This window comes from Ipomoea triloba, chromosome 5 (genome assembly GCF_003576645.1).
Source record: "Ipomoea triloba cultivar NCNSP0323 chromosome 5, ASM357664v1".
Classification (NCBI taxonomy): Eukaryota; Viridiplantae; Streptophyta; class Magnoliopsida; order Solanales; family Convolvulaceae; genus Ipomoea; species Ipomoea triloba.
In genome coordinates, this window is record NC_044920.1 from 16,457,173 (window position 1) to 16,519,053 (window position 61,881).

At 35.3% G+C, this 61,881-nt stretch overlaps 7 protein-coding genes across 7 annotated transcripts; all 7 read left to right on the top strand.

The window, feature by feature from the left end:
- Window positions 1-29,572: 29,572 nt before the first annotated feature.
- On the top strand, window positions 29,573-35,259 carry LOC116019881 (probable pectin methyltransferase QUA2). Its single transcript, XM_031260241.1, has 9 exons — window positions 29,573-29,796; window positions 30,325-31,060; window positions 31,150-31,282; window positions 31,790-32,030; window positions 32,400-32,625; window positions 32,921-33,096; window positions 33,253-33,556; window positions 33,714-33,852; window positions 34,740-35,259. The coding sequence occupies exons 2-9, from the start codon at window positions 30,333-30,335 to the stop codon at window positions 34,896-34,898; spliced, it is 2,106 nt and encodes a 701-aa protein (XP_031116101.1). The 5' UTR covers window positions 29,573-29,796; window positions 30,325-30,332; the 3' UTR covers window positions 34,899-35,259.
- A 1,413-nt stretch (window positions 35,260-36,672) lies between these two features.
- Window positions 36,673-37,095, top strand: LOC116020309 (putative protein TPRXL). The gene has a single exon (XM_031260790.1). It carries the CDS (start codon window positions 36,673-36,675, stop codon window positions 37,093-37,095), a length of 423 nt encoding a protein of 140 aa, XP_031116650.1.
- Window positions 37,096-45,412: 8,317 nt separating this feature from the next.
- Window positions 45,413-48,618, top strand: LOC116020310 (replication protein A 70 kDa DNA-binding subunit B-like). Its single transcript, XM_031260792.1, has 8 exons — window positions 45,413-45,479; window positions 46,451-46,547; window positions 46,625-46,749; window positions 46,830-46,917; window positions 47,005-47,137; window positions 47,722-48,006; window positions 48,094-48,309; window positions 48,406-48,618. Exons 1-8 carry the CDS (start codon window positions 45,413-45,415, stop codon window positions 48,616-48,618), a joined length of 1,224 nt encoding a protein of 407 aa, XP_031116652.1.
- A 4,632-nt stretch (window positions 48,619-53,250) lies between these two features.
- LOC116020311 lies at window positions 53,251-53,664 on the top strand. The gene has a single exon (XM_031260793.1). The coding sequence runs from the start codon at window positions 53,251-53,253 to the stop codon at window positions 53,662-53,664; it is 414 nt and encodes a 137-aa protein (XP_031116653.1).
- A 10-nt stretch (window positions 53,665-53,674) lies between these two features.
- Window positions 53,675-54,987, top strand: LOC116020312. The gene is made up of 2 exons (XM_031260794.1): window positions 53,675-54,071; window positions 54,170-54,987. Exons 1-2 carry the CDS (start codon window positions 53,675-53,677, stop codon window positions 54,985-54,987), a joined length of 1,215 nt encoding a protein of 404 aa, XP_031116654.1.
- A 168-nt stretch (window positions 54,988-55,155) lies between these two features.
- Window positions 55,156-57,252, top strand: LOC116020313 (ATP-dependent DNA helicase PIF1-like). The gene is made up of 3 exons (XM_031260795.1): window positions 55,156-55,387; window positions 55,508-55,710; window positions 55,753-57,252. Exons 1-3 carry the CDS (start codon window positions 55,156-55,158, stop codon window positions 57,250-57,252), a joined length of 1,935 nt encoding a protein of 644 aa, XP_031116655.1.
- A 2,001-nt stretch (window positions 57,253-59,253) lies between these two features.
- LOC116020314 (trihelix transcription factor ASIL2-like) lies at window positions 59,254-60,677 on the top strand. The gene is made up of 2 exons (XM_031260796.1): window positions 59,254-59,281; window positions 60,175-60,677. The coding sequence occupies exons 1-2, from the start codon at window positions 59,254-59,256 to the stop codon at window positions 60,675-60,677; spliced, it is 531 nt and encodes a 176-aa protein (XP_031116656.1).
- Window positions 60,678-61,881: the final 1,204 nt, after the last annotated feature.

The following is a 61,881-nucleotide window of genomic DNA, read 5'->3' on the forward strand; positions in this document are numbered from 1 at the left end:
TCGACAAAATAAATATTTTTGAGTTAAAATTCACTATCAAATTTCTCAAATACCCCCACCTAGTCAAAACTGAATAAAAATAACATTTAATAATTTCGATCAAATTGTGCTACAAGCATTTAAAATATTTGACTAAAAATCGTTAAGAGATTTATGACCAATCAAGATTTTCAATTTTGATATTGTTTTATTTGGGTAGACAGATCGCATCCTATTAGATACAAAGATGTTTGACTTTAGAATATTTACTTTGGAAAATATTGTGTAAGCGTACCACAAAAGTTTGGCACTAACTTCACGTACTATTTGCTATTAGCCCTAACTTTCAGCATCCTATGTAAATTATAATCAAACCAATAAAACCATAAGCTTTTTCTTTTTTGTTTCTTAAATACATATTTAAAAAATTGGTTTGATTCATTCTGAGTTTTGATATTACTGTGTTGCATGCTTTGCCAACGAATAAACAAATAAGATGGGTCCCAAACTACTACTAATACTAATTAATAATAATAATAAGATGATGATAATAATAATAATCCTTTTTAGTTACTTTTTTGGAAGTAAAAGCAAGACTAGCTATAAGAAAATAATATATTGTGGACCATTTTGAGAAATTCCATCAAAATTACTGTATTAAAAATTTTGATATTTGATTTTACTCGGGTCAACTCACTTAATTTTGAGCTAACCATGTTAGGTGATCGGGCTAAAAAAATTTGTTCTAATCCTAAAATCTCAAGCTATATCATGCTTATCGAACATTTTAAAACCAGCATTTTAAACTTTTAAGTTTAACAAATTGGCGCATTTACATTATGAATATAAATTTCAAACATCATTTAATCAATCTAAATCTCCAATTTCAAATTCTAACTCAAAAATATATGTAATAGTAACAGACATTTGTATAAAATATACAAAAAAAAAGTATTTATTTAAAATTTAAAGAAATAAAAATAATTTATTTATTTACACATAATATAATTATTATAATAATTTTTTCATTATTTATTTTCTTATAATAAACTCACTTGTATATGTTGTTCTACATCACTTGTATGTTAAACAACAGTAACTTTAATTTGAGCGGCTCATGCTATTGGCTTAACCCAGTAAATTTCGAGTTAACCCACTTGTGCTATTTAGTTTGTCGGTTTCTGGTTAATGAACTTAATTTTTTTTTCATCGGATTTAATTTTTGTTTGTCCCTAACTCTTTTCTTTCTTTTTTTTTTTTGTATTATCAGGTTAGCCCACCGATTTTATGTTACGATTGACTGTTACAAGGTTGATCTCGAAAATACAAGGAAATAACGGAAAATAAAACAGCATCTTTTGCTGCGATCTCTTAAAGTATGATCCCGAAAACTTGTCCGGCTTTTCAGCCGAACCACTTGGTACCGTAGGTACCCTCATCGTGGGGATATACCCCTTAGAGCTTACACCCCCTTATGAACCTACGTTCACTAGTGCCTGGGAAGGTGCAACAGTGTTGCCGTTCCCACCATTGTTGTCACCAACGACATTCGGATTAACACCCTCAGTGTTTTCCATTTCTTTCCAGAAATTCGAGAATCAGAAGGGGAAGAAGCAGATAAGGTTTTAAGACTGTTACAAGGTTGATCTCGAAAATACAAGGAAATAACGGAAATACAAACAGAAAATTATCCACGAAAGATAATATTACAGGAAATATCACAACCTACAAAAGGTTGAAAACCTGAACTACGGTTGAGGATGAAATCCGGACGATCTCGGGTGGTTGGAAGCACGAGTCGTGTTGCCACTCTCCTTAAAACCTTATTTACCGCCTCCCGGGGTGCTGGAGCGTTGCGGTATAGGTTTCCCAGGATAAAACGTACTACGATCCAATCGTTCGAGCACACGAACTTGGATCCGGCGAACTAGGAACGTGGGTTCAACGCAGGTGGCTAGAAGGAAATGTGAGCAGAGTTTTGAGGAGAAAGCAGTGTATTGCAGTGTGTTCTTGGTGTGTTCCAAACTTGCTGCTCACAATGAATATATAGTGGAGGAAATGGATCATAGCATTAATCATGGCATTGATAATCCATTTGTAACCTCCTCCCACTAGCAGAATACTTAATTCTGTCATTAGCACACATTTACACCCACTACTAAGTCCATTATTCACGAAATAACTCTGAAAATAGTGATTGGAATTAATCAAATTAATTCCGTAATATCAATAGTCATTTCTGAACGGACACAGTAGGTGAAACGTCGCGCTCGAGAGGTTACTGGAGTCGCAGTGCGAGACATGGTTCAAACTGTGAACCATCGAGACATCGATGTGCCGCGAGACGTCGAGAAGTGCAAGCTTTGAGACATCATGCCGGCAGCGAGACATTGGACGCGCGCGACATCGCACTCGCACGCGAACGACCTTCGAGAGGTCGACTCCGCTGAGCTTCGAGACATCGAACTACCTCTCGAGGTCAGCTCATTTGATGTCTCGAACGAGAGATCAGTTCGATCTCATGTGGTCTGAATTTCTTAGCCCGCAAGGCCAGCCACTTTTCCGAACGACATTCGTGCCCACAGGTGCCGGCGCACACAAGTTCAAGCCTTTCCGAACTCATTTTGGGATTTGATTTGCACTCCTCCCCCCTGCGCGCGAGAGAGAGCCTCTATGCCATACAAGTCAATTAGCCTTAAAAAGGCTCTTGTATTTATAGTGGGGCAAATCTTCATTCCCAACCAATGTGGGACAAAGCTAATAAGCTTTTCCTCACTTAAAATTCCATCTCAAATGGGTCTACTTTGAGAACCAATTTCTCATTCACCCATTATCCATTTTGAGCGTATAATATATCGATCTCTTCGTCTCACTACGAAAAATCCGAATCCACTTTGACCCGACCCAAATCGGATGTGGACCCTACATATATTTATACCACAAAATGGCCACTTAAAATGCCATTTTAGTGCTATTTTTCCAACAATCCCCCACATGAATGAAAATTGATTTTCAAGGGAATTTTGAAATCAGAAACAACTGCGTTCAACGGTTGATTCCTGCATAGCAAAGGTAGGTGTAACCCTTTGAACCTTGCCTCGTGAGATCTATATACTCTACTGGATGTACGGTAGAACGCGATGTCTTTGAACCGACTGCCGTTTGTGTAGACATTGACAAATCTCACCAGGAACCATCAAACCACGTCCTGTTCTCATGAGTGTGCCCATTTTGGTCGTGGGACACCTGCCTGGTTCTGCAAGAGTTTCTAAAGAATTAAGCTCGATTCAATTCTCCTTTGAAGCGACCCACACTTCTCTCTCACATAGGTGATTCTTTCTCGAGTTTCCCGCAACTCAACACATGTTAATTGACTTTGCGCACTTAGCACAAATCAATTCAACAATCGAATCATTAAAGCACTAATGTGCTAGCCTCTATCGGGACTCACTGTTTTAACGAGGAGTGGTAGGGAGTCCGGGACCCCCACAGTGACATGCTATTCCATAATTTAGTTGTCCCATTGAACCTAGGTGCCAGCTAGGTTAGGTATCCACTATGGAAGTTTTAGCTTAGGGGCTTTAGACCCATTCCTCGTGCCAACCTCTCGACAACTTCTTTGCTTAACCCTTTGGTTAGCGGATCCGCTATATTGTCTATTGACCTCACGAAGTCAATCGAGACAACACCAGTTGCGAGAAGTTGTTTAATGGTGTTATGTCTACGACGCATATGTCTAGACTTACCATTATACATATGACTCTTTACTCTCCCGATTGTTGCTTGACTATCACAATGCACACAAATTAGAGGTATAGGTCTTTCCCAACTAGGAATGTCTTCCAAAAAATGGCGTAGCCATTCAGCCTCTTCACAGCATTTGTCCAAGGCAATCATTTCAGATTCCATTGTGGATCTAGCTATTACTGTTTGCTTGGAAGATTTCCACGCAACGGCTGCACCGGCTAGTGTAAACACATAACCACTCGTGGATTTAGAATCCTTAATGTCAGATATCCAACTTGCGTCGCTATACCCTTCGAGTACAGCAGGATATCTTACATAGTGCAGTCCGAAATCACGAGTATACCTTAAGTATCTCATGACTCTCACTATTGCCTTCCAGTGCATTTCACCGGGATTGCTAGTATACCTACTAAGTTTACTAACCACGAAGGCAATATCCGGCCTTGTACAACTCATAAGATACATTAAACTACCAATAACCCGAGCATACTCTACTTGAGAGATACACTGTCCGTGGTTTTTGGTCAGTTGAAAGTTTGTATCAAATGGTGTTTAAGCCAATTGATTATCATCCTTGTTAAACTTTCCAAGGATTTTATCAACATAATGAGATTGGCTCAACACAAGACCGTCAGGTCTTTTGATGATCTTAATCCCGAGGATTAAATCAGCCAAACCCATATCTTTCATGTCAAATCTTGCATTTAACATGTTCTTGGTAGACTTGATCATTCGATCATTACTACCAACGATGAGTATATCATCCACATATAAACAAAGAATGACGTAGCCATCTACCGTTTCCTTAACGTAGATACATTTGTCACTTTCGTTTATTTTAAACCCATTAGTTAACATCGAGTGGTCAAACTTCTCGTGCCATTGCTTAGGTGCTTGTTTCAAACCATAGAGTAATTTAACTAATTTACATACTTTCTTTTCTTGGCCTGGAACCACAAACCCTTCGGGTTGGTCCATGTAGATTTCCTCATCTAACTCACCATTTAAGAAAGCTGTTTTTACATCCATTTGATAAACTTCCAAATTCCGCAATGCGGCTATGGCAAGGATCATCCTAATGGAATTTATTCTCGTCACAGGAGAATACGTATCGAAGTAATCAAGGCCTTCTCGTTGCCTGTAACCCTTGATTACAAGTCTAGCCTTATACTTCTCGATGGAACCATCTGGTTTCATTTTCCTTTTAAAGACCCACTTGGATCCTAAAGGTTTACAACCCGGAGGAAGATCAACAAGTTCCCAAGTGTGATTCTGTAGGATAGAATCCACTTCACTTTTGATAGCTTCCTTCCACATAGGACCTTCCGTAGAAGTCACAGCTTCTCGATAAGTCCTGGGTTCGTTCTCTATCAAACAAGATAGAAAATCCGGTTCGTTTTCTATCAAACAAGTTAGAGTGTTCGAATCATACTCTAACAAGTAAGTTAGAAAATCTGGACCAAATGATTTTTCAACTCTCGCCCGTTTACTACGTCTCGGCTCGAGCTCGGGTATTTCCTTAGAATGCCCGCCATCATCGTCCATAGTAACATCCACCTCTCGAAGTGATGTACTCATTCCGTCGACCTCTCGGAGTGTATCGATCACTCGAGGTCCATCGATCTCTCGAAGTGTATCGATCTCTCGAAGTGACATACTTGGTCTCTCACTGGACCTACAAGGAAATACATTTTCAAAGAAACATGCATTCCTTGATTCAATTATAGTGTTCTTATGCACGTCCGGATTTTGGGACTCATGTACTAAGAACCGATAAGCACTACTATTGTGTGCATATCCAATAAAGATACAATCCACCGTCTTTGGACCTATCTTTATTTTCTTTGGTGTTGGAACCACAACTTTGGCAAGACACCCCCACACTTTGAGGTGTTGGTAAGAATGTTTCCTACCTTTCCACAGCTCATAAGGAGTCTTATCGAGCTTCTTGTGAGGTACCTTATTCAAAAGGTAATTACTTGTCAAAATCGCCTCACCCCACATGCTTTGAGGTAGGCCCGAACTTATAAGCATCGCATTCATCATCTCTTTCAATGTACGATTCTTACGTTCGGCGATACCATTCGATTGAGGTGCATAAGGTGCAGTACGCTCGTGTATTATTCCAACACTCGCACAGAAGTCACCGATAGGTACTTCGTACTCACCACCTCTATCGCTTCTAACCTTTTTAATCTTTCGATTAAGTTGGTTTTCCACTTCATCCTTATAAAGAATGAATTTTTCCTTGGCTTCGTCTTTGCTCTTTAGCAAATACACATAGCAAAATTGTGTGCAATCGTCGATAAACGTAATAAAATACTTATTACCACCTCTCGATTGAATCGATCTAAAATCGTACAAATCGCTATGTACCAATTCTAGTGGCTCAGTCTCCCTTTCAACCGATTTGAAGGGAGCTTTCGTTAGTTTTGCCTCAACACAAATTTCGCACTTATTTGTATTAACTTGAAAATTAGGGATATGGTTCATGCTAATTAATCTACGCATAGAATTAAAATTAACATGACCTAGTCTACCATGCCACAAATTGGAAGACTCAAGCAAGTAAACGGAATTAACTTTGCTTTTATTGATAATCGGCATTACATTGAGCTTAAAAAGCCCGTCAATTACATAACCCTTACCAACAAACATCCCTAACTTTGACAAAACTACTTTGTCAGATTCGAAGACCATCTTGAATCCATGCTTGTTCAACAACGAGCCAGAAACAAGATTCTTCCTAAGGTCCGGAACATACAGCACATTGTTCAACGTCAGTTCCTTCCCGGAAGTCATCTTCAAAATCACTTTGCCCACGCCCTCCACAACGGACTGAGCAGAATTTCCCATCCAAACCTTCTCGCCCTCAACGGCTTCAAAGGTGTTGAACATCTCCCGGTTGCAGCATAAATGCCTCGTTGCACCGGTGTCAATGAACCACTCGCGCGGGTTAGAGCCCACCAGGTTCACCTCCGTGACCATAGCCGAAAGGCTAGAGCCCACCAGGTTCACCTCCGTGACCATAGCCGAAAGGCTAATCTCGGCCACCTTTTGGCTCGTGACCATAGCCGAAAGGCTAATCTCGGCCACCTTTTGGCTCACATCACCAACTGAAAGGCTAATCTCGGCCACCTTTTGGCTCACATCACCAACTACGTTGGCTTCAGAACCCACCTTTTGGCTCACATCACCAACTACGTTGGCTTCAGAACCCTTTTTCTTCTTTGGAGCCTTGCACTCCGTAGCCTTGTGGCCAATCTTGCCACATTTGTAGCATTTCCCTTGGAACTTGCCTTTGGAAACGCCACCTCTCGGACCCAGCTTCTGCTTGCCCTTCTTGGCCTTCTTGGAGCTCTGTCCGTGCTCCACCACGTTGGCCTTGGCACCTCCCACGAGAGGTCCCTTTCCATCACTGTTCCTGTTCCCCTCTTCGACTTGGAGTCGCTGGATCAGGTCCTCCAGGCTCATCTCCTTTCGCTTATGCTTCAGGTAGTTCTTGAAGTCCTTCCATCCTGGAGGCAGTAAGTGGATCATCGATGCCACTTGGAAGGATTCACTAATCACCATGCCCTCGTCACGGATCTCATCGAAGAGCAACTGCAAGTCTTCGGCCTGACTGAGCACAGTCTTTGAATCCACCATTTTAAAGTCGAGGAACCGGCCAACCACAAATTTCTTTTGCCCGGCGTCCTCACTTTGGTACTTGTGGTCCAAAGCTGCCCACAGCGCCTTGGCTGTGTCAATTTTACGATAAACATCGTAAAGGGATTCAACTAACCCATTCAGAATGTAGTTGCGGCAAAGGAAGTCAGAATCTTTCCAAAGCCCAACAGCCATTACCGAGTGAGGGTCTTGTTCCTTAACCACTGGAACCGTCTCGGTCAAGAACCTTGACAAGCCGAGAGTAGCGAGGTAGAACAGCATCTTTTGCTGCCATCTCTTAAAGTATGATCCCGAAAACTTGTCCAGCTTTTCAGTAGAACCACTTGGTACCGTAGGTACCCTCATCGTGGGGATATACCCCTTAGAGTTGACACCCCCTTGTGAACCTACGTTCACTGGTGCCTGGGAAGGTGCAACAGTGTTGCCGTTCCCACCATTGTTGTCACCAACGACATTCGGATTAACACCCTCAGTGTTTTCCATTTCTTTCCAGAAATTCGAGAATCAGAAAGGGAAGAAGCAGATAAGGTTTTAAGACTGTTACAAGGTTGATCTCGAAAATACAAGGAAATAACGGAAATACAAACAAAAAATTATCCACGAAGGATAATATTACAGGAAATATCACAACCTACAAAAGGTTGAAAACCTGAACTACGGTTGAGGATGAAATCCGGACGATCTCGGGTGGTTGGAAGCACGAGTCGTATTGCCACTCTCCTTAAAACCTTATTTACCGCCTCCCGGGGTGCTGGAGCGTTGCGGTCTAGGTTTCCCAGGATAAAACGTACTACGATCCAATCGTTCGAGCACACGAACTTGGATTCGGCGAACTAGGAACATGGGTTCAACGCAGGTGGCTAGAAGGAAATGTGAGCAGAGTTTTGAGGAGAAAGCAGTGTATTGTAGTGTGTTCTTGGTGTGTTCCAAACCTGCTGCTCACAACGAATATATAGTGGAAGAAATGGATCATAGCACTAATCATGGCATTGATAATCCATTTGTAACCTCCTCCCACTAGCAGAATACTTAATTCTGTCATTAGCACACATTTACACCCACTACTAAGTCCATTATTCATGAAATAACTCTGAAATTAATGATTGGAATTAATCAAATTAATTCCATAATATCAAGAGTCATTTCTGAACGGACACAAGTGAAACGTCGCGTTCGAGAGGTTACTGGAGTCGCAGTGTGAGACATGGTTCAGACTGTGAACCATCGAGACATCGAACTACCTCTCGAGGTCAGCTCATTTAAAATTCCATCTCAAATGGGTCTACTTTGAGAACCAATTTCTCATTCACCCATTATCCATTTTGAGCGTATAATATATCGATCTCTTCGTCTCACTACGAAAAATCCGAATCCACTTTGACCCGACCCAAATCGGATGTGGACCCTACATATATTTATACCACAAAATGGCCACTTAAAATGCCATTTTAGTGCTATTTTTCCAACATTGACATCTCTAGTGGAGTGAAAAAAAACCAATAAAGAACCACTTCCTTTATATTAATGATTTGGTTTTGATTTTAATTTTTATTTATTGGTTCTAACATGAAAATAATTTCCTTTCAAAAAAAATGAAAATATTTTTTTTTAAAAGACAAAAAGACGAAACAAAATCAATGTTTCCCACGAAGCTCATTATTATGGCCAATCTATATGTCCATTATATATAGTTTTATAGTGTATGTATTTAGTGGATTGTGAGATTTGATGTAGCTTAATTAACGCAGCTGTAAAGTCAAAAACAGAGTGGCCAATATCGGTTGACTTTTGTTCTATAATAATATTTTTTTATTCATTTCTTTTGTGAACTTAATTAATACCTAGCTACTATTATTATGTGGTGCTAATTGTCAATTTGCTAAACCCTAGACAGCACAAATGCAATTAAAATTAAAATAATAAGTTGCAAAACCCTAAGATCTTACTTATAATATTTGTTAACAGTTGATATTAGATTGTTAATTATAATTTTAGTTGTAATAATAAATCATATAATAACCAATTTGATCAAAAAAATAATTTGAAAATTTTACTCATTTGTTAGTAGAAGTCACTGCCTGCGTTCTTTTTTTTTTTTTAAAAAATAACGAATTATAATAATAATGTGTATTTATGTAATTTATAAATTTACTTATAGACGTTTTTTTTTTTTTTTTTTAAAAAATAACGAATTATAATAATAATGTGTATTTATGTAATTTATAAATTTACTTATAGACGTTTTTTTTTTTTTTTGAAGAAAATGAACAGATTATATTAAATCAGCTTGTAACTCAAAAAACTTGGAGGTTCCTCATACCATACAAAATGAGCCGTCCACGCTTCATCCGCTTTTGCTAGGGGGTGGGCGGCTTGGTTTTCACATCTACAAATATAGCGGACCTCGCAATCCCTAATAGAATCTAAAAGATGCATACAATCATAGATAACGTAACTAAGACGGTATAAGACCGGTCTCTACTAGATTTAAGTAAACTATTGCAAAGAATTAAACAATCTGATTTCACACGTATTTTGTGTCAATGTTCTGTGTATTCATGTTATTAACACAGGTTGTGATGTGTTTGTGCATTCGAATGTTAGGCAGTGTTGCAAAAATCTCGCCTAGGCACCGATTAATCCCCGCCTAGGCGCTAGGCGCTGGTCGACCGCCTAGCGTATCACATTAAATGGTGGTCTAGCACTACAAGAAAAATGCTCATAGACAACGGTTTTTAACCGTTCACTACAAGAAAAATGCTCATAGACAACGGTTTTTAACCGTTGTCTATGAGGTAAAATTTCATAGACAACGGTTTTTAACCGTTGTCTATGAGGTAAAATTTCTGTTGTTGAAGCCGGTGTTGTTGTAAGTCCCGCGCAAAGACAACGGTTTTTAACCGTTGTCTTTTCTAGAAAAGACAACGGTTAAAAGCCGTTGTCTATTGAGTGTTGTTGAAGCCGGTGTTGTTGAAAGTCATGTACATAGACAACAGTTTTTAACCGTTGTCTTTTCTAGAAAAGACAACTGTTTTTAACCGTTGTCTATTAAGTGTTGTTGAAGCCAGTGTTGTTGTAAGTCCCGCGCAAAGACAACGGTTTTTAACCGTTGTCTTTTCTAGAAAAGACAACGGGTTTTAACCATTGTCTATTATTAAGTGTTGTTAAAGTCGGTGTTGTTGTAAGTCCCGAGAAAAGACAACGGGTTTTAACCATTGTCTATTATTAAGTGTTGTTAAAGTCGGTGTTGTTGTAAGTCCCACGCAAAGACAACAGTTTTTAACTGTTGTCTATTCTAGAAAAAACAACGGTTAACGTTTAAAAACCATTGTTTATTTAGTGTCGTTAAAACGTCAAATTTATTATTTGATAAATTTTTGCAAACGCTATATTTAGCAACACTTGCATATGGTATTTTAGGAAAAAATAATTTTTCCCAAAACATCCTTAAATTAATAAAAATAAATAAACTTTGGACTTGATGGGTGTTGAACCCTCAAAGATATTAGAGAAAAATGGAGCCTTGAGGCTCCTTATATAGGAGCCTCAAGGCTCCATTACCACTTTTCCAACCGATGTGGGACGGTGGGAAAAGTGGTAAAACTAAAACTCTAAAAGGAGTTGCTTCCTTCCTTCTTCTTTTTTTTTTTTTTATTTTTTTTTTCATTTTGTTTTTGTTTTAATTTTGATTTTGATTTTTATTTATATAAATACTATTATTAGAGTTAATTCTATTTTTGATCTTAGATTTATTGACGATAGTTCACTTTTAGTTCTTTTTAAGAGAGCATTCACTTTTAGTCCTAGTATGATTGTGACATGACTATTTTTGGTCATCTATCAATAAAATAGTCTAAATGTCGTTAAATACAAATGTATTTTGGTTTTTAATTGTGATTTTTTAAAAAATAAGCATAATAAATATAGTGGGTCAACCTATTACACTACGTTTTTATTATTATTATTATGTTGTTGTTATTGTTATGTATACCTATCTAGGTCATTTTACATGTTAACCGCTAACCTAAACAACTAATTTTACCAAATATTATTTTACAAAATGTTAATAAAATTCGCTGGTCAAACCCGCTAATACAATATAGTTAAATAAAACCGTTGTCTAAATAAAACACGGGTGCACAAAGACAACGTTTTTAATAAACCTTTGTCTTTGAAGTGTTGTCTATTCAAGTGTGTTTAAAGACAACACACAAATGACAATGGTTAAATGAAACCGTTGTCAAAATAAACAAAATGGTGCACAAAGACAACGGTTTTAATAAACCGTTGTCTTTGAAGTGGTGTCTATTAAAGTGTGCTTATAGACAACACACATAACGATAACGGTTAAATAAAATCGTTGTATTTTTTAAAAAAAATAAACGTGCAAAGACAACGGTTTTAAAAAACCGTTGTCTTTGTAGTGTCGTGTATTCAAGTGCACTTAAACACAACACACCAACGACAACAGTTACATAAAACTGTTATCTAATTAAAAAATGGGATGCACATAGACAACGGTTTTAAAATCTAATTAAAAAATGGGATGCACATAGACAACGGTTTTAAAAAACTGTTGTCTTTGGGGATGCACATAGACAACGGTTTTAAAAAACTGTTGTCTTTGAAGTGGCACATAGACAACGGTTTTAAAAAACTGTTGTCTTTGAAGTGTTGTCTATTAAAGTGTGCTTAAAGACAACACACAAATGACAACGGTTAAATAAAATTGTTGTCTATTTTAAAAAAATAAACGCGCAAAGACAATGGTTTTAAAAACCGTTGTCTTTGTAGTGTTGTGTATTCAAGTCCACTTAAAGACAACACACCAACGACAACGGTTACATAAAACCGTTGTCTTTTATTTAAAAAAAATGCACATAGACAACGGTTTTTAAAAATCGTTGTCTTTGCAGTGTTGTCATTGGACAAAATGCACAAAGACAACACACTAAAGGCAACGGTTCGGTAAAAACCGTTGTCTTTAATAAAAGTGTTGCATCAAAGACAACGGTTTTGTCCAAAACTGTTGTCTTTTATACAAAAGACAACACTTTTGTCAAAAACTGTTGTCTTTTAAGTGTTGTCTATGTGCAATTTTCTTGTAGTGTAGGCGGCTGGCCGGCTAGGCGATCGCCTAGGCCGCCTAAGCTCCGCCTAGGCCGCCAAAGCACCGCCTAGGCCGCTTAGGCGCTGACCGTCTAGGCGTCGACTAGACCGACTAGGCACCGACTAGGCCTTCTAGTCGGTCGATTAAGTATTGTTCTTTTTTTTAATGGGTTATTTCACTCAAAACAACATCGTTTTGAGTGAAATATTCTTAAATTGTACAAACTTTAGATATTTTTTAGGTTAGTATTTAATATTTTAGTATTAACTATTAAAGTATTATATAATTTATAATTATTAGTCTTTAAAAAATTAAAAATACTTAAACAAATTTTTAAAAAATAAAAAATAAAATAAAAAATACAAGGACGCCTAGGCGCCGATTAATCCCCAGCTAGGCGTCCTAGGCGCTAGGCGCTCCCCGCGCGCCTAGGGAGCGCCTAGCGATTTTTTCAACCATGATGTTAGGAGAATGAGTTCTGTGTATTTTGTGTCAATATTCTGTGTATTCTGGGCAAACATTCTGTGTATTCTAGGCAAACGTTCTGTGTATTCTATATAATGATTATGTGTATTATAGATAATGAATTCTCTGGAGTCTTTCGCGTCTGCGTCCGCGTCCACTAACATCTGTTTATTTTGTGTCAATATTCTGTGTATTCTGGACAAACATTCTGTGTATTCTAGGCAAACATTCTGTGTATTATAGATAATGAATTCCCTGGAGTCATTCGCGTTCGCGTCCACTAACACTGAAACGACGTCGTTTCACGTACGTGGTGCACATTGCTATGTGCACCGTGGTGCAGCAGAGTATAACGATTGGTGTTACCTATAGACATTTATACAGAATTTTCTAAAACGTAATGCTATTGCAAAAACCCAATAAATCTATAATGCTTACTAAATAAATTAACATAATAAAAAGCCTAATAACAAATTAACAACACACACCACGTACATCGGTACATATATCAAAAGTACTCTTCTCTTTGCTAAGAATTTATAACTTCAAAAATAATCTATTTAGTAAATAAATATAAGTTTTAAATTAAATTACGCGCTACTTTCCTCATTTAAAAAATACGTTTTAATGTTTTAATTTATTCACTTTTTTGAATACTACTGACTCTATTACAATGCAGTATCTGTTGATAACTACTTAAAACCCTAATCCCTTCAGCCTTATCCTACCTTCTTCCGTCTCTACAGACTACACTCCTCTTTTTGTCTTCACTCTCTTTGCGATCTAGCCTTAATTCCAACATGATTTGTTAATTTAAAAATAAAGAAATAAATAAATAAAAAAAGAATCCCCTTGGAGAATCCTCCCATATATGTAAGCTAGCCTCAATCTGTATACTTATATTGAGAGATCAATTAATTTGCATTAAAAAAATCATTTATATAAAATTTCACTTATCAATAATATGTTTCACATGACAATCTCAATTACATAGCATGAGAGATCAGAGTTAATGGCAACAATAAAGTAGTACAAACTCTTTCTTATTTTATATATCATGTTCACTATTCATTATTCAAACTAATTCTTTTTCTTTATTTATTTTATTTATTATTTTTTAATATATTTTTAAATTTAAATTTTTTGTTTAATAGTACTTTTAAGGAAAAATTGTACATTTTGTCTCTAAGTTATAAGGTAATTGTAGAATTTGTCTTTTAAGTGTTGGTCATACTTACTTTTCGTCCCTAAGTTATTATTGATGTTGCACTTTTCACTCCTTTACTAATAGACATTGTAGACGAAATTTGTAATTTTAATATAACTCAGGGACGAAAAGTGAGCACGAAATGACAAAAAATGTAACGCAAATAATAACTTAGGGACGACAATTGAGCATGACCAACATCCAAAGATGAATTTTACAATTACACTATAACTTAAGAATGAAAAGTGTAATATTCCCTACTTCTAATGTAGTTTTTAAATATATAAATTTTATATATTAATATTAAACTTAATATAATGAAAAATTAAATCAAAAATAACTTTAGTCAAATCTTATTAACCGAACCAGATATATAAAATATAATCCAACCAGATATATAAAATGTAATGGAGGGAGTAATAAAATTTCCATGAAGCTTCTTCATCTTTGAAAAAAATTTAATAGCCAGAAGCAATTTATTGGGAATTTTGGCATTCATATAGAATCCAAACTAGGCAAGGCAGTTATTGCAAGTAGGGTGTAGCAGTATAGCACGCTCATATCGTTTATTTGCACATGCAGTGGCACGTTATCTATGAACCTTCGCCGTCGCCGACACCGACACCGACACGCGCCTACTGCCGCCTTCACATTCTTTTGTTTTTTATTGTTTTTCTTTTCTTTTTATTTTTTTGATTTGTTTTTTTTTTTTTTTTTACTTCTTCGTCTTTGGTTGAAAGACCCCTACGACATAATAGTTTAATTACATATTTATTAATATATTATATTTGTCTCTCATTATGCCATTATGCTCGATAGTCGCTACTGCTTTACATATTTAAAGTAAGATAGCACTTCACCGTTTAAGGTAAGATATTAACTCACCATTGAATATTGCAAATCATCAAAAGAGTACACTTTTTTTTTCATATTTTACAACTTTTCTTTTAATAAAGATTTTGTTGTGGAATGTATTCACAAATTTGCAGTATGCATATATAATTTATTATATATAATATATTTTATATTATATATATATACATACTAGACAAAAGAATTTATCCTTCTTGATGGATATATTGAAGATGGACCTGTCCCGAGGAGAAATGGAGGCGACCCGAGCTAGGGGTGCTCCCAGCTCGAGGCAGTCTCGGCCTAGGACAGCCTCGGCAAGAGGCGGCCTTGGGGTGGCCTCAAGGTGGTCTTGGGGTGGCCTCAGAGAGAGGTGGAACCAACCCGGAGGAAGACCTGAGCGGGGGCGGCCTTGGCTCGGGGTGGCCTCAACGAGGGGTAGCCCCGGTAAGGGTGCCCACCTTGCGCGCTACACGCATGGACTCGGTCAACAAGATCCAACTGCCCACCCTATTCTTGTGGGGGCTGTTAGGAGGAAGCTTTAGTAAAATGACTCATTATTGTCATGATTAGGACATCATCATCTATTATCATCTTTTTTGTCCAAATACAAACACTCTTGTAGTGATCCTACAACATTATTAATACAAGAATTGTCTCCGCGACATTTATTCATTGTCTTTTATACCGAATCATCCTTCGGTAGCGTTTCCTTTATTTGTTGGGTTTAATAATTCGAGCTACCAGGTTAATTAAATTCATCACTTCTAATTGCAATATATGTATGTTGCGCGCATAAGAGTTTGTATGTTTCATTATTTTGTGTTAATGATATAAGGTAGGGTTCGGTGTGTTTGCTTCATAGGTTTACACATTAGAAAAATAGATATAAAAATCATAGTTAGTGTTTGGTTAACAACTCTTTAAAATATAATTATGGGTTTTAATTATCCCTTCAATTAAAAATTTCATTCCTTAATTAAAAAGGAGTATCATTCCATCTTATTAGTAATCTAATTTTTAAGTTTGGATTAGTACTTTTAGATTTTTGTTTTGATTTTTTTGTTCATATTGATATGCTTTGGATGTAATTATATTAGGATCAATTGCCTTGATTTTTTTATTTTTGTATTTTTAAAGCATTTATTCCCATATATGATCATACACAACCAAACATCAATATTGATAATCATTCGAATTCCACCCTACTACCAAACATGTAGAATTCTTTCACCAAAACTCATTACCATTACAAAGTATTTGATTCTCATTCCGATTCCGATTCCCATGTGTGAACCAAACACACCCTAAGTTTTTCCTAATATGATTTACCTTTTATGTGTAGTTTACAACCTATTATATTGGAGTAAGATCGATTTACTCACACACCATATGATGATAATTACAGGTTTCCTAAGTTACAACAACAACAGCAACAACAACAATAATCATAAGAGAAAATGGTCAAATACTAAAATAGGATGTTTAACTTTATGCCAAAGTGTAATAATTAGGCCCACGAACTTTTGAAAACTGCAATTAAATACTCAAACTTATTAAAGTTGGTCAAATAAGTCTAATTTATTGGTAATCAACACGATACTGATATGTAGGCCGTCGTTGACCACCACTAGCTACAGTTGACCGTCGTCATTGATCACAATCGTAGAAAAATCAGCGACCAAAAAACGGTCGCCAATCGTCTTCTTTGAAGAAGGCGACTACTAGTTGCCCCCTTGACTAGACCTTCTTTAAAGGCAACCGGCGACTGTCGCCGATTGCCGGAGTGTCATTGGCGTTGTCGAAGTATCATCGAAACCCTAGTGACTGCTATTGTAGCCTTGTAGGTCATTAATAGATTTTGAAACTTCAATGCACGAAAATAACATGTTCATAAGTTTAATTATACTTTTCAAAAGATCAGGAGTCTAATTACACTTTTATGTAAAGGTATATGACATATTTGATCATTTTTCCTAATAATAATAATAAATGGTCGCGGTGAAATCACTCTCAATGTTGTCATCCTAATCATTCTCAGGGGTTGATTCAGAGTGGGGGCAGCCCCACCTCCCCCACTCCACCCCACCCCTATAGCCCGTGTGTGTGTTTAGTTTCAAATGTGAACCAATGTTATCATGTGAACCTGTGTACTATTATGCACCGTGATCTTGTGGTTAATAATGACTTTGACCTTGTAAATATATATCACTGCACAACTGCACCGGATGCACCACTGCACCACTCCTCAGATCTTGGTTATCCAATGTCACATCTCAACGGTGCCTAAAGATTCACAGGTTCACAACTTCACATTATAGCAATGGTTCACACCTGAAACGAACTATATATATATATATATATATATATATATATATATATATATAAGTAAAAAAATACATATAAAATAAAGGAAAGATGAGTTAGTCAAGTTAGTAAGTTATGCGTACAACTTATGAAAGGTCCTGGGTTTGAATTCACCCTATATAAGTTTGTGTTTGCTATCTTTATCAACATTCATAGTGTATTTTAATTTTCGTATATATCCAACAATTATCATTTTTATATATTAATAATGAGATGTGCATTTATTTATAATTATGTGTTTTTTATTCGAATCGTTTTATAAAAATAACTATGTTCCATATTTTGCTATAATTATTTTTATAAAGTTTTGATGTATTTTATTTTTTTATTCATATCCAACAATATTTATGACATATATACTTCCTAATAAGTGTTATTTTTATTTTTTTCAAAACTATCTCTTTTTCTTTAATATTTCCCCCACTAAAACAAATTTATGGGTCCACCCCCGATCATTCCTTCATCTTTTTAAACCAACCTGTATTTTCTACTACCTCATAATTAATGAAAATCAAGTTTACTTAGCCTTGCTACTCCTTTCTATATCTCCTTAATTTCTTCTATGGATTTGTATTTTTTTTTATTAATATATGAGGCTATAATTTTCATGGAGAAACTTCCTCAAGCTGCACTATTTTCTAGCCCTTTTGTAATGTGATGTGTCTACTGTTGCTATAGTTCTTTTGGAAAAACTTCTGTAAGCTTGCTTTCTTCTTATGAGTTCTATTCACTGCTTGCTTGATTAGAATTAAGGGGTGGGTGAAAATCAAGTATTGACATTTTAACATGGATAATCACATGTACATGATGTTGGTATCTATCCTGAAAATAGCTTCTCATGCATTTCTTAATCATTTCTTTGCATCTCTTTCTTGCTTTGGAACTGCATTTTCCATGCACACTAATTACTGTTTATTTTTGTGATAATGATTCCTTCCAGCGTACTATCGAGGAGCCATAGGTATATTGTTGGTTTATGACGTTACAGATAGGGATGTCAATCGGACCCGAAACCGACAGGGCTATAGCCCTAACGGGTTAGCCCGATAAAGAATTAGCCCAATGAGCCCAAAACCATTAAGTCCGATGACCCGATAGGGCTAGCCCGAAATTAAATGGGCTAGCCCAATAGCCCGACAATTAAAAACTATTTTTTATTATAGAAGTGATATAAAACATAACATACTTGAAATTTATAGGTAACTAATATATACAGTAGCTAGTATATATTAGCTGCTGTATATATTAGTTATATATAAATATATACGTAGTAGATATTAGTACGTAGTTACTGTATATAGTAACTAATATATACAGTAACTACTAATTAATATATATATATATATATATATATATATATATATAGTAACTAATATATATAGTAGCTAATATATACTATAAAACTAATATATACAGTAACTACTAATATCTATATATTTATATATAATATATAAATAATAGGATAAACCGAATAAACGATTTTTTTTATAGTCTTATAACTGATAACCGATCGATAATTGAAATTATCGGTCGATTCGGTTATCGGTTATCGATTTTATCGATTTTTCGGTAATTATACTCACCCATAACCGCGAGAACAGAACCATGTCCAACAATGCGATCGCCAATTGCAACAAGTGTAAGTAATTTCTTTTATTTTATTTTAGGAATTTTAAGAATTTTTTTATTTTAGGAATATTTGGGGTATTTGATTCTGCAGCAATACGTTGATTCTAAGCCTCTAAATTGTATCTTGCTGCCTTCTTGGATATAGATTAAATAAGAAGTTAAATTCATGAATGTTTTAAATTTTCAATTATATATATTCATTCATTTCACTGCAGAGGGATTCTCTCTAGTGAAATGATTTTTTTTTTATTTGTGGCCTCCAGTTTTCCGACCACCATGGTGGTCGGAAAATCCAGACTCGCTTGGTTGTTCTGTTTGTCGTTTTGTTCCGACCGCGGAGAAAAATGGTCGGAAATTCCGACCACATTCTCCGGTGGTCGGAATTACCGACGAGGTTTTCCAGACACCCAATTTGGTCGGAAAAGTGGTGGGAACAGCACTTTCCGACCTAATTAAGGCTATTTCCGACCACTTTTTGGTGGTCGGAAATCTGATGATTTCCAGCGGTGGCTGTTGAGAATGATTTGCCGGATGTACGCACAATACTTGATCCATGGAATTTATTTATCTTACAATTTTAAAATTATATTTTTTTGTATTCACAACAAAAAATTCTCATCACCTAACCAACTATATTGTAATAGGTCATGAGTACTGCACCTACTAATTGCTTTAATTTAGTGGCCAACACTAGCTACGTGGTACCCCTAATAGGAATTCCCTTACTGGGACATATTTTAAAGAGTCATTTCCATTTTTGGTCCTACTGTTATTGGGACATTGCCAATTTTAGTTCACTTCATTAATTTTTGCCATATTCCGACCAGTCTTATTTAGTCATTGTCACTTTTAGACCACCGTTAAAATTTTTCGTCAAATAACCGTCCAAAACAGGGGTATTTTGATCTTTTCATGCTTTGATCATCTCCTTTACCCTTTGTAGTGGTTTTCCTTACAAATTTTCATCCTATGAAGAGGTCCGGCGAAAGCCATGGCTTTGTAATGTGGCTCACATGGCTTTCGCCGAACCTTTTCAATGGATGAAAATGTGTAAGGAAAACCATTGCAAAGAGTCAAGGAGATGACCAAAGCATGAAAAGACCAAAAATACCCCTATTTTGGACGACAATTTGACGAAAATTTTAACAGTGGACTAAAAGTGGCAAGGACTAAATAAGACTGATCACAATGTGGCAAAAATTAATGAAGTTGACTAAAATTGACAATGCTCCAATAACAATAGGACCAAAAATGTAAATGACTCTATTTTAAATAATAAATGTAGTGAGAATGGGATTTTAGAAAAGGTCACAAAAGTAAATTATAAAATCATTCATAAGAGTTTCATTACTGAAAATCAGCTAGACAACATAATATTTTTCTTTAACTAATATACTTCTTCTATCCCATTTTACTTCTCATATTTACTATTCACAGGTCAAACTAAGGGTGTGTTTAGTTCGCACATGAGAATCGAAATCAAAATGGTATTTTGCATGTTTGGTAGTAGGGTGAAAATGGAATGATTACCAATATTGTTGTTTGATTATGTATGATCCTATAATGGGAATAAAGGTTTTAAAATACAAAAATAAAAAATCAAGACAATTTATTTTAATATAAACGCATCCAAAGAACAAATATGAACAAAAAAAAAAAAATTTAAAAGCACTGATCCAAACTTAAAAATCAAATTACCAATTAGGACGTGGAATAATGGAATGAAACCATTATTTTATTAGGGAATGAGTTTTCTAATTAAGGGGTAATCAAATCCCATAATAGTGTTCTAAAAACATGTCCATCAAACAATAACAATGACTTTGATTCTCCTGATAGCTAAACCCATGAAGAAAACACACCCTAACTCTTTCTTTTTTTAGTATATTTTAATATTTTTAAATTTAATTTTTTTGTGTGTTTTATAATACTTTTAATGTAGTTTTTAAATATATAAATTTTATATATTAATACCAAATTTAATATTTAAAAAATTAAATTAAAATAACTCCAATCAAGTCTTGTTAACCAAACCATACACATAAAATGAAACAGATAGAGTATATAATTTTTGAAAATTATATATATATATGTATAATCTAAATTAAAAGTTTAAACTTACCTTGTGTATGGTCAGAATCAAATTGAAAATATGTCTCGTATTAATTAGAATTCTAAACTAATTATTGAACTACTCAATTCTAGAACACTGATGAGATGAAATAATGTGCCTTAAAAGTTAAAACTATATTAGTGAGTGTTCCAAAACAGAAAACAAAAACTATATTAGTGAGAAAATACTGGATGTTATCCTAGGATGCATGTCAATATGTCATGCGTACATCAGCAAAAACTCAGCAAATTGTTATTATTATTATTATTATTATTATTATTATTATATATTATAATTTAAAAAAACAAAAATCACTATGTGAAGTGGATGGATGGTGAAATAAAAATTCAAAGCACTCAGCCACTCACAACTTAACGCATGCAGTGCGTGTGGTGGTCCAAAACTAACCCACTGTATGCTGGCTGGATATTCATTCCATTCTTTTACAAATTCAATCAAAATACTTTTATCTCTACTGCTTCCATGCACCTTCCTATTTACGTACTTATGGATATATTGGAGACACATTCGGTGTGAATCGATCCAAAAAGATGCCAAGTCAAACTCGACCCGAATCAGGCTAACCTCGTAGTCGGTTTCGGGGGCCCTAAGGTTGATCATAAGGTCGGCCCCGGACGAATTGACCCAAGCTCAAGAGGTCAAGTCAGCAGGGTTACCCTTCGTGAGCTCCGCCGAGACGAACTAGGAGGACGTGGTCAAGCAGGGATCGTAACCGCCCACATTAAGCAGGTGACAACCGATTTGCGCGGGTAGTTACCGGAAGAAGCCAAGTCATTTGTCCTCATTTAGGACACAAATTGTCTTCTCAATGCATTTCTTGTACTACTTTGATGAGTGATTAATACAATATCAAGTCACATTGTCTTTATCAATCTCTATATTATCTTTATGTTTATTTATCCTTTAATTAATCCGACTTAGTTGATTCAATCGGACCACCGAGTTAATTAATTCCATCAATCCTCATTATGTCTCTTCACTAATATGGAACAACACATTAATTGCATGCATGTGTTATTCATGAAATATTTAGATTGACAAATTAAATATATGTTTCAAATTGTTTGAGTTATTTTTAATCAACTTGAGTTTTGAGTAGTTTTGATTATACATATTCTACTAAATTCAATTACCCCTCTTAATTTATTGAGTTAATACCCAATTAAGTCCTCGGCTATAGTGATTTTTCTTAATTTAGTCCTAAACAGCTTTTTGTACTGTGTGTTTAATTAGGTCATCAACTTCGATGATTTTACCTAATTGAGTTCTCAGTTGTTAGAATCAATGGCTAAATCAATAAAAAAATCACTATAGTCGAGGATTAAATTGAATAAAACTACTATTGTTAAAGACTAACATGGATAAAATTACTATAGTCAAAACTGAATTGAGTATTAAACTATTAATTTTTAATTACATTATTATTTTTATTTTTTTCTTATGATATAAATTGTAATTGGGAACAAAAAGTAGGCATGTGTAGCTTTTGGAGAAGGCTGTCTCCTACTGCTACTGCTACCACAACTTAGATGAAGAAGAATCATAAAAAGCACTCTCATCTATTGCTTTTAATAAATCACAAAGCTATATGCCTCTCATTTTAATTTTTAAATCATTCTTTCAACGTTGACAATCTGTCTTCATTTTATTTAATTATAATGCATTGCAATATAATATCCGTATTAATTATATTCTGTATTTATTAATAAAATTGCTCCTTCTATCTCGGCATTTTAACAACAAAAGTTACAACTTTAATTTGTGTTGGGTGTCGGTCGGATTTGCCGAGTTCAGCCTCTACTCGATTCGAGATGTGACGTTGCGGCTTACTATGAAGGGGTGTGGTTAAAGGGTTAATGTCCACCTACTTATCACCAATTGATTTTAAGTAGAATATGACAAGCAGATGGCCAAAGAACTCCGTAGTTAAGCGTGCTTGACTTACAAAGAAAATTCAACAATTTGGCCTTTTAATTATTAGGATTTTAGGCTACAAAAGTAGAAAATGGAATTGGATATAGCTCTATCGAATGATGAATTACATTTGCATCTCGATAAACAATGAAAATACGATATAAGAAAATGAAAGTAAAGGATGACATTATATATGACTCGAGAATAATTGAAGATTAAAATGTATTTGTTCTTTTCTAATTCTTTTTTTTTTTAAAACTATAGTTATACCAAATACCAAATTTAATATTGTAAGGCGTTCCAATATGTTTCCATTTTATTTTATGATTGTAATCCTCTTAACAAGAGTTAATTTAAATGTGCTGGTTTACAATTTTTTTTTTGAAAGGGCTTGTTTACAATTTATATTTTCTGTTAATTAATAAAATATTAGCAAAAACAAATTATATATTTAAAGATTAGATTAATTTTTATAAAATTTAAAAATGTTAATAAAATAAATAAATGAATAGGAGTTTGATTTACTTTAAACATATAAACAATTTGCATAATGCAAAACTGTCTATTAGTCAATAGTAATATTATATGTACTGTTTTTAGATAGAGTTAATGACAGTCAGAAAAATTGGTGTTTAAAAATTCGGAGTAATTAAGAGTAAAGTTATATTAAATTGTCATGATTGAGAATAATTAAGGTGTGACATTATATTTGCCTTTCCAAGTACCTTTAAGTTTCAAATTAACTAGATATTAATAGAGGCTAATCATGATCCACACAGCTGCGTTAACCATACTATCAAATAATGTACATTCAGCACATAAATAATGTACTTTCAATATATTAAAAATGTACTTTTTGTTATAGTCCATATAACACTGTGTGGACGGTCCACACAATAACTTGCCAATAGTGGCACATGGTAAATTATGAATACGTTAATTTATTTTTGATTGATTTGACTAATAATAAGTGAAATTGCTAAAATAAGGGTTTGGTAAATGATAAATCCTATATATTGGTGATTTGGTGGAATGGCCTCAATTGGCTAAAGTCCATAAAATGTTTTATTCCAACAAAGTGTATTTATTTAGTCCGAATAATTATTTTGCCCACTAGTTGATAAAAATTATCACATTAAGAAAATAACAAAATATCAATAAATTTAACAATAAATTAATTACCTGCCGCTTAAATAACTACGAATTTAACAAAACTCAGTTGGTAAATTAAATACATATGAATTTCAATAATCCACCAACATATTTTTGTGTGGATACATTTGATTTTTCTTATATAGTGCATACTAGTTTTACATGCGCATTGTGCGACTGATTTATTACTCAATGTTTGTATTTAAATAAGTAATTCAAAGTATATCAATGCAAGATTATATAAGATAAACTCATTATAGTTGACACTAAAATTAATGTTTAATTTGTGATTTTCTAAAAATAATTATTTAAATATTTATTGTAGTTGGTATGATTTTAGGTAGTAGATACTAATTTTGGTTGAAATTACTCTAAATTTTGTTAATTTGCTTTTGGATAGATTAGTCATTATTTTCGTCTTCATTGTTTATCCACTTCTTTTTTGTTGGTAGTGTCTCATGTGCAATTCGATTTTTTTTTAGAAAAAAAAATACATATTTGGTCTAATTAGTTTTGGAAATAGATGCATGAAATCCCTAAATTGATCCCTTATACTAATATTTATAAAATTGACCCGTCATTTTTTAGCCATTGACCATCATATACTAGATGGATGGATCAAATTAGTCCACACTTATTACGAGAAACATAATTCACATTTGATCATGATATATATAGATAAGGGATAAGGTGCGAAGCTTCTCCCAAATAAATGTGCGAATTAATCATAATAACTTTTGATCTTGTAAAATCAATAGCTTAGAATGAAGAACAATTAAAAAAAAAATTGTAACTCGTGTTAGGACTCTAGGTCTTTGACTCATATTGTGATTCACTATCCTACTCATCCTATACCTCTACTTGTGTATATTTATATAGTCTCTCAGACTCTGTAACCTGTCGTCGTTGGCCAATACAATTGTACGTTCTCATCACTCGATCTATTAAATATATGGCACGATGAAACAGAATAAAAATTTGACAATTAAATAACATTTATTATCTTCCTAAATTATATTAATAAATTCTGATCCACCGACTTTCCACACTTCTTATCATAACAAATATATTTTTTGAAAACAAATATATAATCATAACAAATATATAATCATCACAGTTATTAATTATGTTTGTAACAATTGAGTATTTGTTCATTTTAGCATGCTCATCCGTTATCAATATTTCTGAAGTATTTTACTGTTTTAGACCATTTTGTAAAATTTGTGTTTTGGTACGGCGTTGTTTGGTCATTTTGAAATCAAAGGTTATTTTTGTGTCCTTTTATTCAACAAATTCTTGGAAGTATTATCACAATGTCAATAACAGGTGTCTACATCAATAAAGTCTCTCTTGTTTGTTCTTCAAGGAGTCATGAGTTAGGCAAAAATTTTGAAAATATATGAGTAGAAAACAAACAAGAAAAAGACCCGTTTGTAAACAAAAATGCTTTTTTTTTTTTTTCTCCTCTCTTCTTCTCTCTCTTTAATAATTTAATTTTAGAGTGTGTTTGAAAATCAGGAAAATGACTTCTGGAAAATGAGTTATTTTCTAAAAGACATTTTCATTTCTAGTGTTTAGTTGCATTCCAGAAAATTGTCTTAGTGTGTTTGGTTCATTTTTCGTAAAATGAGCAGAAAAGAAAAGGGTCAAATACCCTAAACTTTATCCGGTCAACTCTGAAGGTAAAATCAGCGATCGGCGCCAGTCAAATCGTCGTCGATCGCCTTCTACAAAAGATGGAACGCGATCGGTTGGTCGCCTTCCCATCTCAGAGAAAGCGACCGACTGTTAACCTTCTCCGATGAAAGGTAACCAATTCGCCGAGGAGATAGGTCAGTGAAGATGGCTAAGCAAGAATGCCCGGAAGGCGAATAGAAGAGGTCTAGAAAATGACTTCCCCTAAAAAAAAGGGGGGGAAGTTGTTTTCCAGAAAAACAAGGTGATTTTCCCCTTTGACCAAAACTGATTTTCCATGACTTTAATTTTTCAAGTCTTGCCAAACACTAGAAACTCGAAAAATGATTTCTAGAAATCATTGAAACCATTTTCTAAGTTTTCAAACACACCCTTATTTCTAATGGTCTTCTCATGAAATGGTATTATAAAGTTTTTTTTTTTTTTTTTTTTTTTTTGTAAAACCTCTTTATATTATATTTTTAGCCAATCAACTATTTATATTCATTAATTATTTATGAATAGATGGACTTTACCAACTATTATATAACGGTGTCATTACACTATATAGTAGTTGCCGACTCTCCACAAGTTAATTCAACAAAGAAATATTATATAAAAAGAGTTATGTAGTAATTATATATAAAAGTAAATTAAAATAATGGCATGTTAAAAGGTGAACATTTAAAAAAATAATTTTAAAACTCAATTGTGGTTAAAAAAAAATACTCCATGCATAGATAAATTCATTTGTTTATTCTTTTTAACTTCATCAGGAATTGTATACAAGTTGTATTTCGCTAAACACAATAAATAGTGTTCATATAACTTTCAAATGGATCAATAAATTGTGCCTAGCTAATTATATGATGAATATCTTTAATTATTATAACAAATAATTATGTTCAACTCTTAAGTCTTAAATATTGAACACTACTGGCATGTAATAAATAATATGATTCTCTATTTGGCATATTAAAGTGCATATACATTAAGGTGGTGTTTGGTATAATAGAATTGTAATTCTATTCGTACCAAACTTCATAGAATTGCAATTTTATGGTTTGGTTAGAGGGAATTGCAATTCCCTCCAATCATGGAAGTGCTCCAATTCCACACTTGTGGAATTATTGTAATTCAATGATAAATTACCATTTTATCATTCTTATTATTATTACTATATTATTATTATATAAGGGCATTTTAGTCTTTATTTACTTCTTTCCTTTCAATCCCCAATGATTTTATTCTTTCTTACCAAACAATGTAATTTAAATTTCCACTTTATTCGTTTTCCTACGAAATAACAATTCATTTCTCCATTCCCTCGTTCCAACGAAACGTACTTTAAAGTCATATTAAGAATCCCTACATTTTGAACACTCCATGACTTGGTTGATTGATATGGACTCTTAAGAGTTCATTTATTCATTTAAAAAAAAAACATCTTAACTAATTATAATTAAAGTTTTTTTTTAAAGTAAAATTTATTCAGATATGTATAATTTCTCTATACATTATGGTATAATCTCAGTACTATAAAATGAGCACAAAAATTTATGCATTAGTAATTTATGCATTAGTAATTTAATTTGCCAGAAACAGAATTGTAGTAGATTTAAGAAGTTGCAATATGAGTACACTTGACATCTTGCTTCTTCTCTTTGTTGATCATGTGGAGCCTCTACTTGTACAACCTCAATTACTCATTACCTCATGCTCCTACCCTTCAATTACAATTTGTTTTAATATATTAGTTTCCTCATCTTATGGTAGACTAATCATAATCTCCAGAATTCTTACCTAACAGTCGCGCTGAAGAGGTAAATTGTGAGTCACCTAAGCATTTTTTTCAGTCAGTCATTGTCGTTGATTCTGTGCACAAGAGATTCAACTTCACACTTCTATTAACTTTTTTTTTTTTTTGAAAGAAACACTTCTACTAACTTAGGGAGTCCAATTTACAATTTAGGGACCCCAAAAGTCCAAACTCTAGCTTGAAGAGCCATAGTTTCAAGCTGTTGTTGGTGAAAGTCGAATTCCACTCTGACACTGGAATGGTGAGTTTAGGTAATCCAATTATGTGAGTTCCCATCTAATTTTGAATGTAACAACTATAGCATGATTAATGATAAGTTGACTCAATTCAAATGAATGAATTAGGGCCAATTGAACACTATCACATTTTTTACATTTGAGAGAGGACGTACAATATATATATATATATATATATATATAAAAGTTAAAGAAAAATACTTTCTATTATTATAATACTCTCAAAAAAGAAATATATATATATATATATATATATATATATATATATATAATAATAATAATAATAATAAATACGCTAAATAGAAAGTGATCATATGTGTTATTTACTTTATTTATTTATTTGTAATTTATCTAACATTATTACCATCAATGTTACTCCGTACAAGATTTTCCTTGAAAATTAATAAAAGTTGCTTTTTTCCAAATTGAAGCATATTAAAGAGGAGAAACAGTACAAATGTACAATAGAGATAGAGGTAGGACCGATAATCCTCTAATCTCGCCTAGGATGTAGGAATTGCGGGCAGATTTGCAACAAAAATACGTATTTTTTTATTTTTTTTTTTTAACTTAGGTGATGGCAAGTTTATCAAATAAATTCTAAGCTCACAGGACTCCACTCATAGAATAAAGTCGCCTCCAGTCATGATCTTTAAAGATGAACTGACTACGCTAAGTCTTCGAGAGCAATTTTCTTTTGTTGTTGAAACAAAAAAGGGAAGATTGGAACAAATTCCAACCAAATTGATTTGGCGATTGATTTGATAACTATAAAATTTCAAATTTTACTTTTAGTGGAACAATATATATTAGTTGTCTTGATTTGAACTAGTGAGTTATAAATGGTTTAAGCTAAATTTGACAAAATTTTTATTTTAACTCTCTTACATTATTTTTTGAAACCAAAAGTGGTCTCTTCAACACCAAGACGTCTATTAGAGTCAAAACTGGTTAGTAAATAGTACAGAACTAAAGTTGTAACCTTTTCTACTGTTGCTTGGAGGGAGGGGGGAACACAGTAAATCTAGGATCACAGCTGGGGCCTGGGGTTGAACTCAATCTTATGCACTCTCTCTCTCTCTCCACTTCTCCAGTGTGTATACTACTAAAAAATAAAAAACAGATGGGGACAAAGTCAAATTAATTAGACCGCTAACTTACGAATCATAAAGTTATGAGTTTGACTTTTCAGTTAGAGTGATCTATTGACATTTTTAATTTTAATCAGTAATATGAACAATTTAAGTTGATTTACTTCCTTATGGTGCTAAGATCACAAAATGGGTTTACTAGTGCACGTCCTCATATTAAGCTGTTGACTTGCTATTCACAAAGTTACAAGTTCAACTTTTAGCTAGAACAACTTATAGGCTTTCTTTATGGTTTGAACCGGTGTGATTCTTTACGGGTTAAGATCACAAAGCGATATAGTCCGTTAGGCTTTTTGGTAATTTGAACCTTTACGACTAATGTCACAAAACAAATTTGTTCAATGCACATCTTGAGACAGTGATTGTGGGTCCAGTGCAAATTTAGTATTTCCTACGTAGAAATGAAGTATTTGTATTTAATGCTGGGTATACATACCCATGGTGGCAAACGCAGATTCAAGCCTTTTTCAATAGGGAGATGAGTGGTGAATTGGATCCATATATACCCACTCTCCATTACTCTCTCTCTCCCTCTCTCTCAAGATTCCAAAACCGCGTCGGTGAAATAAACCCAGACGCGGAGCTAGAGTGAGAAAGGGGGCATAAAGCCACCATTCATTGCATCATTTGGAGAGAGGGGGAAGTGGAAGGCTATTCAAGAATTTGAGGCATTTCTGTAAACACCATTAAGGTACTAGAAACCTCCCCTTTGCTCCCTCTTCAGCACCTACTTGTTCTGTTTGTTTGTGCTCTTTTGCTCTGATGGGTCATTGGTTCTTTGGCGAAAAGTTTTTTTGGTATTTTTTTTTCTCTTTTGTCACTTACTTCTTTTGAACTGATCCAAATTGGGTTTCTGGGCCTTCTACTAATTAATGTGTTTTGTGTGATGAATTTCATTTCCCCACTCAACTCCACTCACTGTTTTTAATTGGAAAGCAACTCAATAAGTGGCACTTCAACTTTTAGTATCTACTCCATTACTGTTTTCTCAATCTCAATTCCGCACTATCTATTGCAGGTCCTTGGAAATTTCCATTTCTGTTTTATTGTTTCGCTCGTGAAATGCTAAATTTTCGTGGGGGTTGTGGATCTTAGTTTGCAAATTAGGAAAAGTTCCTTTTTTCTGCATTTTGCCCTTTATAGTGAAGAATGTTTGTTTTCTATTGTTGATTTTATTTGATATGGATTAGTAATTTGTTTCTGAGGTTTAATTTGTCAGGCCGGAATATGGCTAGGCCGCAGCACCGTGGATTATCCGGTGGGGGTAGTTGCCGGTTCTCAGGGAACGGCCAGGACTTGTGGGATGATTCACAGATGAAAGAAAAGATAGAGAAGGAAGATTTGGAGCAGAGTGGATCAGCTTCTGATCAAAGCTACTTGTCTGTAATATCCCCTTTAAGGATTCTTTTTCCAGACAGTTCACCTTCTAAAGGTGGTGGTATTGGTGAAAATGGTTTCTTATCTGATCCCTTTAACCCCGGGACGGGGAGAAGTCGATTTAAGTTCACCTTACTTGTGCTCAGATTTAGTTTAGTTGCCATTGTAGTTCTTTCTCTTGCTGGATCCTTTTTTTGGACCATGTCGATAACAAAGTCCTCAAAAGTTCGAATATATCATGGGTATAGGAGACTTCAAGAGCAAGTGGTGTTGGATTTAAAGGACATTGGACAGATTTCTCTCGGTTCTGCTAAACCGAAGGATCTGGATTACTGTCCTCCCGAGAGCGAGAATTATGTGCCGTGCTTCAATGTTACTCAAAGTCTTGGATTAGGCTTTTCTGAGGGTGAAGAGTATGATCGACATTGTACGCCTAGGTTCCAAGAAAGTTGTCTGGTTCCTCCGCCTGTTAATTACAGAATTCCTCTTAGGTGGCCTACTGGAAGGGATGTTATTTGGCTTGCCAATGTTAACATCACGGCACAGGAGGTACTCTCTTCTGGGAGTTTGACGAAGAGGTCAGTACAATTTTTTACTTTATGCTACACAAACGTTTTTGTCATCCTCTAAAGTTGAATTCCTTTTTTACCCTGTCGTGCAATTGCAGGATGATGATGTTGGAGGAAGAGAAGATCTCGTTTCGTTCAGAATCTTCCATGTTCGACAGTATTGAAGACTACTCACATCAAATTGCCGAAATGATTGGGCTAAGAAACGAATCCAACTTTGTGCAAGCTGGGGTAAGTGATTTATATTGGATCATAAATTGCTTTGGTTTCTTTTTGTAATATACTATTTTTTGGGTAGATTCTGAATTTCTCATGTTTTATCTTTGTTCGTTTGTCCTTGTAGATTAAAGCTGCAAGCAATAGAAAGTCAGTAAATTGTAGGGTGTATACAGATAAATATAAACTTTTGTAAAACCTGCATTCAACATCATTTCCATATAACTATATGCATTCATCTATATGAATTTCCAACCTTTTACTTCAAATTTAAGTGCACTAGATTGCTAAGTTCTTTAGATCATCTTTAATGAAATTTCCATGTGGTCTGAATGGATAAAAAGGATCTTGTTTTGTCTCATAAACCGGTATGCTGTTTACCGTTTACACTGATAGAGCATGTGCAATAATTAACTAGAAGCCATAAATTTCAGCAGTCATAGATTTGCGATTCATCTAGATCTTTGATGTAGTTTATTCTCAAATATGTTTTATTATAAACTACATTTACAACATTTTCAGGTTAGACTCATCTTGGATATTGGATGCGGTTTTGGTAGTTTTGGTGCACATCTGTTCTCCAGCCAACTATTAACTATGTGCATTGCAAACTATGAGGCTTCTGGCAGTCAAGTTCAACTTACTCTTGAAAGAGGCCTTCCCGCAATGATTGGTTCATTTAATTCGATGCAATTGCCTTATCCGTCTCTTTCTTTTGATATGATACATTGTGCCGAATGTCACATTGACTGGGATCAGAAAGGTACTAATAAGCTAGAAGTTGTGTTGCGTTAGTTCATCCTTAACTGTTTCTTTTAGATTCTCAATTGCCCAGTGAAAATAATTGGACAAAGTGGGCGGAATCATCGTTATTTCATTACTAATGATTTCAAAATCCTTTTTTTTGGGTATAAGATTTTAGGATATTTAGTAATCTGTATTTTAGATTATTTTTTTTCTGGATAGACATTACAAAATGCCACTTCAGTCTTTAAGAATGGATTGTTTTTAACCTTTTTTAAAAATCTGCTATGCTATGTTAGTACTCAATCCGGTCCGTGTAGCTATTAGACTATTATAATTTTTCCATTAGCATTATTGATGATGTTATGCACTTCTTGATGTGGTTTAGATGGTATTCTTTTGATCGAAGTGGACCGGATACTAAGACCTGGCGGATATTTCGTCTGGACTTCATCTGTTATGAATGCCCGACGGTCACTTCGCAACAAAGAAAATGAGAAAAAATGGAACTCCGTTCGCACTTTTGCAGAAAATCTCCACTGGGAATTGTTGTCACAGCAAGATGAAACTGTTGTTTGGAAGAAGACCAGTGAAAAGAAGTCTTATTCTACCAGGTAAACCCAAGTTTCATTTCAACACAAAAGAGAAGTGAGCACAATTTTAACCTCTAAAAGAATGTTAGCTTCTCACTGGATCAAGCTATTTAAATACCAGTAAAATATTTATGACCCGAACAAACTCCTTAAAATTAGAAAATTACAATGCCTATTTAGCAAGTTTAAGCGATCCACATTCTACATCTCTGATTGCTTATATATGCACGTGACAGAAAGCAGTGTGACCATTAAAGTTGTGAATGATTTATATTTCAGCTGAGTTATTCCTAATTTTAATTGCTACTATTTCCAGGAAAACCAGTTCTGGCCCTTCTCTCTGCAGTAAAGGCAATGATATTGAATCTCCATATTATCGACCACTTCAGAAATGCATTGGAGGAACACAGAGCCAGCGGTGGATTCCAATTGAAGAAAGGACTAAATGGCCTTCCAGGGCTAGATTGAGCCCAATGGAGCTTAAAGTGCATGGTAAACGCCACAGTTCAATTGAACGTAACTCTTTAAAAAAAAAAAGAAAAAAAAAAAAAGAAGAGAAATGGCCACTGGCACATCAAATCTCTCTCTCTCTTTATTATTTATTTAGTGGTTAACATCCTGCTAAAGTGGATTTCTATGTTCCAACAGGTTTGCAGTCTGAAGATCTTGCTGAAGATTCTCTTAACTGGAACTCTGCAGTTAACAACTATTGGTCACTGCTCTCACCGTTAATCTTCTCTGATCATCCAAAGAGACCCGGGGACGAGGATCCTTCCCCACCCTATAACATGCTTAGGAATGTTTTAGACATGAATGCCCATTTCGGTGGTTTCAACGCTGCTTTATTGGAAGCTGGAAAATCTGTGTGGGTCATGAATGTGATCCCCACCAGTGCCCCCAATTACCTTCCTCTAATCCTTGATCGGGGATTTGTTGGTGTATTACATGATTGGTAAATCCCCTTTCCATTTCTAAATTAATAGCACGACCTTGGTTTGATTGATGCTATTCGGCTGCTTCTCAACTATAGTGTTGTTATGGAATGTATAATTTGTGCTTCTTTTATGGTTTTATGGATTCACCTAATTATTTTAATTTTTGTCTTCCAGGTGTGAACCATTTCCAACATATCCAAGAACTTATGATCTAGTGCATGCTGACGGGCTTCTATCTCTTGAATTCGCTCATCATAGCAGATGTGGGATGCAAGATCTGTTCACTGAGATAGATCGTGTACTTCGTCCGGAGGTAAGTTATCTGTTATCATTCTACCTGAATAATCATATAATACCTATGTTTGTGTGGTTGGCACCATTCATTGGATAATAGTTATGTTTGTGTGGTTTACCTATTGTTATACCATGGATCAGGGTCCACCTTGATCCGAAAATTATGTATCTGCAGTTAACATATAACATAACATATTATGTGCTTTCAGATAATAAATTATGTGCCTATGGACACATAATGTGTTAATTGCATATTATGTGTCTGCAAATATGTTAACTGCAAACACATAATCTGAATGTCATTTTGGACCAGGGTCCACAATGCAAGGTGGACCCCATGGTATAATTTCATTTGGTCCCTATATTTTCACTTTTAGCCCTTGAGCTTTAACTTGACCAAATTTAGTCACTCTTCATTTGCAATCGATCCAAAATTGGATAAACCCCAAAAAGAGCATGGAAAAAGAATGAAGAATCAGGAAAAGCCCTTATTTTTCTGCTAGAAAAGGAATGAAAAGTAGAGTTTGTAATAATCTCAAAGTAGGCTCCAGATTTTGTTCAGGGCTATGAAATTGAAACTCTTACCATACATCTAAAAACTGTTACGACGAAATTTGTTGAAGCCAAAATATTGTCTGCTTATTTATGCTTTCATGCTTGTTCAGCTATCGGACAATACTCGTGACTTGAGTAAGCACATGGACCATAGGTTTTTCAATATTCCACCAGTGTGGTTTTCTCGTACCCTTAGGAACTTACTAGAGATTCGCCGCTTATTATGTCAATGATATGGCCTAAATTCTATACCAAAATCCCATCTTTAAACGTTTGAAATGTCGAGATAAGCTGTTGCCAGGCTTTCTGTTCTGTTTCATTTACCTTTCCGGTGGTGCGTGTATGGTGCAGGGTTGGTTTATCCTACGCGACACAGTTCCTCTTGTCGAATTAGCAAGAGCCCACGCAGCACGGTTGAAATGGGATGCTCGGGTTGCAGAGATCGAGAGCACTAGCGATGAGAAACTCCTAGTTTGCCAGAAGCCTTTCATCAGAAGACAAGCAAGCTAAAACTCTCAGGGTGATCATGATTGCAGATGGTAATTTATACATTCATTTTAAGGATCTGAATTCACAGGAGATAAAATTCCAACCAAAAAAAAAAGAAGAAAAGAAAAAGAAAAAGATGGAATTCAAAGTTTTGAGGAAAGGAAGAGAAGAATACTGCAACTCCTATGGAGCCGTAAGGTATACATAGGACAATGTAATTAGAGAATGAGGCACAGAGAAAAGTTTAGGACTTAGTTTCCCTTGTTTGTTATGTCTCTCTCAGTTTAAGTATACAACCATCCATGTATTCATCTTACGTAACAAGTTAAATGCCTTTTGGCATAATATATAAATTATATTGAATCATTGATTGCTTTGATTATGGATATATGCCACATTCTCTGCCTTCATTTTTGTTGTTTGGGATGCAGAGAAAATTTATTGTATTTTACATGTGTAAGCACAGAAAATTTGAAGCCCATAAATGAGCTGATTCGTATGCTTTGGGCATCATTTCGATGTAATTGAGCCAATTATTGATTTATTTGGATTCGTTAAATTGTCCAATTAAATTAGCCCAATTGTCCAAATTAAATATAATTAATGGTTAGTGGACTCAAATTGTGAGGATGGACTGATCCATATTTGGGGGTTGTTATGCGTGGACCCAGGTCCACCTTGCAAGGTGGACCTGGGTCTACATTCACATACACTATACTCTACATTCACATGCACTATACTCTACATTTACAATTTGTAAACTCCACATTCACACATTACAGGATTATATGTTTAGTAACTATACTCTACATTCACAATTTGTAAACTCTACATTCACACATTCAAAACTCTATATTCACAGGTCTTATACTCCACATTCACAACTTGAGAACTCCATATTCACACATTACAGGGCTACAAGTTGCTAGCACTTCTTAACTCTATTACAGATTCACACATGCATAACTCTACATTCACGATTTCTATACTTCATATTCACAATTTGAAACCTCCACATTCACACATTTCTGGACAACTCTACATTCACACTTTGAAACCTCTACATTCACACATTTTTGGACAACTCTATATTCAGCAATATGTTTACTAATTAAAAAAAAAAGAAAAAAAAAGACAAAAACGACGTAGTTTTGGACCCAGGTCCACCTTGCAAGGTGGACCTGGGTCCACAGCATAATTTGCCATGGTCTGTCAAGAAATATTTATATATTTAAATTAATTATTTAGTTTAAATATATGATAAGATATTCATATATGTAAATTAATTATTTAATTTGAATATGTGATAAGATTATGAACTTGGATGCAATGGTGGCCAGATACATTCTGAATAAATATTTATATTATCTTAAATATTAATTGATAATATAAGGATAATATTGAAGAGTTTGGAGCCTAATGAAAATCTCTCATATTCTCCCCTATAAATAGAACCTTTCATTTCACACACTTGAGGAATTGAAGACATCTGGAGAAGCTCTGGATTGAAGAAGTCAAATCAAGTTAGAGAAGATTGAAGACCAAATATCGAAAAAATCAAGCTAAATGGATTGACGATCAAGCAAGCTAAAGATGATTGAAGATCGAATATTCAAGGGTTAAACCAAGTGGACTGAAGATCAAACCAATTTGAGTCCCGAGGCTTCTTGATAGAGATCTTGAACCCGCGCAATATTTGAAATTCAAATATATTCTTTGTTCATATTTTCCTGTTCACAGATTTTGGCACGCCCAGTGGGACATCTCCGCCTCTCATCTCTTCACAATGATCCAAATGGCATCAAGAAATCCCTTCTCCAAAAAGACTTACGCTCAAGCTACCGGCTCTAAGGCATCTTCTGTGGCCGACTCCGACGACAGGAGCGAGGTACAAGGTCCATTAACTCGGAGTCGAGCGAGGGACCTAGGGGTGGAGCTGGACGAGACCCAAAGCATTGCCCGCAACATCGTCCGAAGGCTTGGAGGCGGCTCCACCAGCTCAAAGAAAGCTACATATGATAGGGGTTCATCCTCAACAACAGAGACCGTTGGTAGCAAGAGTCCTACTCCCTCAACGAAAGCTGTTGGAAGCGAAAGTCCTACTCTCTCAAATGAAGCTACTGGAACCAAAAGTCCTTCCCCTATTCTTTCAAAAGGATCTACTAGCAGTGGAAGCTCATCTTCGCCATCGCCTATGTGGAAGGCAACATCGGAATAGACTCACGTCTACACAGTCATGCCTGCTATGACAATGAACGCAGCTTCGGTGGAGGAGCAACTGGCAAACATCACCGAAACTCTCGAGGGAATGTGTGTGCTTCTTCACAGTCAAGAAAGGAGGCTCAATGATCTCAGTGAAAAGGTTGAAAGCGGGAGAAATGGTGAAACAAGTCGAGCTTCTAGGAAACAACCCCAAACTTAAGAAGATGAAGTTGATAAAGAGTCACTAACGCATGATGGTAAGCCTGCTACAAGGATAGAAGAAACTGTATCTAGCCTACCTGCTAAAAAGAGCGTTCCGATCTCTAGCGGCATGATACCCGTTGAGAAACTGAATGACTACATCATGGGTTTCATCAAAGGAAAGCTTGAGGTGGGACAACGTTCTTATACATATGCCAAGCCATACACTCAAAGGATCGAGGAGCTAAGGATGCCGCTTGGGTATCAGTCGCCTAAATTCCAACAGTTTGATGGGAAGGGAAATCCTAGGCAACACATTGCTCATTTCGTGGAAACTTGCAACGAGGCTGGGACGTATGGTGATTACCTAGTTAAGCAATTTGTTCACTCGTTGAAGGGAACAACTTTTGACTGGTATACTGACCTTGAGCCAGGATGTATTGACAGTTGGCATGACATGGAGCGTGAATTCTGGATCGTTTCTATAGCACAACGAGAACTGTTAGCTTCGTGGAACTCACCACTACCCACCAGTGGAAAGGCGAGCCTTCCGTTGACTACATCGAAAGGTGGAGAAGCTTATACTTAAATTGTCAAGAAAGGATATCACAGCGTGCTGCTATTGACATGTGCATTCAAGGAATTCGCTTTGAGCTTTCTTACATCTTGCCAGGGATTAAGCCTAAAACATTCGTGGAACTATCTAGTCGAGCTCATGACATGGAATTGAATATCGCGGCCAGAGGTGGGTTGAGTGCGTTCAGCATACCAGGCTCTTCAAAGGATAATGGAAGGCAAGATTTTAAGAAAATGGCAAAACCCTTTCCAAAGCAAGAGAAAGGAGAAGCAATGAATGCAAAGGCTGGAGCTATTAAAGTTTTTACTAAGGCATCTGAACCTCTCAAGCCAAGACCATTTTATGGTCTGCCAAGTGGAAATAGGATGATGACTATAGAAGAGAGACAAGAGAAGCAACACCCGTTTCTAGAGTCCGATGTCTCCCTTATGTTTGATGAACTTCTTAAGTTAAAATTGACTAATCTACTAGAAATGAAGCGTCCCGAGGAAGCTTCTAGAGTTCAAGACCCTAATTATTGCAAGTATCACCGCCTCATTAGTCATCCTATTGAAAAGTGCTTTGTTTTCAAGGATAGAGTCATGGCGTTAGCTTGAAATGGAAAGATAAAACTTGCTGATGCTACTACAAGTACAAATCAAATTACGATATCACTTGGAAGGTTTGCTCCACTTCTCGAGGAAGATTCTAGAAGAAGGAGAGGAGGAGCTGAGAACAAAAGCGTCCACTCCCGTTCGTCGTTAAGCATGCTGCTCAAGCAAAGTTGCAACAAGTTGATGATACCTCGAGAGGTGGTTGGGTAACTATTACCCATAAGAAGCATAAGAAGGTGGTCAACCCTGTGAGATCGTCAAGGCAAGTAATAAAGAAATGGATTGAGAAGGGTCCATCAAAAAGCCCTATCTATAAGCTAAAGATGAAAAAGGATGTTAACAAATCGCGAACCCTTATGACACTGGCTCAATACATGCCGAAGGGGTTTGATTTGAAAAAAGTATGCATATCTAGTTCTTGTTTGAACACCAATGATGCGCCAATTGAAGTAGGAGAATGCTCATCCCATGTAGAAGACGAAGGGGAGGAAGTTCAAATGTATAAGGTTACTTCTTATTCTGCCGAGATCACATTTAGCGATGAAGATTTGCTACTTGGTGATATACCTCATAATCGCCCATTGTTTGTTGAGGGTTATGCATGTGAGAAGAAACTTAAAAGGATTCTAATTGATCAAGGGTCGGCTATCAACATCTTGTCGCTTCGAGCTTTAAAAGATCTTGGGTTCTCTGTAGATGATCTTGCCTAAAGTCGCCTGATGATTTAAGGATTTAATCAAGGGGGGCAAAGAGCATTGGGGGTCATTAGACTTGATTTGACAGTTGGAAAGCTAAGTTCAAGCACACTATGTCACGTTATAGATGCAAGACCATCTTATAACCTGTTGTTGGGACGACCATGGATACACGAGAATGGGGTGATTCCATCTTCATGACATCAATGTTTGATGTATGAGAAAAATGGAGTAGTGGAGAAGGTAGTTGGTGATGAAAGCCCATTCACTGAAGCTGAGTCTTACTTTGCTGATGCGAAGTTCTATATGAAAAAGCAAATTGTCGTAGAAGAGATTAACGAAAGTGAAGTTGATGCGCCGCCTAACCCAAAACGGAAGGGAAAACAAGTAGTTGAGCAACATCAACCAAGCAAGGAACTTGTCTTTCCTCTTACAAGGATTGACACGCTTAAAGCCCACGCAGAAGAGTCGCTTGAAGATAGAAGCAGCAATAAGACAAATCAAGTACTGCCCACGCAGCGCACTGAGGGCTTTGATCCAAATGCTTATAAACTCCTAGCAAGGTCTGGTTACGATCCTAATGAGCCACAAAGGTTGGGAAGGCTTATCCTAGAAGCTGGTGGCAAAGAATTTCTAAACAGCAAGAAGTTCATATGTGTAAGGGGTTGGGGTATGTTCCACCAAAACCCGTGAAGATATTCATAAATCGAGCTGCAAGTAACTGCATCACTATTGAGGAGCAAAGTCAAGATAAGAAGTAATCTGTTTTTGACAGGATTGGTAAGCTAGAGTCATGACAATCAGTCTTTAACAGGTTGGGGGTAAGTCCTAAGGAAGTCAAGAGGAAGCCTGTGCATGAGAGACTTTGACCTATCCCTATCATTAAGAAGCATACCAAGTCCCCTCTTGGCATAGAACCATCAAAGGACATCAAGAGTGCAGTCCCTTCTCGTATGAGACGAGAAACCGATGTTAATGTTCTGTGTGTCAAAGTTTTAAAGGCTTAGCCGAAGATTATTGTGCACACTTCTGTGCAAGAAGAAAATGAAGAAAGTATGAAATCGAGTTATGCAACATATCAAAATGGTCAAGATGTGGATGCACCCAAGAGTTGGAGGTGATCACATGGCCATGATACTTTGATGAATGAGAAGAAATCCACCAAAAATGTTGCACGTGGTTAAACTGCTAAACATCTCGCTTGTCTATGGGTGGGCTCAAGTCATAGAGACTCATGGCCCTCATGAGTCTAAACTGCATATGATGAGCTCCTAGCCCGCAAGACTTTAAACTGTGTACGTCATTAACCATTCAAAAAGTTATTTGAACTATGTTTGACTTGATCTCCTTCGTGGGAGTACGTAGGCAGCTTAGAAATTTTATTGTCTAAGTTCAGTCATAACAAAAGAAAACTCCAATTCGTTTCCAAGATGTTGATTTTATTATAATTCAAGACAAGCAATATGGGCATGGAAAAGAAGATGAAAAGTCTGGAAAGCATTGCAAGTCTTGGAATGGAAGAGAATTGTCAAAGCATGTATTCCTGCAGCAATTGACCACTATTTAGTATTTTGGTCATATCTCGACTTATGTTGATCCGATTGAGGCGATCTAGGTGTCCTTGGAAAGCTAACTTACAGAGCTACAACTTTCATGAAGATATCTAGGCTTGAATACAATGTTTGAAGGGCCAAAGTTAAGGGAAAGAAGAAAGTTATGATGAGGAATTAAAATTAATTCCTTTCAAATTCACATGCAATAGTGTTGTGTTGTCTATCAAAAATTGAAGCCATGCAAGCAAGGTATTGAAAAGGAAAAGAAAAGTGAAATCACAAAGCCAAGAAGCAGTTTCGCAAATCGCAAACGACACCGCAAATCGCATACGACGCAGCGCTGGAAATTAAAGTCCCTCTTTTGACGAAGCATTTTTTTTTGGGCGAGAAAGGAAAAAACAAATCGCAAAGTCCAGAGTAGAGGCAAAAGGGAAAAATTTTAAAGGGAAAGAATATAAGTAAAGCTACATTTGTGAAGTTGATCTTGAGGGTGGTTCTTGATTTTCTTCTGTGCTTTGGGTCTTCTTTGTTTCACGGTTGAAACTGGTGGTGGTGAGCCTATTTATAGGATTTCTTAACAGTTAGATTGGGGTTCAAGATCAGTTAGGATACATAGTTTGAGTGGGTTGGAATCTTGATTGAGATCCAAGGTTTAATTGGAGTTCATATGAGATTCTATAGTCCTAATATGATTGAGATTATGGTGAATTTAAATTCTGTTGGGATTTGGGAACAAAACTTAGATCTTGACTGCACTGGCATTAGAAATGGCGTAAGAAGTCACATGTACAAGCCCAATGTGATTGAAAATTATTGTGGGCTTAATTAGCTCCTGGAAAATGAAGATACACTAACATGTAATCCTAGATGATCGCTCTTTAATTAATTTCGAGCCTTCCTCGCTCCAAGCACATCAAGTGGTATATCCAATCAAGTCTCGAGGGGACAATTTGTAAGCACAGAAAATTTGAAGCCGATAAATGGGATGATTCGTATGCTTTGGGCTTCATTTCGATGTAATTGAGCCAATTATTGATTTATTTGGATTCGTTAAATTGTCCAATTAAATCAGCTCAATTTCCCGAATTAAATATAATTAATGGCTAGTGGACTCAAATTGTGAGGATGGACCGATTCATATTTGGCCCGTCAAGAAATATTTATATTTTTAAATTAATTATTTAGTTTAAATATATGATAAGATATTCATATTTGTAAATTAATTATTTAATTTGAATATGTGATAAGATTATGAACTTGGATGCAATGGTGGCTAGATACATTCTGGATAAATATTCATATTATCCTAAATATTAATTGATAATATAAGGATAATATTGAAGAGTTTGGAGCCTAGTGAAAATCTCTCATATTCTCCCCTATAGATAGAGCCCTTCATTAATTCCAAAAATCACACACTTGAGGAATTGAAGACATTTGGAGAAGCTCTGGATTGAAGAAGTCAAATTAAGCTAGAGAAGATTGAAGACCAAATATCCAAGAAATCAAGCTAAGTGGATTGATGATCAAGCAAGCTAAAGTTGATTGAAGATCGAATATTCAAGCGTTAAACCAAGTGGACTGAAGATCAAGCCAATTTGAGTCTGGAGGCTCTTCAACGAAGATTAAGCAACAAAGCCCTTCATTGAAGTACAAAGCCGCATTCCGGAGGCCTTTCAGCCAAAGTTTCAAGTCAAGTAAACCAAGTAAAGAATCAGAGGATTTTCTTGATAGAGATCTTGTATCCGCGCAACATTTGATATTCAAATATATTCTTTGTTCATGTTTTCCTGTTCACAACATGAGTAGACCATAGGTATTGTTGAAGGTAATAAGAGAAGTGTATAGTGACATTGAAATATTACAAGTACATGAGACTAAATATATTGCAAAGAATACACAAATGTAGGAAACTACTTTGCAGAGAAAACATGACAATCATATACACTAGAGAAATCTTAGAAACACATGTATATATTAGACTTATTTTTATCATGCCCCTCAAGATGAAGCTCCTAAAGAGATTTTAATCTTAAATCGTAAATTAAAAAACTTTGTCAGAGATTCCAATCTTGAACCGTAAATTAGAAAACCTAGAACATGACAAGGGTTTAATAAGGGTCATTTGAACAGAGCCTTCTCATCATAGCAAGAGCCCAACCGGACATCCCCCTATAGCTATGCCTCTCGACAAGGCTGACTTCTGGATTCGAATACATGATTTACCCCTTGGTTTTTTCTCGGAGAAATCACCTGCAACTATAGGAAATTTCATAGGTGAATTCTTGAGTGTTGATGAAGACACAACCAACGGATGGTGGAATGCCTTCATTCGCATAAGGGTCAGAATCAATATCACAAAACCTCTTGTCAGTGGAATGCGTATTAGACGAAATGGTGGTGACTGGAGCTGGATCTCTTTCCGGTATGAAAGGTTGTCAAACTTCTGTTCATTTGCGGACTTTTAGGGCACACCGAGAAATTATGTATCAAGCTCTTTGAAGGTTTCTCTCCGACTGTTGAGAAGTAATTTGGGTTGTGGTTATGAGCGCAAACTTGTCGGCCATCACCTGTTACCGGCAATAGATGGGTTATTTCCGAGCAATATGGTTGCAACATGACAATGAATCTCATCGGCCAGAATAAGGACATTGCTGTAGCGGGTACAAGCGCATATCCCAGCTAGGTACAAAAGACCACCTAGTGTACGCATCTCCCAATGAAGAAACACGTATCCTCGGGTACATTAATGTCCATGTTTTACCCTCCAGCCACGATAAAAATGACGTTAATATGGACAGGTAAATGATGCTATTCCAGATGGGCTGACTCTTGATCAGAAAAGACGAAGAACTGACTCATCTGGGCCTTCTATTGAGCTTGTGTTTGGGCCTAATGTTGAGCCCACTGCCTCTCTAATTGACCTTAATAGGCCTCATGATGTTTCAAAAATACTTGTTAAAGGCGGGATATGTGATTCAAGCTCGCCTAGAACAATGAGTCTTTTATCTTGAAACTGTCATGGGCTTGCGAACCCAAAACAGTTCAAGTCTTAGTGGACCTTGTCCACTCTAAGAAGCCCAATGTTATATTTATAGCTGAAACTTTTGCAGGTACAAACAAAATTCATCTAATGATAATCAAAATGGGATAACCGGTCTGTTTTATGTTAACAATGAAGGCCACAGTGGCGTTCTGACACTCTTATGGAAGGATGGGACTAATGTTTCAATCACGTCCTTTTCTAAACATCATATCAACGCTACTATCTGCATCTCTTCTGATAATATCGAATGGCATTTCACCGACTACTATGGCATCCCCGAAAGACACCGCCGACAAGAATCTTGGTATCTTTTCAGGCATCTATCCACTAGTAGCTCCCTCCCGTGGGTGGTCATGGGAGACTTCAATGACATCATGCACCCAGAGGAGAAAATGGGCGGCAACCCCCAACCCATACGTCTAATTCATGACTTCCGTGAAGTTGTTGAGGCGAGTGGTTTAAAAGATTTCGCATTTGATAGATACTAATTCACCTGGGAACGTTCTAAATACACTCCTAATTGGGTTTCCAATTCTTGGTGTGACCTCTTCACTAATGCTAAAGCTGGCTCTATCACCACCCTAAAGAGCGATCATATGCCTCTCCACCTAGAAATTCTACCGCCTCCAGCCCCCAACCTTAAAATTCGATACCAACTTGAGAATCTTTGGCTGCGCGATGTCCGCTGTAGGGAGGTTATGATTGAGTCATGGTCGAAATCTCAGGGGCATACGCTAATGGATAAGGTTGGTCGTTGCGGCAAACCAATTTGGATTTAGGGAAATGATTTCGCTCGGAACTTTCAGCGACAATTGGACTACTGGCGTTGATGAATGGAGTCAACAAAAAACATACAGGACCAACATGCCTATCTTTATTCAATGAAGCACAGACACAATACTTACGGGTTTTACAACAACAAAGTGACTACTGGCGCCAATGTGCGAAGAAATTTTTGGTTAAAAGATGGTGATACTAACTCTAGTTTCTTCCACAAATCTGTTAGAAGAAGGCAACAAACTAACTAGATAACCAAGCTCAAGAATAGAGAAGGCAATTGGGTTTAAGGAGGTACCGATCTAGACACTCTCATTATTTCCATGATTTGTTTGGCCCTAATGAGCAATGTGTGTGCTGCTACTGATTATATTGATCCTCTGATAAATGATACTCATAACCTCTCCTTGAGTAGACTCGTTATTTTCCAAGAGGTTAAAAATGCTATTTTTTATATGAAGCCTGATAAATCCCTTAGCCCTAATGGGCTTAATCCGGGATCTTATCAACTTTTCTAGGACATTATGTGCAATGACCTCCTGCATTTCTGCTCTGACTTCTTCACCTCTAGGAAACTGCATCCGACCAAATGGTTAACTACACAAAATCTTCCCTCTCCTTTAGTAGGAACACAAATGTGACCTCTAAGAGTCTTTTTGCAACATCATGGGCATTAGGGAGAGCAACCTTAATGGAAACTACCTTGGCCTACCCTCTATTATTGGCATAAATAAACGTGAAATTTTGGGCTTTATTAAAGACAAAGTGGTAGGTAGAATCAAAAGCTAGACTCATAGATCCCTTTCCAGAGCTAGAAGAGAGGTCCTCTTAAAGAATGTTATTCAGGTTATTTCAACTTTTGTAATCAGTGTCTTCCTCTTACCAGTAGAGATGGGTAACGATATTAAGAGAACAATGAACAGTTTCTGGTGGGGCTGTGATGGTGAGAGAAATAAAGGTATTAGATGGAAAAGCCGAGAGAGGTTGAGTGTCTCTAAAAATGGGGTGGAATGTGTTTCAAGATGATAAGATAATTTAACTTAGCCATTTTGGGAAAGCAAGCCTGGTTCCTTATTCAGCAACCAAACTCTTTACTCTCAAGAGTTTACAAAGCCAAATACTTCCCCAATTTCACCTTCTTAGAAGCTAGAATTGGCAACAATCCCTCCTTCATATGAAGAAGTATCTTGGAGTCCAAAACTATTCTCAAGAGTGGCTGTAGATGGAGAATAGGAGATGGGAAATCAATTAGTATTTGGAAGGATCCCCAGTTCCCCAACAGTAATTGTCCATGTATTCAGACTCTAGTATCAAAACAACATAAGGACATGAAACTTGCTTATTTACTGGGATCATCAGGGTCCTCTTGGAATATCTCTCTCATTGAATCTTTATTTGATCAAGCTGACAGAGAGCAAATCCTAAGCATTTCTCTAAAAATAAGGGCACAATCTTGCACTTTAAATTAGATAACCTAGAACGTGACAAGGATTTAGTAAGGGCATACGCCAAGTTATCATTTGAGGAAACATTAACAACACGAACACGGAGAACACTAGATTGTACTTGCTCACGGATATAAGTGATAGTCTATAGCAAGATGCTTCATGAGAGAATGAAAACTGGATTTGAACAAAGATAAGTGGTACTAATATTGTCACAATAAATAGCTAGTGAAGTAGACAAACGTATTCCTAACTCGCTCAAGAGATAACAAATCCAATCTATAATTATAATAAAGGAGCCGGGCTCCAGCCAATCAGAAGCCTGGATTTTCCCGCCTCTCAAAAACGACAGCGTTTTATCTTCTTTTTTTTTTTTTTTTTTTNATGAGAAAATGTTAATAGGTAAATGGAAATTGAACTTATACACTTATAGCCAAATTTACCTTTTTATTTGTTGACTAATTGGTTTTGTTCTTAAAACTAGATGTGATTGGGCGTGTGGTTGAGATTTATTCTCCTGTTGAGAAGGTCATAGCCGGTAAACTGAGTAGGCTAATTGATTTTGTGCTTGAAGACACTAGGTTTGTATCTCTACTGAATTTGGTTTATAATGGTGTGTATGGGGTGTTGTATGCTGATTTTTTGAATTGGTATACAGTCAAAGACAAGTAAAGTGTACCTTGTGGGATGATCATGTTGATGAGCTAAGCCCGTATTTTAACTCTGCTGTTGCTGATCCTCTCATACTGTTGATTCAGCTGTGCCGGGCTAAAATAATGGACAGTAAGTGTCCTATGCTTTACTATCCATTGCTATTTTATTCTCACTGCTATTGGGTAGTTATTTCCTACTTTCTTGTGCAGATGGTGAGGTGCGAATTTGCAGCTCTTTCGACGCCACGCAGCTGTTTTTTAACCATCCGTGTAAGGAGTTTAGGGAACTAAGGAACAGGTCAATTCATTAAATACCTAACAAATCATGAGGTTGTGTTATGTTTCCTTAAATGATTGTAATCTAAATTTTTTTTCCTATTTCTAGCTATAACACCAAGCTGACACCACTACGATGTATCCAATCTAGCAGCAGACTATGTGGTGCTAATATGGACTTTAGTCAGGGCAGTAATGATTTGGTGGTTACTCAGATTGAAGAAATTTACAGCAAAAAGAATGTAAATCTAATGACTCTTTTAAGTTTGAGCATTCTAGCATTTAGGGAAATAAGTTAGCTTATATTTACCTATATTGACCTATAACACATATAAGCACATGTTTTCAATGGAGGTGCTTTTAACAATAAGCAGATAATCACAAGTCATATAGGCACCTGTTTTAAGAAAATAATTTCAGAAAATTGTTGACTGCTTATATAACAAATTGGAAGCTGTTTTTAACAAATAAATCACATAAGATCAGTGTTAAGGTTTTATTTACTGAACTATTCTGTGTCAGTGATTATGGCAGCATACAAATAAAACAATAAGCACCTGCTTGTAGTATTAAATTGATCATAGCACATACAAGCAAATGTTTTCAGCAAAGAATCATATAACATTGTTATCTATTTAAAGTATTCGAAGCTTTGTTTAACAACTAAATAACATAATCACATAAGATTACTGTTAACAGTTTAATTAGTGTACTATTCTATAACTATTCTATAATGAGTCATAAGTGAGTATACAAGCAATGAAAAATTGTTTACAGTGTTTGTGTTTTGAATGTTATGTGATAATGTGTTTAATTTGCCTGGCAGCTTGGGGAGTATTGGGTTGAGGGTCGTATTGTTGATGTAGAGAGTGTGGTAGATTGGTATTATGTGTCTTGCAAGGATAACTACTGCAAGAGAAAGCTTATTGAGAAGGGTGGAATGATGGTTTGTGATGGTTGTAAAAGTTCTTGGCATGAGGGAGTCGTAAGATATAAGGTAATAGTTCGTGTGGCTGATGATACTGGAGATGCCCCGATGCTGATATGGGATCGTGAATGCTCTGATTTGGTCGGTGTTTCTGCGTCTAATTTATTGGCTAAATACCCTGAGGTTTGGCAATGTATTTATGCTATTTTGTTCCTTACTTTTTAATTGATGTGTTGTGATTAATGTCTTTTTTATTCTGCCTGGTTATAGGGGAATAAAGGAATTCCCCCAGAGTTGGGATGTTTACGTGGGTTGTCAATGCTATTTAGAATTCTCATGAAAAAGGATCAGGCTGAGAGTTACTACTCAGCCTTCACAGTTCTTAGCATTTGCAGAGATGAAAATGCTCTTGCCCAGCATTGCTCAAATCTGTTGGGAAACAGTGAAAGAGATGGATTTTCTGGTGATGGGCATTGTGTTTCTGGGGTATGTTTTCTCATTTTTTTTTTCTAATTCACAACAGGGTACTGTTGACTTATTTTATAAGCTACTAATTTATTGAACTGAATTTGTATGCTATAGGATTTCTTTTCTTCTGATGAGGAAGATTGTGTGGCAATTGAGGAGGTTTCTCAGGGCTCTGGTTTAGAAAAGGTGACTGGTTTGGAAGATTTTGAAGAGGGGTTTGGTGTGGATGGTGCTGATGTAACTCTGAAGAGATCCCTATTGAAGGACTTTCATCGTTGTGGCAGTTCTAAGAAAAGTAAGGGTATTGCTGTGAACGAAGAAAAGTAGTTTGTTCAATGTAGCCTAAGTGTTAAGGTTATGGTTTTTGGCTTTGGTTTTTTGGAGACTTGGTGCTTTTAAGTCTCATATTGTATTAGTCTGCTATTACTATGTAGCAGATCATTTTGGTGTTTTGTGGTTGGTTGATAAGGCCTTGCAGTAGCTTGTACTAGGTATTTTGGCTGTAATATTATGTAATGATTTTGTGGTAACTACAGTAAAGTGTTTTGATAAGCACTTTACTCAGTTACCTAACGAAGTCATGTACTCATGTAACCATTATTATATGATCATCCTTCTTAACTTGGTAATGTAACACTCTGCAGTGGCAACTAAAATAATCATGTAACATATGATGATTTACAAGTGAAGCTAAACATTTAACAAGTACTGTCCTTCTACATAAACATAAAAATTAACTTTGTTTTTATAGAACCAAGTTTCCTATTTGACTAGAGGCTGAGATTAAGCAAACACCGTGGTTCATAGTTCAGTGGGATACTTGAGATAAAAAAAAACAATCATGAGATATAGGTTATAGTAAGTAAGAAGAACGCTTTAATCTTCTACAATTGGATGTGAGGTTTTTGATAAAAAAAAAAATTCAACTGTGTGGAAAACAAACTTAATATTTAAGTTTTATAAAACAAATTTATAAGTAATAAGTGAACTTACAGTTTTAAAAAAAGGAGAGAATTTGTAATCTGCATTTCTTAACTAATTTTTTAAGTCAATTACAATCATGTATAGCACAGTGTCAAGATACATTTTCAAAGAACAATTAAATTTGTGTCTATTCAAACAGACAACTATTCTTTTTTTAAAATAGTCTTTGAAAATAGACTACCATACAGAAGAAGATAAAATAGTTCGGTAAAATTGCATAAGTATGGTTTTGTTAAAAAATTGCTTGGACTGTCCTTTAAAAAAAAGTTAGTTTCAATTTTATTTAAGATTTGAATCTCATAAAATAATTAAAATAAGCCTTTCCAGTTAAGAAAAAAGCCTAAAATTAAATCTGTAAATTTTGAAAGTACATTTAGCATGAAAAATATTGACTCTTATTCATTGTCTTAAATTACAGTTTAGTCAGTAAGTAAAAAAAAATTGTAAAAACTGGTTCTAATATGCTGCATGATTATACGGGAACATTGCAAAATTTCCTAAACAAGAATGCAAAGTTGTTTGTTAAATGTTTTGTGTGCCTGTCACACCCAAAAAAATGGCATCAGACTCCTTTGTCATAACTTACCCAAAGTTGTTAGTATTATTGTAGATTATTGATGGATTAGTTGAAAAATCTATTCTGTTTCATTCCAAGAAGCATGAACACTATAAAATACATATTACTTTTTGAGTAAATTACAAGGTACACAAAAACCAAAATAGATATAGATATATATTTTAATAATTAGTTCTACACATATCCCTGCTAACATGCATTAATTGTTGATGTTAAGTTTTGACTTTCTACATTGATACTTGAAAGGATGTTCTACTCATTTATTTTGAATTCTATGCTATCTATATATACATAGCATTTAAGGCACTAACTACAAATTCTCTCAGACAAATTCAAACAAATATTAGATCAACATATTCAAATTCAATGAGAAAATTGAATTCTTCAACTACCATATGCGGTAAAAGGACAAGACAGTTAGAAGATGAAGGTAATTTCGATTCGTACCTGTGCTTTTTTCATTCCAAAAAATTAAACCACTTGCGTACTGTTTTCTTGGATGATTTTCTTCTTTTCATGTCTCCTAAAGATTTGTATCTGCAATATAAGAGAAAAATACTGTTTTAACTGCTAATTTATTTACCTATTTTTAACTTTTTGGTGGGTGGTGGACAACAAATTTATAAGCTTGATGTTTATACAGATAAATGTAAATTAATGGTTTTAATAATTTAAAACATACTAATATGATCCAAAAAAATTGTAAAAAATAACATTTTTTAAAACAGTAATTGACATCTATGAATTGAATGCATCTATCAATTACATCATTCGAATGAAAATTTATTTTGACAGATATTAATTCTTCGGACTCCTATATTTGTTCATATATTAAAAAAAAATTAATGATTCATGAATTTTCTGCATATATATATATATATATACAAAAATAATATTTGTCGGTAGAAACCCAAAAAAAAAAAGCAAAAATTATTAATGAAAAATATATAAAGTAATTAGATTAGGGTTTACCTTAGAGATGTGATTCTTCGTACGCGGATTGCTTTTCTTGGATAATTTTGATTCCATAAAATTCGCCACTGCGGTTTGGTATATGTGAAATCGAGGAACACGAGGTTAGGGTTTGTTGTTTTGTATTGGGTGTTGGTTTAATAGTATAGAGTGGTGACAATACTAGATGTAGATAGTAGGAGAACCTATATCAAGGAGCAGGATTTAGGAGATAGTCGTGAAATCTACGTCGGCGAAAGGAATTTAGATTTTTGGGGATTTAATCGCATCGATGTTCCTGGACGAAAACTACGTTGCCCAGCCAAAATCGATGAAGGATGAAATTCGAGACAGAGGTGCATGGACGAAGAACAAAATTGATGGAATCCCATGTTTAATTTGTGGTCTAAGTTTCCAGAATGGATGAACTGGAGATGAGGACATAATAGCGACTGGATAGGGTTTCCAGAATGTATACGCTGCGACTGCTTTTTGTTTCCAGAATGCAGAACGATGACTTTTGTCCTAAGTTTTAGGTTTAGAGTTTTTGGGCTTATTTAGTGCTTTGGGCTTTGGGTTAATGAGGAGATAGGGCAACGGGTTATTAAAATTGGGTTTTTTGTTCAATTGTTTATATAAATAAATAAATAAATAAATATAAATAATATATATATATATATATATATATATATATATATATATATTTGTATATATATATTATTTAAATTATTTAAATGGATGAAGTGTGTAATTATTATATTTAATTTTATATTTTATATTTGATATTATCTTTATGTAAAAAATAAACATAAATTGTTGTATATAATTATTTTTATTTGTTTCGAAGTATTTATTCCAATTGAATTGGTTTTTTATTTCTTTACTGTAGTATAAGAGTTGTTATTATGTTCTAAAGTAGTTGTTAATTACATTATTCCCTTTCAAAAAATATTAGTAAGCAATTTGCCGTAATATACGGGTAATATATGACATGAGAAATTGATTATGTGCTAAGAATATGTGATGGTAGTATAGATATCTTATATTAATTTTGAATATTGAATATTCAATTCCATTTAACCATTGTGATTAAATAAACAAATATCCACATTAAAAGTTTTTTCATAACAATTGTTTCATTTTATGACATGTATATTAAATTTATATTTTGTGATGTAATATTTCATATTTATTTAGTATCTATTTTTTTTTTAATTTCATGAAGTAAAATTGGAGAATGTATATTTTTTGTATAAAAGTAAAAGTGTAAAAGCTACGGTAATTTGTGCATCTTAGTTAATGTTATATAGTATTCATAGTATACTATAGTATATACTATATATTTATAATATATATATAGTATATATACTAATATTTTTGCTGTACCTTAGTTTTGTTTAGTTAATTTTACTTTTGTTTTTTTGTTACTTTTTAGGTGTGCGTACTAATGCAAGTCTTTTATCTTCTGCTTATCCCAATTTTAGTTGTGGCAACCCAGGTTAGTGAATGAATTTTATTCGTTATTGTGCTTAAAAAAACTTATTTTCTTTATATGTCGTAAATATTTTGACTTTATTTAGAAGAACAATGTTTTAGACTATTTATTAATTATTAATTAATTATTAATCTGTTCGTTAATTTTTTATTTTGTAGTTGCATATTTTGATGTTGGTGATCCGATCTTTAGTTGCACTTATTGTGGTGCACTTTTTTGGGGTGATGAAAGATTAAAGAATGTCAAAGTTATTGGTGGTCCAAAATATTCAGGTTGTTGTTCTAAAGGGAAGATAGTGTTGCCTAAATTAAATGTGCCGCCTACCAAAATTTTGGAATTGTTCTTCAAGCCATGTGCACGAAGTAGGCATTTCTTGCAACACATTCGTTCGTATAATAATATGTTCAGCTTCACTTCCATGGGCGGTCGTATTGATAGAGATGTGAATATAGGTCGAGCGCCTCCGATTTTTCGTTTGAATGGCCAGAACTTCCACTTCCTCGGTAGTTTATTACCACCTGAGGGTAGTGAACCTAAATTTGCTCAACTTTATATTCATGATCCGGAAAATGAAATCTTTAATAGATTGAACTCAGTAAGGTATGTTGTGTCTTGTAATTTAATAGTGTCTTTTTTGTTTCATTATGTAATAATAATTATTATTATTATATAATTATTATATAATTATATAATTATATAATTATATAATTATATAATTATATAATTATTATATAAGTATATAATTAAATAATTGTGTATGTATTTATTTATTTAATTTCTTTAATTTCTTTTTGATTTTTCTATGGTTTTTTTAACTTAAAAATGGTGGTTAAAATATGTTTATTTAGGGGTAATGAAAAATGTCATGATCTCCATGAAGATATTGTTTTGGATTTGCAAGCAACATTGGATGCCAATAATGTGTTAGTTAAGTCTTTTCGGATGGCTCGAAATGCAATATACAAATCCATCTGTTGAAGTTAAAATGAAATTGCTTGGTAAACGAAATCAGGATATGAGTAACTACAACTTGCCTACAGTTTCTGAAGTCGCGACTATAGTGGTTGGTGATTTAGACCCGATGATGGGTGAGCGAGATATATTGATAGAAACGCAAACGGGCTTGCTTAAGAGGATTACCGAGCTGAATCCGGCTTATTTTCCATTGCAGTACCCGTTGTTGTTTCCGTATGGTGAGGACGGGTATCGGGAGGACATTTTTGTAGTTGTTGATCCAAGCTCTGGTACTGGAGCGCGGAGCACAATTTCTGTTAGGGAATATGTCGCCTTCCTTATTCACGATCGGCTAAGTGAGATATCACTTTTTTTTATTCGCGAGGAGGCTATTCTAGCAATTCTTGGTTGATTCATATACGATGGTTGAATCGGGTAGGCTTCTGTACATTCGCACTCATCAACAAAGTTTGCGGTGCGGGTTATATAAAGGGTTGTCTGACGCTTTAACGCATGGGGAAATTGCACCTACAACTCAAGGTCGGCGAATTATATTACCGTATTCTTTCACTGGTGGAGCACGTTACATGGTGCAGAATTACCAAGATGCAATGGCCATTTGTGGTTGGATAGGTTTTCCAAATATATTCATCACTTTTACGTGCAATCCAAAGTGGCCAGAGATAAAACGGTTTTTGGATGTTAGAAATTTGAATCCCGAAGATCGTCCAGATATTTTGTGCCGTGTATTTAAGATGAAATTGGATGCTCTTATTAAAGAAATTCGATCAGGCACTGTTTTTGGAAAAATTGTTGCAGGTATATACCGTTTTAGTTGTTAATTTGATTAGTCCTTTAAACAACTTGAATTATTTATTGTTTTGCTGCATTACTAATTTAAGTTATGTGATCTATAGTCATTTATACAGTTGAATTCCAGAAGCGTGGACTACCTCATGCGCACATAATTCTATTCCTTGATCGCACAGACGCTTCTTCATTTGCTGACAATGTGGATGTGATCATCTCTGCTGAAATTCCAAATAAGGATAATGATGTTACGTACTACCAAGTTGTTGAAGAGTTTATGATACATGGGCCATGTGGTGAAGCTAACAAAAATTGCCCATGTATGGTGAAGGGTCGTTGTTCTAAGCATTTCCCAAAGAAATTTATGGATAAATCGATTATTGATTGCAATGGATATCCTCTTTACAAGCGACGAGATAATAGTAACACAGTTTTGAAAGGTGGTGTTGAGTTGGATAACAGATATGTTGTGCCGCATAATAGGTATTTGTTAATGAAGTACAGAGCACATATTAATGTGGAGTGGTGTAATCAATCGCGATCTATCAAATACTTATTCAAATATGTTAATAAAGGAAATGATAGGGTCACAGCCCAATTCTATAAGACTGCTGAGTCAACAGATAAGGATCAAGTCATAGATGAGATTAATATGTACTATGATTGTCGTTATATTTGTCCTTGTGAAGCTGCATGGCGTTTGTTTGCTTATGACATTCAATTCCGAAATCCTGCAGTCGAGCGTTTGAGTTTCCATCTGCCAAATGAACAAAGTATTGTGTTTGATGATGATGCTTTTGTGTTAGATGTACTCCAAAGAGATACAATTAAGAACAATATGTTCCTAGCTTGGTTTGAAGCTAATAAGAAATATCCCAATGCTCAAAAGTTGACCTATAGGGAAATGCTAATCCATTTTGTGTAGAAGCGGAAAGAACGCGAGTGGCAACCTAGAAAGCGAGGTTTTTCTATTGGGCGACTATTCTATGTGCCTCCTGGATCTGGAGAGATCTTCTATCTTCGGTGTTTATTGAATTTGGTTCGTGGTCCCACCTGCTTTGAAGATCTGTGTATGTTTAATGGTACCCAGTATATGAGTTTTCGTGATGCATGCTATGCGCGTGGGTTGATTTATGATGAGAAAGAATATATTGATGCAATATTAGAAGCTAGCCAGTGGTCAACTGCTAATGCATTACGCCGCTTATTTGTTACATTGCTTACGTCGAAATCGATTAGCCATCCAGAAAAAGTATGGAATGCAACTTGGCAGTATCTATGTGAGGATGCTGAATATCGATTGCGTTGTGCAACGTTAAATCAAGGTTTGTCGTAATTTTTGGTGAAAATATTTAGTATTTTTTCTTATTTTATTTCAATTTTTGGGTTCCGTAAACCGAAAATGTACAAGTGTTTTAAAATTATGATTCTGATTTGCTTTGTAGATGTCTGTATGACAGATCAGAGAAAAATATTGTACGGTTTGGTGGAGGTCGAGAAACTTCTGTCTATGTGGAATCAAAGTTTGAAGGACTACCCTCATATGCCAATTCCTGATTGGTCTCAAATTGAAACTTTGCAAAATCGGTTGATTTTGGAAGAATTGTCATATGACTTAGATCAATTGCGCAAGAAACATGACTTAATGGTTGTAAAACTTACTGATGAGCAACGACATGTCTAAGATCAGGTTTTGACTGCTGTGTCCAGTGTTAATGGAGGATTTTTCTTTGTCTACGGTTGCGGTGGTACGGGTAAAACATTTGTTTGGCGCACACTGTCTGCTGCTCTACGTTCAGAGGGGAAGATTGTACTGAATGTAGCCTCTAGTGGAATTGCTTCGCTATTAATGCCTGGGGGTCGAACAGCACATTCTCGGTTTGCCATTCCAATTATTGTCAATGAGGATTCTATGTGCAATATTTCACAAGGAAGTGATCTGGCAGAGCTTATTATTAAATGCAGCTTGATTATTTGGGATGAGGCTCCAATGATGCATAAGCATTGCTTTGAAGCATTAGATAAGACTATGCGTGATCTTTTGAGATTTTGTAATCCTTTAAGTGCTAACTTGCCATTTGGAGGGAAGACTGTGGTTTTGGGTGGTGATTTTCGACAAATATTACCGGTTATACCGAAGGGCTCAAGGCAAGACATTGTTGGTGCATGTGTCAATTCATCATATCTATGGTCGCACTGTACTGTATTACGTTTAACCAAGAATTTGAGGTTGCAGAGTACGAATACTATTGTGGATCATCAAGAGCTAAATAGTTTTGCTAATTGGATCGTTGCTATAGGTGATGGTTTAACTGCTGGCCAGGATGATGGAGAAGTTACCGTCAATATATCGTCACAACATGTTTTGAAATTTATTGGTGATCCAATAACTGCTATTGTTGATAGTACATTTCCTTCCTTTTGTGAGAGGCAACATGAAGGTTCTTACTTAACTGGTAGAGCAATTTTAGCGTCGACACTTGAGGTAGTTGATGAGGTTAATGAGTATATGAGTGCTTTGAATGAGGTAGTTGATGAGGTTAATGAGTATATGAGTGCTTTGAATGATGCGTTCGGCAGGGTTAATGAGTATATGAGTGCTTTGAATGATGCGTTCGGCAGAACATATCTGAGTTGTGATTCAGTTTGCCCGACTGAGAGTATTCCAGAAGTTGCGGCGGGATTACACACCCCAGAAATGTTGAACAGTTTTAGGTGTTCTGGATTGCCAAATCATTGCTTGTCTTTAAAAGTTGGGTGTCCAATTATGCTATTACGAAATATTGATCCTTCACTGGGATTGTGTAATGGGACTAGGTTAATTGTTTCAAAATTGGCTGATCATGTCATAGAAGCAAAAATCTTATTTGGAAATCATGCAGGCACTAAGGTTTTGATCCCTCGGTTGTCCCTCACTCCTTCAGATATGAAGTTCCCGTTAAAATTCCGACGGAAACAATTCCCTGTAATGTTATCTTATGCTATGACCATAAATAAGAGTCAAGGTCAAACATTAACAAATGTTGGTTTGCTCTTAAAGAAACCAGTGTTTGTGCACGGCCAATTATATGTGGCATTGTCTAGGGTCAGTCACCCCAATGGTCTGAAGTTACTTATTTGTAGTGACAAAGAAGAGAATGTGTCTTCTACGCTGAATATTGTGTATAAAGAGGTCTTTAATAATTTATAAAATGACTTAGTGCATTTTTATTATGTTCTATAATTAGAAAAAAATTATATTGGTCATTGATAATTTTATTTTATTTTTGTTGGTTACATATGGATTCAAGTGATTTGATTAATAATGATTTCATTGTTTTAAATAGCGACAAAGAATATAATCATTCTTTTAATATATATATATATATATATATATATATATATATATATATATATATATATATATTTACATATATTCTTATAAATTTAATCCGTGCAACGCACGGGTGGAATTCTAGTTTAGTCCAGAAGTTGTAGTAGTGACTGACTTGTACTCTTCTGTTGATGAACAAGCAACTATCCTCTGCTTCTTAGAGGACCATGAAATAGGGTGTCGTCCAAGATAAACAATATTAACACTTGTTGAAGTGTAGTCATCCTAATTGCCCGCCCAATAGGCATAAAAATGCATGAAGAGAAAATTCATTATTCATGATAAGAAAAATACCATAGTCGTCAGTACCACATAGATACCGAAGCAAGCGGTACAGTGCACCCCAATGCTCTTACATCAGTCAAACCATGAACTGTGATAGTTTATTGACAGTATACGCAATTTTCGGATGAGTGATGCATAGATATTGCAGGCTGCCTACAACGGCTCTATTCTCAAAGCAATCAGACAATGATATACCAAACACAACTAAGGGTGTGTTTGGTTTGCACATGGAAATCATAATCAGCATGAGTATCAAATGCTTGGTAATGGTAATAAGTTTTGGTGAAAATATTTTGCATGTTTGGTAGTAGGGTGGAATGGGAATGATTATCAATATTGTTGTTTGGTTATATATGATCCTATAATAGAAATAAAGATTTTAAAAATACAAGAACAAAAAATCAAGACAATTGATTCTAATATAAAGACATCCAAAGTACCAATATGAACAAAAATATAAAAAAACAAAAATCTAAATAGTTGGGGAAGCCACATAGGATGAATAATAGAATGAAACCCTTATTTTATTAGGGAATGAGTTTTTGAATTAAGGGGGTAATCAAAACCCATAATAATATTCTAAAAATCTGTCAACCAAACAATAATAATCTTTGATACCCATTCATGATAGTTAAACCTGTCAACCAAACACACCCTAAGATTTGAGTCTGGGGCAATAGGTATTGCAACAGGCTTTACTCCCTCCATATTCGTATGAGCAAGAAGATCTTTGATGTACTATTTCTGTTTGAGAGACAACCCTGACTACTTTATTATTTCTTATTGTAATAAGCAAATAGGTTCTTTATTATTAAATTTTTATGGTTAGCATTTTCTTATATTTTTAAATTTAAAAATTTACATTTATATGTTTATTAGAATGTTAATTTACATTTTAAAATACTCATCAGAGCTCTTGAGTTCGAGTTCTAAGTAACAGGTACCTTAAAATTTAATCTCACAAGGACACAAGGGTGTACACATGATGAGTCCGAGCAAAAAGAATTTACAGGGTGTTTGGTTAGAGGGAGGGAATTAAGTAGGAAAAGAATTGCAATTCCATGAGAGATGAATAATGTGAGAATAAAGTGGTAATTTAAATTCCAGTGTTTGGTTTATAGGAATATAATTACTGGAAATTTTAATTACAGTGTTTGGTATACATAGGAATTGAAAGGGAATAAGTAATATAAAGTCCAAAATGCCCATACTTATTATAATTATTGTTGTTGTTGTTGTTGTTGTTGTTATTATTAGAGTAAATTGTCATTTTGGTCTACTGACTATTGGGGTCTTATTAATTGCAATCCACGACTTTCAAAAGTGTTAATTTAGTACCTTCAATATGCAATTTTTATCAATTTTGGTCACTTCGGCCAAATTTCGCCATAAAATTTTAATAATTAAAATAATGAGGATATTTTAGTCATTTCACATCTCTTTTCTTCTTCTCCGGCGAATCCATCTTTTCCACCATGTTTCTAGCGAATGCAATGAACTTTAAGTACGAAGTAAATAACAAGCCAAGAAAAAATGTATATTTACCTGGCGATGCTTATTGGTAAAAGCAAATCTGCTATGCCTATGCACCTATGCTGGTCGTCGATCGTCGGTCGGAGAACGGAGACTGGACAGACCGAGGAAGTGGAAGGGGAATAGTGATGCTGTAGGTCGCCGACTTTGCTGGTTGATAAGCACCCAAGATAACTAGGAATTAAGTTCTAAATTGGGGTTAATTAATAGTGATTAGCATCTTTTTGTGAATAACTTATGACATTTTATGCTCTAATGCGTAGGTCTCGTGCAAAGCTATTTCTTTGGTGCTTTAGAATGTTTTTACAGATCTCGGGAGCTATTGGGAGAAGCATAAGGGCGTAACGAGCAATCGGGGCGAAGAAGAAGTCTCGGGATAGATTGGAGGTCAACTCCATGCGTGGAGCCGACGTGGATCATTTCCAGTACCCAAAACGCTATTTTTTGTTGGGGTTATTTAGTAGCTTTTAACATCCTTTTGTGAATTGTTTATGGTGTTTTCACGCTCTAATGTGTAAGGTTATTGCAAAACACTATTTTTGGTTTGTTTCATTGATTTTATAGGTCCCGGGGGTGCAATGGCCAAGCATAAGAACTCGACGAGCAAACGAAACAAAGTAGGAAGGCCCGGGGCAAGATGGAGACCCCTCCACGCGTGGAGTAGACCTCCAGTCCATCCCGGGACTTTTTCTTTGCTCCGATTGCTCGTTGCGCCCTTATGCTTCACCCAATAGCTCCTGGGATCTGTAAAAACATTCTAAAACACCAAAGAAATAGCTTTGCACGAGACTTATGCATTAGAGCATAAAATGTCATAAGTTATTCAAAAAAGGATGCTAATCACTATTAATTAACCCCAATTTAGACCTTAATTCCTAGTTATCTTGGGTGCTTATCACTTGTGACGACGTCGATGATTAGGAGACGAGTATAGACATTGGATTTACGTCACTATCGTCGTTGTTGGTGCTGGAGCTGCCTCCTCTCGCCGCTTTCCTCTGCTTTGCTGGTCCCACGAAGAAACCATAGCCCTAATCGATGCATATCGGGGCAAGTGGTACTCCCTTCGTCGCGGTAATCTTCAGGCCAACCACTGGCAGAAAGTCACCGACGATGTCACCATTAGATGCCCCATCGATTCTCCCAATACCGTTGTGCAGTGCTGGCACAAGATGGAGAAGCTTAAGAAACGATACCGTGCCGAGATTCAACGCACCGCTCCCTACGGTGGTGTTCGCTCCCACCGTTACTGCTCCTCCTGGGTCTTGTTCAAGCTCATGGATGCCATGGAAAGAGGTACCAACGCCACCGCCTCATCTCTGCCACCTGATGAGGAGGAACTCGAGGATGATGCGGAAGATATCAAGCAAAATAGCGTCAAACACATCTGTGATATATATATTTGGCTGGAAACAATATGGTAGCTCGCTAGAGAAGAAGAAAGAGGTGTGAAATGACTAAAATACGCTCATTATTTTAGTTATTAATATTTTTCGATGAGATTTGACCGGCAATTTGGTCGGCGTGACCAAAATTGATAAAAATTGTATAGTTAGGTACGAAATTAACACTTTTGAAAGTTGTGGAGTGCAATTAACAAGACCCCAATAGTTAGTGGACCAAAATGACAATTTACTCTTATTATTATTAAAAATTCTAAATGACCAAATTCAAATTTTACTTTTGAAAATTCATGTAACAAGTTGTAAATAAACTTTAGAATTGCATAACAAAAGCAATAAAATCTATAAGAGAGTTTTGAGAAAACATATTTGATTGATGTTGGCTTACTGATTGACGTTCTGTGTTAAGACTTGAGAGCAGAAGAAGAAAACACACTATAATCGAAGAATTTTAATTCTACGGAATTTTAATTCTACGGAATTGCAATCCAACCAAATGAAGAAATTTGCTTAGGTGGGAATGGAATTGTAATTCCCTCTAACCAAATGCTCCGTTAGGGGTTATTTATTAAAATGGAAAAATGGAGGATTTTTTGAAAAAATAGAGAATTAGAGAAGTGGAAGAATGGAAAATGAAAAACTTGTTTACTAAAATCAACTCTCTAACATGATTTTCAAAAAAAAAAAAAAAATCAACTCTCTAACATAGCTTTCCATCTCTATTCTTCCCTTTTTAATTAGTATGATTTTGGAGAAACACAAATCTCCAATTAGAGAATTGGAAAATACATGGATGAATAGTACTTTGCTCAATATGCCCTTTTATCCTTTTTCTTTTCAACTGCATTTCACCTTATTGTTGTTGTTTTTTTTTTCTTGTAGAAATGTACAAATGTTATATGGGATGTTTGTAATTAATAATGTTTTGCGCATATTATTATTATTATTATTATTATTATTATTATTATTATTATTATTATTATTATTATTATTATTATTATCTTTAATGTAGAAATGTACAAATGCTATATGGGATGATTATTGTTGATTGATGTTGGCTTACTGATTGACGTTCTGTGTTGAGACTTGAGAGCAGAAGAAGAAAACACACTATAATCGAAAGAGAGAAGTCAAACATCAATTTTAGATTTAAAAAAGAAAGAGGTAATTTTGTCTCAAAGTTATTTTTTTTCTTCCTAAAATTCATGGAATTGAAATACTAGAG

Coding starts and splice junctions, on each gene's coding strand:
- LOC116020309 (XM_031260790.1), top strand. CDS start 36,673: ATGGCATCAAGAAATCCCTTCTCCAAAAAGACTTACGCTCAAGCTACC.
- LOC116020311 (XM_031260793.1), top strand. CDS start 53,251: ATGCAATATACAAATCCATCTGTTGAAGTTAAAATGAAATTGCTTGGT.
- LOC116020310 (XM_031260792.1), top strand. CDS start 45,413: ATGGGTAACGATATTAAGAGAACAATGAACAGTTTCTGGTGGGGCTGT. Junction 46,750..46,829: donor CCGGGCTAAAATAATGGACA/GTAAGTGTCCTA, acceptor TTTCTTGTGCAG/ATGGTGAGGTGCGAATTTGC. Junction 48,310..48,405: donor ATGGGCATTGTGTTTCTGGG/GTATGTTTTCTC, acceptor TGTATGCTATAG/GATTTCTTTTCTTCTGATGA.
- LOC116020314 (XM_031260796.1), top strand. CDS start 59,254: ATGTATATTTACCTGGCGATGCTTATTG. Junction 59,282..60,174: donor TTACCTGGCGATGCTTATTG/GTAAAAGCAAAT, acceptor GTCGATGATTAG/GAGACGAGTATAGACATTGG.
- LOC116019881 (XM_031260241.1), top strand. CDS start 30,333: ATGGCTAGGCCGCAGCACCGTGGATTATCCGGTGGGGGTAGTTGCCGG. Junction 32,626..32,920: donor AAGAAGTCTTATTCTACCAG/GTAAACCCAAGT, acceptor TACTATTTCCAG/GAAAACCAGTTCTGGCCCTT. Junction 33,097..33,252: donor AATGGAGCTTAAAGTGCATG/GTAAACGCCACA, acceptor ATGTTCCAACAG/GTTTGCAGTCTGAAGATCTT.
- LOC116020312 (XM_031260794.1), top strand. CDS start 53,675: ATGGTTGAATCGGGTAGGCTTCTGTACATTCGCACTCATCAACAAAGT. Junction 54,072..54,169: donor TTTTGGAAAAATTGTTGCAG/GTATATACCGTT, acceptor TGTGATCTATAG/TCATTTATACAGTTGAATTC.
- LOC116020313 (XM_031260795.1), top strand. CDS start 55,156: ATGAGTTTTCGTGATGCATGCTATGCGCGTGGGTTGATTTATGATGAG. Junction 55,388..55,507: donor TTGTGCAACGTTAAATCAAG/GTTTGTCGTAAT, acceptor TTTGCTTTGTAG/ATGTCTGTATGACAGATCAG. Junction 55,711..55,752: donor GCAAGAAACATGACTTAATG/GTTGTAAAACTT, acceptor GTCTAAGATCAG/GTTTTGACTGCTGTGTCCAG.